The sequence below is a fragment of the Lampris incognitus genome, chromosome 8, assembly GCF_029633865.1.
Source record: "Lampris incognitus isolate fLamInc1 chromosome 8, fLamInc1.hap2, whole genome shotgun sequence".
Classification (NCBI taxonomy): domain Eukaryota; kingdom Metazoa; phylum Chordata; class Actinopteri; order Lampriformes; family Lampridae; genus Lampris; species Lampris incognitus.
This window is the reverse complement of record NC_079218.1, coordinates 14,442,637-14,514,725: the sequence shown is the minus strand read 5'-3', so window position 1 is coordinate 14,514,725 and position 72,089 is coordinate 14,442,637. Positions and strand designations below refer to the sequence as shown.

The 72,089-nt window shown below is 43.5% G+C and overlaps 1 protein-coding gene across 1 annotated transcript; it reads left to right on the top strand.

Moving 5' to 3' along the window:
- The first annotated feature begins 25,449 nt into the window (after window positions 1-25,449).
- On the top strand, window positions 25,450-55,078 carry LOC130116285 (T-box transcription factor TBX2-like). The gene is made up of 7 exons (XM_056284206.1): window positions 25,450-25,817; window positions 26,225-26,492; window positions 27,199-27,345; window positions 27,751-27,827; window positions 27,955-28,124; window positions 34,347-34,579; window positions 55,034-55,078. The coding sequence occupies exons 1-7, from the start codon at window positions 25,450-25,452 to the stop codon at window positions 55,076-55,078; spliced, it is 1,308 nt and encodes a 435-aa protein (XP_056140181.1).
- The last annotated feature ends 17,011 nt before the right edge of the window (window positions 55,079-72,089 follow it).

Here is a 72,089-nt window from a genome sequence, read left to right as displayed (position 1 = left end):
AATTCAAACATGCTGCCAAGCAATGATGGTTCTTGTATTGGTAACGAAGTGAGTCAATCTGAAAAGAGGACACCCCCACCAGTAAATAAGAACACAAAGCCAGATAGTGGCACAACAGACAGCCGTGTTGAACATTTAGATAATTCAATTTGAAAATATTATGAGGATGTCTGTCTGCTATGCTGGTGGCTCTAATGTCTAACTTGTTTAAGAGGTACCAGCGTTTTGGCTTCCCCTTTATTGAACAAAAAGGTCAACAGCCAAATGAAGTTTTCTGACCAATACCACTTTGCACTGGAAGTTATTGAGACTTTAAATTAGTGAGCATAGACTAGCCTCTCTTATAATGTGACTCTGGTTTATTTTAGATCTATTCATTTGCAGTTTCTGTAATAAGAGCAGGGACTGGTGCTGTCTTTAGAGTCGCTGTGTCCCACTGTGTCATTAGATTAGCTCTGACTCATAGACATGAGTCTGGGCTTGACCCACCACTGCAAATGGCCTAATGCAACCCAAAAGTAATTACTGACTACATTCATTTTATCTGTCAGAAGAACTGGCTCGTTCACAGATTTATCAAACTTTCCATAAATGGAGGGCACATCAGATTTCAGAATACACAGTTACAAGCTGGGCACTGCTATGTCTTGCTAACCTCATCCACTGCGTCAGATCGTTTCCTCATTAAATTTAAAGCATCGTTGGCCTGTCCTGTTAATGTCAGCACAAATATAATTGCCAGTCGCCACATTGGTCTGTCCACTGTAGCTGCATTTGGCCAGCAGTTGCCGGCAGTCTTGGCTCCTTTCATTGTAGACACAGACTGTTGAAAATCTCCCTAGTGACTTAAAAGTGGCCCTCTCTAGTCTCCTCGACTCAGTTGCACCTCTCACTACCAGAGCTTGGCAACTAAAGAGGTGGACCTCTTTTGGGTCCAGGGTTGTTGTGATTGTTATGTGCAAGTTCCAACTTATAATTATATAAAAGGTCAAAAGTGCCTCACTGTGACTGCGTGTTATTCCTTAAATCAGAGAGTCCATCCATGATCTTAACCGCTTATCCTGCTCTCAGGGATGCTGGAGCCTATTCCATTGGGCAGCAGGCGGGGAGACACCCTGGACAGGCCACCAGGCCATCACAGGGCCCACATACACACACACACACACACACACCAATTCAATCATAGGGACAATTTAGTACAGCCGATTCACCTGACCTGCATGTCTTTGGACTGTGGGAGGAAACCGGAGCCCCCGGAGGAAACCCACACAGACACAGGGAGGACTTGCAATCTCCACACAGAGGACGACCCGGGATGACCCACCAAGTTTGGACTACCCCGGGGCTCGAACCCAGGACCTACTTGCTGTGAGGCGATCGTGCTAACCACTGCGCCAATGTGCCACCAATCAGAGAATGTCTAAAGAATCATATAAATCAGAGAGTGTCTAAAGAATACCAGCCAGTCTCCTTATAACCTGGAACTGATGTACCACTGCAATTGGATATCACAAACCTTAAAATACAGTGGGCTACAAATACAACACGGGGCCTCGCTCTGTCGAGTGAGTGCCTGTCTGAGGTTCGCTCTTGTTTTACCTCTGTTTCTATCCCTCTCACTCTTTGCCTCCTCCGTCAATGGGTTTCTTTTTCTCTTGCCGGGTAGTGTTACCCCTGTCACTTCGGTTGTTCCACCATCTGCCACTTCCACTACTGGGGATAGCTACAGGGGAAAACAAAAGCGCTATCCTCTTCCTATTTTGGTTGCGCAATGGTTGATGCACTTCCTTTGTGTCGTAAATCAAGCCTTCATGTTCTTGTAAGATCGTACCCGGTGGAGACAGAATTGCATAGTGAAAGCCAGGCTTATCGGGAACCAGTCTTAACGCCGACGGTGTCATTATTCTATAGCCATTAAGCCGTGCAATCAACATTTACTTCATAATGATAAGTTAAAGCAAAAAAGTTGTCTACTGCCGCTTTAATGATACACGTTGACCATGAGCGGCTCTGCAGTTCATGACATGAATGGTTGATCCCACGTAACTCCAATTTAAGCCTTTTTCTTTGGGTTTCTCTTGATTTCAGATGTATTGATTATTTTTAAATCATGCATTGTGGAACTTTTATCTACAAAAAACTTTTTTCTTTTCTTTTTATTGTCCCCTGGTCCCGATTGAGGTCCAAAGGACGCCGCATAAAGTTGGCAAAGAACAGTATTTTCAGAGCCAATTTTGACTCTTGTACGACCTTTTTCACAAGGCACTAAGTAAGATCACCTAAACCGTATAAGGTCTACATTGATGGTGACTTTTATTCAAAACTATTTTGGATAACACGCAGATGCAATGAACTAACTGATATGCACACATGCTGCCCCTGTATAAAAAAAAAGGTATTTTGTTTTTGTTTTTTGTTTTTTTTTGTGTGCCTATTTGGTACCATGTATTTACAAGAATAGCAACACTTATTTAATTTACTGTGCCCTGGACTGTTTAAAAGGAACATTTACCCAGAATAGAGTTCCTCACCCCATTTATTTTCTTCTTGATAATTTTAAAACAGAATTTAGATACTTTTTTTTTTAGCAAATAACTGGCTGCACATTCATTTTTAAGAAATCTGCATATCGTAAAAGAGGACACTATTAGTAAGAAGAAGCAAAAAAGCAAACAAAAAACATAGCTTAGACCTTCTAAAAGCCTCTAAGAATAGGAGATGGCCTTAGCGTGGAGCTAAGACCATCCCCTGAGCCTCACTGTGCAGCTGTGAGACTTGGACAGTGTAAAAGAAGAGAAATCAGTGATGATTTTCTTTTTACCCCTCAGCATTAACCCATTCATCGCAGGGCCTCTTTGCAAGGCTAAGAGCTCGAGTATAATGCCTGTCCTTCTTCACCTCTACACATCAACCCTGGTGTCCATTGTTCCATTTATCTTGCACTTGCAATCTACCCATGCAAGTGGAAAATGAAGCACAGCCCAGTGATGCTTTTATGAATATAGGTTGTGTGAGAGTAATAGCCCTATAGCATCCAACCTTTATGTGGATTACTTTTAGACAGTGCGCACAATAGCATACATTGAGCAGACAGCTAGCATTAAGTGTAGAATAAAGGGTGTGAGAAGTTTTTTTTTTTTTTTTAAGCTTGTCAGAGCAAGTTTGTACGTGTATGCATCCCGGCTTAAAGATGCCTACACAGACTGCTAGTGGGTCTGGCTTACTCACACATAAGAAGAAGGTAGTTTGTGCACCCGGGAATCGACTTGTCAGACCTCCTTTCCAAGCTCACATGTCATGCACTACTGGGCTCTGGAATACTCCCTGTGTACTGTCCCTGTCTCTTCAACCGAACCCCCTGAAAGACTTGCGAAATAACTCGTCTGCTCAATTAGTAAAAAAACTCAACTGTGAACAAAGTTGAGTCTTCGTGTTTCTGGGGGACGCTGCACACCCTCATCCTGAAATCAAGACCCAACAACTCCTGCCCGATCTTGAGAACTGGACAGACTATGCGCCGCTAGCAAATGAGGATCCTCAGACTTTCACGGCCAATAATGTTACATATCAAAAACCAAGGGCGTTTTACAACCTCCATTGTAATCACGCAACTGAAAGGATACGCGCTTGTGTGTTGTCTGCATCACTCAGCAGATCAATTACAGTCATCTGCTTCCCATTAAGGAACTGCATGACACGAGAGTGACCAAACCATAACAAAGCTCGCCCATGTAGGCGACCATCTGCTCCAAGAGCGTTGCTGTGGAGGATGGAACCTGTCCGCTGAAATATAACACCGCCTATTACTACAACAACCTCCTCCAAAGAGCTCTCACCCCACTTAAAGATCACTGGCGGCGCTCAACCCCACAAACCACCGAAGTCTCATGGGCCGTCCCATGCAGCAGAACATCTGTAAACATCTCAGCGCAGACACAATATCTATTATCATATTGTTTATTATTACCGAGCAGTTTTTGCACGATTTCAATGTCGACACAAACATCGCACATCTTCATGTATGCGGCACTGGCGCTCTTCAGTCACATGAATGCCACCTGATCGCAACAGGAAGAACAGCTGAACATGAATAAGTGTAATGAGAACAAAATGATGACTATCAGGGTTTGCTTGATTGGAAAATGCTCTTCATGGGTTCCGCATGGTGGGCGCACATGACTTTGAGATATGACAGCCGCAGCAGCAGACGTCTAGGTAGCAGTGTTGACAAATGAGAGTGAATAAGTGCGGAGCCAGTGTTGTTTACTGTCTTCATGTCTGGTCCCCTAGGAGACCCCTCTCAGCAGCATATTAAGTTTCAGAAGATAAACACATTTAGTCCTCCGCTGCGTGGCTCTGTGAAACACATCCACAGAAAGTTTGATAAGAAGTCTTTTTGTCTTCCCTTGAAATCCATTTAACCCCAATTTTTGTTGCTGTACTTAAAAAAAAAAGTTTATCTCAACCTTCCCTTTACTGTAAATCACAGTCATTGCCCCCCCCCCCAACAGCATATTATGTTTCAAAAGATAAAAAGAATTTAGTCCTCCGCTGCGTGGCTCTGTGAAACACGTCCACAGAAAATTTAATAAGAAGCTTTTTTGTCTTCCCTTGAAATCCATTTAACCCCAATTTTTGTTGCTCCACTTCAAAAACAGCGTATCTCAACTTTCACAATCAACCTACCACACACACACACACACACACACACACACACACACACACACACACACACACACACACACACACGGCCCTAAGCCATGCCCATGCCCATAACTGAAAATGTTATAAAGTTATAGGAAGTTGTAGAAATATCTGCATTAGTAGTTCATCTGAGGCCTAAGAGCAACAACAACTGATGAACACTTCATGTCAAAGCACTGATTTGGCTTTCGCTCCACCACCAACTAGTATTTTCTGCGTGAAACCAAAAAAAACCCCGAGTGACAAAACCATTTTGTCTTCATTTGAAAGCCAGCCTTTAGAGCAAAGGAGTAATCACATTCATAAGACAGCCAGATGTACACGTCTCTGGGCTTTCTAGCCTTGAACAGATTTTAAAAAATAAAATAAAATAAATCACTGTAGCCTTTTCTCTTTTAATTGCAGATGATGCAAAACATAAAATTACTTCAAACTGACATACTGGGCTGATCCTTCATTTAAGATGTACTTTATTAATCCCTGTGGGGAAATTTCTCCTCTGCCTATAACCCATCCTAACACACACTGTAGCTAGGATCAGTTTAAGATTTCTATTTGAGATTCAGAAAATGTGTCAATCTGTAAACATGAAATGTTTATATATATATATATATATATATATATATAAATATATATAAAGCGAGAGTGTATGTTTGTATGTTCGCTTGAAACTCCAGAAATACTCATTGTGGAACAAAAAGAAAGGTCTCTTTAGAATCAGCACTTTCCAAGGTTGCATAGTTTGAAAAGTATTTCCAAAACCCCAAGTAAAAATATTGATTTATTTGCGAAATTGAGTTTATTTTGTGGCGATTTGCAGCAGCAGTGGCGGATTTGTGGCGATTAATACACACATTGGCAAAGAGGCTTGATGAATGGATTGAAAATGATGACATTTGATAATTTCCACTAATAAGATTTGTTTATTCAACATTTTTTTATCACATGTATCATATCATAAATTATCCCATATTTCATTATCGATTATATCGTAAAGATCAGATTGTGTTGGCTGTTTTGGTGGGCACATTTTCCCCAGGCAACGCCGGGTACCTCTCCTAGTAGTCCATAAACATGAAATACACACAGTTACTTACACACAAACTAGGCTTAATCACTAATTTTAGCTTCTGCTGTGGGAGGTATTTCATATCCAACATAGTGGTGCAACGGTCTGGAAACTAAAGGGGGACAAAACACATGTAGGTGCACTGAGCTGTAGAAGAAAGCTTTTTAAATGCTGAGTGACTTTCACCATCTTAGGCCAGAATGAGCTTCTAAGAGCGAGCCACATCTTCATTCCCCTTGACTGGAGCTCCGAGGTGGTATTGGAGCCTGAGCCTTGGCTGGGAAAATGATATTATGATTTACCCCAGATACACTCTTGCAGACCTTTTCACGCAAAGTCACGTGACTTTTGTTTTAGTACATAATACAAGAAGAGATAACGTTTTATAATCAAGTTTATAAAAATGCAAGTCTGTATTGCAGCAATGCAGCTCTCTGTATCCAAATCTATACTAATCCCAGTAACCTAATATTTCTTAGTCAGTGTAAATGGATCCACGTGTTATATCCACAGTATTATGTTACCACGGTGATGTTAAAACAAAAAACAAGATACTTCAACCCAGACAACACTTGAGAGGTCCGGTCCCTAGACATGCCCGCTAAGCTTTAGTTATCTCTCTCTCACTTTTTTTTCTTCTGTTTGTCATTGAAAGAAAGCTCTCCAGCCTTCAGATGTGATATCTACTTTACAGTCTTGCCCTCGAGATGACCAGCCAGAGGTTCTGGGTGACCTAACATTCTTCTGAATTTGTCCCAGGTGTGGACTGTGACCGGAGAAGTGAAATCCATGCACCATCACTCAGATTGATTGCCTCCTTCCTGCTCTGGCAATCCTCTGATGTGCTGTTAGCTTAAAAACGCGCCAGGGATATATGCTTTCATATCTTGGACCATCCCTATCGGCGGCAGAGAGTAAGGAAAAGCAGATCTGACCACTGTCCCTAGCCCTTTTTACCTCATAGTCAGGCAGCAATCAACAATGAATGGTTCTCTAAGACAATAAAATGGCCCCTATGTTCATTTCTGTGTTTTGAGGGAGCAAGTAGATGGCCGCACCATGAAGTTGTCAGGAAGTTTTCGGAGAAGGTTTGAGAATTATGTCCTTCAGCCGCTCCTCTCTCGACCGTGCTTCTCTGTTCCTTCTCATGGCTTTGATTACAAGTTATTACCCTTGTTATCTAGGGAGCCATTAATCTTGTGTTGGACCACTGAGATCACTTCCTAACCTGAGCTTCTCCCGCCTTGTAACTGTCAACTAGCACTCCAGCTCACCCTGCACTCAATGTAGACACGCCAGACTTCCTTTCATATGAATTCTTATATATCTACCACCACTCATGTTTAGCTTTAAAGGCTACATTGTACGCAAAGTTGCCAATTTGTTCCAAAATATTAAAAACTTGGTAATAATAATAATATCTTCTTCTATGATAATGATAAAAAATGCATGGAGGAAAATTACAAATGATATATTATTGAATTTTATTTTGGAACTCTATTTTGTATTATTTGTTACTGTTCCTTAATCATCTTTGAAATTTCAATTGGATATAGCCCAAAGAGTAGTGCATCTGGTACTGGCCATCCATCATCTTACATTTAGTTGAAGATTTGATTTTACGTACAAGTTTTTCTGAAAACAGATACGTATCTCAGAAAATCAGGCAGCAGACACAGTACAAACGTTTCCCGCAGGTCATGCGAGGCAGTTTAATAAATGCAATCTGATTACATAATTCACAAAGAAAAGATTTGACATTATTATGATTATATAAGATTTGAAAATATTGTTTTTTACTAGATTATTATTGTTATTTGCAGGTAATAATAATAATAATAATAATAATTATTATTATTATTATTATTTTGCGGACTGACAAGACCATACCAGATCAGTCGAGGCTCACTACCGGATCGGTTGAGGCCCAAGATAAAAACGACCGTCATCAGTGCTGTGCCCTCACAGAGTACCAATGGAAACTATAAAATCCGTGGTGGCGACCCCTGAGAAACAGGGAACAAGCCGAAAGAAGAAGAAAAAGTTTTTTACAAGATGAAACTGTCTAACGGTTTTGCCTGAATATAGGTCATGGGCTCAGATACGATGTGACGCGGTAGCCTAATATTCAAATCAGGTCACCCACCTTCATATTATCTGAAATTGTCCATAACATTGTATTTTATTGTTATTTAACTTATAATTCTGATCTCATTTTGTTTGAAATAACTGAAGCACAAGTTCGCTTTTAATAGATACATGTGTGATTATGCAGAAAATTATAAATACTTAAAGCTTTATTTGTATGATCTTATCTTTTTGGATGGGCAAATACACCGGTTCAGTAATTTGGAACGGTATTTCCATCGTTATGTACATTATAGGATGGGAGGCGGGGCAAGGCACATTCAGAGTTGACATGGGATATTTCTATGGATCACTTGTCTTTATACGAGTTCCTAAGAAGGCTTATTAAAAAGTAAAAAACTTAATGACAAGCACATCTATATTTTGCACATGACCTCCCTGGCTGAGCAAATCTCCAGATGCATTAGTGTACTGGCCAGTGACATCAATGGGGGCACACATTAGACCGACTTACCTCTCAAACCAAATGAAATTGTAAAATGTAGTATTCGGCGGGTGTAATGCGTGTATTAACCCTGCAAATTGCTTCCATTGTACTGCATATTTCCACAGCTGTTACCTGATCACAATTGGCCTTCGCAATTAGAAATTTTAATTTTCCACATTCTCATAATTTGCTCTGTGTGTGTGTGTGTGTGTGTGTGTGTGTGTGTGTGTGTGTGTTCTGAAATTGAGATAGAAGGGAAAAGATAAAAACAATGTTATAACTCAACACGTATTACCGTAGCGCTGGCTTGGTTACTCGGTTGTGACCCTCATCGATTTCATAACAGATATCTAAAGTTGACCAAGACCCTTAACACAACTTCAGTCCCCCACACCAGCCTGCGGGCTTTTGGGGACAGAGCCTTCAGTGAGGCGGCCCCCACCCTGTGGAGCTCTACTGCAGCACAGATCCTCAACTCTGCTCCTCTGGACAATTTTAAAAGACTACTGAAAACCTGCCGTTTTACTAAGGCCTATGGTCTGTAGTCTTTTAGCTTTGTTTTTATCTTCTTTTTTTTCTTATCTAGTGTAAAGCATCCTTGGGTTTTTTGAAAGGCACTACACAAACTAAGTTGTTGTTGTTCAAACATATTTTGCTAATACCATGATGGTAATACAGAGGTTTACTGTGACACTTAACCAGTATAAGAGACTGGGACGTCTCTTGACTCGAGTCAGGAACGGCCCAGCTAGTACAGACTGTAAACCAAGAGAGTTTTTGTGTATAGGTGAAGCATGCTGATTATTTATTTTTCTTGAACTTTTTTTGTTTTGTTATGTTTTTTTTTTTTACTTCGATTTAGTTCTATGTAATTTCATAATTTCTTTAATCTGTATTTCTCCTTGAGGATCTGGGAATGCCGGGTGGGGGGAGGTGAGGGGTTTATTGTGTTAAATTATTCAATATGGGACTTGTATATGCTAAAATTGTAAATGCCAATAAACATATTTTCAAAAAGAAAATTAAGAAAATATCATAGGCTGGGAGGACATAAACAATAACGTACTATATCTAGACTATGATTAACTCGGCAGATATCAGCTATAATCTATTATCTATACCCTCCTAATCCATGTCAGGGTCAAGGAGGGCTGGTGCCTATCCCAGCAGGCACTGGGCGAAAGGCAGGGAGACACCGTGGACAGGTCATCAGTCCATCATAGGGTCTAAAAGCACCATCGCACACACACCATTCCACATTTAGAGACTCCGGTTTACTTAACATGCAAGTCTCACACATGCCAGATGCATGGTTTCCTCCATGTACCTGGAGGAAACTCAGGCAAACAAAGGCAGAACGTGCAAACTCCACACAGATGGGCTGGAATTGAACCCAGGACCCTCTTGCTGTGAGGCAACAGTAACCACTAAGCCACCATGCACCGCTCAAAAATCAGTAAATGCCAAAATGTCGGCAGACACATTCCCAAGTTGATTTTATGCATGTTGAATGAATGATGCCTGTGATGTCTTTTAGCCCGCACGTCAGACACAAAAGGATGAATGATATGAGCCATCAAGTACTTTTTCCATACTTTTTTTTTAGGTATGTGTGGGTGTGTGGGGGTTGTACTCATTTTATCTTCTAGTGCCTGAAGAATCGTATCATTAAAATGGGAAATAAGAGGATAAAAAAGAAAAAAAAATGTGCCAGCAACCTTTCAGAGGTTAATGAATTTGGTAACCTCCAGGTTGCAGAACACTCACATATCTAGATGATGTGGTTTGCTATAGCACTTCGTGGTCTGATCACATGGAACACATAAAACAGCTGTCTGAACTTCTTAAACAAGCAGGGTTGGTAATCAACTTGCCCAAATGTGAGATTGGAAAGGGGCAAGTCACATATTTGGGGCACCAGGTGGGTCAAGGTTCAATGAGACCAAGGACTGCCAAGGTGCACGCCATTTTAGACCTGCCTGTTCCAAAAACAAAACGCCAGCCAGTGTACCTTTTGGGCAACTTCACAGCTGGGACAACACCACTCACAAACCTGTTGAAGAAGGGAGTTAAGTTTAGCTGGTCAGCGGTTGTCAGACGGCTCTGGAAATGGTTAAAGCTGTTCTAGCTAGTGAACCGGTGCTGGTTGCTCCGGACTTCTCTGTCCCATTCAAGCTTGCAGTGGATGCTTGTGATGTTGGAGTAGGGGCGGTGCTGCTACAGACTGATGGGTCAGGAATAGACAGGCCTGTTGCATATTTCTCTAAGAAACTGAATCGCCATCAGAAGCGATATTCCACCATCAAGAAGGAGGCCCTGGCTCTTGTCCTAGCAGTCCAACACTTTGAGGTGTACGTCTCTAGTGCTGGAGCTGATCCGGTAGTCCTCACTGATCACAACCCACTTAGGTTCCTGTCAAAGTTTAAAACATCCAGAGTGTTTCGTTGGAGTTTAATTTTACAACCATATAACCTGATGGTAGTGCGTTTGCCAAGCAGATTTTTATTTTATTTTATTGTGGACACCCTGTCAAGGGGATGAGCATATGGTTTGGGTATATTGAAAAGTTTGGGAGTGCATTGTTGATAGTAATGTACGTGAATCAGTGGAGTAAAAAAAAAAGAAAAAAAGAACTGGATTAGATTATAATTATACATAGTCTTGTTGTTGTTGTTTTTAAGAAACGAGAAAATGATTAAGATAATACAGAAAGAAAAAAACACAAATAGGTTGAAACCAGATTTATTTTTATTTATTTTTTTGTAAGGGGGCATGTTAGAAGTGATGGTTATATTTGCCTTTTTCCCTTCTTCCTGTTCTTACGTGGACTGGTTTTAATTGACAAATGATTGGAGGCGTGGTTAAGCAGTGATTATACCATGACGTCACTGTGAGGCGCCAGCGCATCCCCTGGAATTACGTAATGGCGGCAGTTTGCACACATACGCCTCGGGATTCGCCATTTTGAACACGCTGTCCAGGACGCTACAGGTTCACGTCTTTCCAGCTCAACACCGTCAACCTAAACTGAACTAACCTGCCAAGACGGAGTCCGCCGCTTACGGGAACTGAGACCCATATGGCCGAGGCCTTGTCGGAGGAACCTGCTAACTGCTAGCCTGCTACCGCGGTAAGCTAGCCTAACTCCCGGCTATTTCTGTAGTCTTGGAAATCAGTCCATATTTCTGTTTCTTCCCTCGTTTTTCGTCTTTTCTACGCACTCCAGGTTAAGACTACTATTGCATGCTTAACCCTTAACCCATAGACCCGACTAGTCCGTAACACTCCATACATCACTGGTACGAAAATCATTATGACAAGTGTGTCAGTTTTAATAACCAGTTTTTAATCGTGCAACTTTTAGCCTTCTGGTAGAAGTAACAGGGGTTATGCGTGAGATCAGAATGTTTGTAAACAAAGAGCGCCAAGCTACTTCCGGGTGGAATCTAGTAGCTGGGTAGTGCCTGGTAGCTAACGTACATAACGGTTAGATAGCGCCAGTTGAACAGACAAATTAATTTTCAATACGCCGAAATCGTGCTGTGTGTGGGGCTGTAATGCCAAATGTACCCCGGCAAACAAGTTTTTAGGCCTTTTCCGTTTTCCATCAGATAAATTTAAATCTACCCAGCGAAGTCTGTGGGTACAGAGGGTAAAACGGACGAAGAGCACTGCTGACGTTACAAAGTTAGTGAAATTGCCAGGAGGACTTGCTTGTGCTGAGCTGGGAGGAGGATGGAAACCATCCAGTCATGACCGGATTTCTGGGAGACATTTTATTACAGGTAAAAATTAATACTGTTGCCGTTGTGTAGTGGGAGATTAATGGTGGGCTAGACTCAAGACTTATGTAATGTAAACTACTAATAAGACACGTTAGTCCCCAGCCAACGGGTCTGACCCTTTAGCCGAGCGGTTAGTGATGTCGCCTTGTGGTGCAGTACACCTCGTATCGAATCTCGCACCGGGCAAGAAAATAACCGGTTACAGTAGGATAGGCTTTGTAGAAAATAGACACCTGGTTAGGTTCACGAAAGAGGTAGGCTATAGCCTAATAATCAAACACATGCGCCTATTATCCCCAAAATAAACATTGGTGTACAAGAAACATTGTTGCGGCACCCGGCATTACATTACCCAGACGTCAGTTGAGTTCCCCCGAACACCGCCTGGCTAGCTAACGGTAACTACATTTTACATCAGTCAAAGTAACGTAAATCCCCGATCGCGTCATTACTAATGAACACAACATATAATATTGTTCATGAAACACCCAGCTTTCTATAGCTAGGCCTACTACTTTATTTTTGTTTCAACTGAATTATTAATTAATTAGTCGCGAACACTTCCTTACCTTCTCATTCAGCTAGGCGATCCAAAAATGTCCGTTAGGAGCAAAACGTCCAGAGGTGGACAAATGTCTCGAGAGAGATATGTCTCGAGACGGGACATAGGCATATTATGCCTCGAGACCGGTTTGAGCTGAATGTCCCACTGTTTGACTAGGCTCCAACACAAATAACGTTAGCTAGGCTAGAGAGCATAATCCAACAAACTTTTGTATTGATGTTTACACTCGTTATTCACAGCAAGATGAAGATAAAATGAACACAAAAACGATAGTTTAATTTAATCTGCACTCAAAATTACTTTATTATGCTCTTTATTTCATACACACATGGGACAAACCTTACAGACCCCTTGCTACAGACGCGTTTCGACTCTGCCTTCTGTGTTGTGTAAACATTGCACTCCGCGAAGCTAGCCACCCGGAAGAAGGTGTTGTGACGTCACGCTGATCTCTCCTATAGCTGCCCCCCCCTCTTCTTTTCTTACTTATTTGGACTGGTTTTCACTGAGAAATGATCGGAGGTGTGGTTAAGCAGGGTATGTTATAGGACGTCACCGTGAGGTGCGTGCGTCTCCTGGAGTTTGTTAATGGCGGGAGGTTGCCTAAACGCCTCAGGATGCGCCACTTTGAGAGCGCGGTGCAGGTTCACACCATTCCAGCTTCGAAGGACTTTGAAGAAAACCCAGTCGGAGGGACCTGCTAACTGCTAGCCTGCTACCTCGGGAAGCTAGCCCACCTTCGCTATTTCTCTCGTCTTGGAAATCCGTCCTCCTCCTTGTTTTTTTTCCTCGTTTCCATCTTTTCTCCACACTGCAGGTTAGGGCTAGTGTTGCGTGTTTAACCCTTAACCCCTAGACCCGACTAGTCCGTAACATAATTTGGGGCGCTCGTCCGCGATTTATTTGAAGATAAAATGCATATTAATGTTTGATAAAACCGGTTAGCGATTAGAAGTCAGTAGCGAGTTACATCCAAGCATTCTGTTTGTGAGAAGAGGCACAAATGAGGTGGATTCAGCTTGGGAAAAGCTGTATGTTGCTAGGTTTAGAAGTAGGCCACGGACATACAGCTACGTGCAGAATAGCTGCACGGTGCTAACTTCTCAATTAAAACGGATGGTTGCTTATGTATGTAAAACAAAGCTAGCTAGAAGGGAAGCTAGTGAATGCATTTATCGTGTGTGTTGAGGTTAAAAACAGGGATATAGGTCTACATGTTGATAACGGGTTGGTTTGGCTTGTTAGCTGATAGCTACTGGACTAATGGAGGAAGGCTGCAACTGACAGGCTTGGTGAGGCTGTCAAGACAGAATCTACTCCTACCTCTGTTCAGTCTCCAGGGCCAGGGAAAAGATATGAGAAGCCTTATTTTGGATGTGGCTCCGCTGCATCCGGGGTGTGACCCGGGGATGGCCAGCACCACCTCCACCAGCTGATGCTAGCACACCTTGTGTTGTGACTGTGTGCTGTGTGTTTTGTTTGGTCACGAGTTGTAGCTGGTTCACCTGCGGGTCGAACGCAGCTACGTTATTTGGCGTGGGTCGCCACAGTGACTGTGTTGTGTGTGCTACTTTGTGTTGTCTGTCAGTAATTTGTTGTGGTTGAAGGCCACTTTGTAGGTGACCATGTGTTGGTGGGAAGGTGCTGGTCATTTTTGGGTCACATTTTGGATGTAGCGGAGCTATTTGTGGTGATCCACTGTTGTGGCTGAGGTGCTCCACCTTTTTGTTTGGTCACATGTTACTGTCATGTTATATAGCACATTGTCAGTTTTTTTTGTTTGTTCTTGTGGGGTTTTGTTAACAAGCCTGTAAGGGCTTGTTTTTATGGGTTGGGGTGTTACGGCCACGGCTGTGTCCGTATAGTTTTGTTTTGTTCCCTCCTGTATCTAGCCCTCGCTCTGGCTCTGCATTCGGGTGTCTGCCGGGTGCTCCTCATCACCTACTCAACCGGTCAACGGATCGGCCAATTTCCATTAGCTGCACATAGTCTTGTTGTTGTTCTAGGAAATGAGAAAATAATATAAAAAGGATAAAACAAAAAACAAATGGGTTGAAACCAGATGTTTTTTTTGTTGTTTTTTTGTAAGGGAGGAGGAACGTTAGACGTGATAGGGGTTATAGCTGCCTTTTTCCCCCTCTTCTTTTCTTACTTATTTGGACTGGTTTTCACTGAGAAATGATCGGAGATGTGGTTTAGCAGGGTATATAAGAGGACGTCACCGTGAGGTGCGTGCGTCTCCTGGAGTTTGTTAATGGCGGGAGGTTGCCTAAACGCCTCAGGATGCGCCACTTTGAGAGCGCGGTGCAGGTTCACACCATCCCAGCTTTGAAGGACTTTGAAGAAAACCCAGTCTCGTTTATTTTTTTGAGGATCCATCCACCATCAACCTAAACTGAACTAAATTTACCAAGACGGTGTCCTCCGCTTACGGAAGCTGAGACCCACGCAGCCGAGGCCTTGTCGGAGGTACCTGCTAACTGCTAGCCTGCTACCTCGGTAAGCTAGCCCACATCTGCTATTTCTCTCGTCTTGGAAATCCATCCTTCTTCTTGTTGTTTTCCTCGTTTCCATCTTTTCTAAACACTCCAGGTTAGGACTAGTGTTGCGTATTTAACTCTTAACCCCTAGACCCGACTAGTCTGTAACATCTTCATTCTTGGTTTAAGTGGATGCGGGGTTTTTTTTTCCAAGTTAGCAAGGTTAACTGTTAAACCTTGAGCTCCAGCAAATAGTTAGCATACGTCACAGCTAGCTTAAAGTTAAAAAAATTCCTCTGGTTTCAGGGTTTTCGTCCATTCATCAAAATGTCCAAGAAGCAAGCTACATTAAGTAATTACTTTGGTGTTGCACCACCTCCAAAGAAATGCCAGGTTGAACCTCTACATATAAAACGTGTATTCGCAGAAAAGTGGCTGCAGGAAGTAGCCTGGCTCTAAACAAATGAGGACTGCACAGATATGTGGTGCAGAATATGCCGTGAAAATCCCAGTCTCGCGGATAAAAGCAGCGCCTTTTATATAGGGACAAAACATTTCAGTCATCCAGCTTTTGAAAAGCACTAGAAGAGTAAAGAGCACATGAACACAGTGCCAACTATTGATAACCGGTGCAGATCAGAAATCCACTCGCCCTCTTGACACGTGGCAGGGCAAACTTAATGAAGAACGGCATCAAGCACTGTGTAATATTTTTCTTTTGGCCTTTCACAAAGCGAAACATGCATGCCCGATGCGTTCATATGAGGAGAATGCGTGTTTCAAGAGGCTTGGAGTTCATGTCGGGAGTGCATACATTCACGAAGCGGGGGACCCGCATTATGCAGAGCATCGTACAGACAATCCATTTAGAATTGAGTGAACATTTGAAGGCAACTGAATTTTCAGATACTTGGAAAAACTTCGGAAAAAAGGAACATTTAAAATGTTGCAAGGAGGTTCCTTGGACTGCACTGGGATTAGGATCCCGCGAGACCCAATGCAAATCTCGTGTGAACAGGTGGTTTTAACTTTGCTGTAGGTGGGAGCGAGCGGTCAAAAAAAAAAAAAAATACTGCGGGTCCCAGGATTTGGCTAGCACTAACCAAAAAGATGGAGTCAACAAATGAAGTTGAAAAGAGGGTCAAAGCAGGTCATTACAATACTATGGAGCCTGGAAGGGGACGTTGACTTAAATTTTCAAGTCACACGTGCTTTAGTAAGTCACAAACCCGCTTTAGTAAAGCGCATACCCCCACTGCCAGCAAAGCATGTACTTTTGCTATGTTATTACCAACAGGTATGCATCTCTTTACCACAAAGTCAAATAACTTCCCCTGCAGAATTGGAGAAGATATAAAATCCATGGAACGCTATTGTGCGGGTGTGAATGGTCAGAATGTTTGCGGGTGCAGCTGGGAGTGGACACACATTGCGGGAGCGTAACACGCATGGCAGGAGCAGGCGGTATTGGTCAGAAATCCTGCAGGAGTGGAATTAAGAAAACAGTCCCACGCAGGGCTCCTGTATGCATCAGTCACTTGGTGGAGAAGCATGGATTGTAAGTGTATAAACTCAAAAAAATTATTGGATCACCTTGAATTTTACTCGATGGTCTTTGCCCTGGCATATGACAGTTTTGATTCTGAAACTAAAATGGCGAAATTTCAGGCCTGATTCGAGTTTCAATATCTGTGGATTATGCTCTTCTCTATCCCCCCCCCCCAAGTTACCCAACAAGTGCTGAAAATCTCGCTCTAGCAAAGCGTATCATCGCCACTTTCCCATCCTGGAGGGTTCAGATCAAAGGAAAAGGAGATGGATTTGTAAGTAACATCTAGTGATTTCTAAAAATGACCTCAGAAACAGCCCAAATGCGGTGTTCGTGTCATTCCTTGACTGTTGTCAAGTGGCCTTTAATGTGTCTCATGATACACTCCATTTACTGACTGTTACATCATCGGACTGTGTCGGTATTAGAATTTTTAGCAGCTAAAGTCTAAAGTTAATCTCAAAATGTGCATTTTCAACACTTACATCGTTGACAATATCTTAAAAAATTATTTTTGAGGTCATTATTTTGTTTTTATAATCTCTGGAGGATTTTTATGATCCATCGTCATATTCTGGATTCTTGGAAATTAGATTGTAACATCCACCGGAAGCACGTCAGCATAGTTATGCAAAGCATGAGATAAACCGTGACACTGAATCAGGATCAGAACAGGACCAGGGGGAAAGCAGTGTGACCAATAAGTGAATCACCTTTATAAAACGGCTCAGGGCCTCTTCAGAGAACATTCCTTCTATCAAGTCAGCAATGGAGATGTAAACCAGGCATGGATCATGAATCTTCAGTGAATACCCACGCTTCTTGGATATGCCAAGTCTGGTAGGTCTCATTGCCGCTCAGGCATTATTCATTATTCACGATTTTTTTTTGAGTATTAATTTTATTGACACATTTTCATGCTAACATAAACAACACAAAAATTAATGCCCAAAACTCCACTTAACTCCACTTGTCAAGTTTGTCTGCGAAGAGGGAAAAAAAGGCCAACGTTCCTTTTATTATCAGTGGGAAATGCAATATTTTAAGATAGTTTTATCATTAAAATGCATTTTGTTAACATTTCTAAAGATAATTAATTTTCATAATTGCCAGGAGGCCCGAAGGGCTGCAGCTTCGGCGGTCGCGGAAGCAAAACCTCGGGTGTGGGAGGAGTTTGGCGAGGCTATGGAGGAGGACTTTCAGTTGGCCCCAAGGAAGTTCTGGCAAACCATCCGGCGACTCAGAAAGGGGAAGCAGGGCTATCCCACCCCTTATGAACAATACAGTGGCATAACGACCGAAAATGACCAGTTTCAGTGGCCATGAAACTGTAGTTAATGGTCCCACCCATAATTGAATATGAAACTGGTCATTGGTTTTGGTCGTTATGCTGCTGTGTTGTTTATAAGGGTGGGGATACCTGCAGTCAGTTTAGACTGAAGAGGTCACTTAGATGAGTGATGACGCGTATCTGTCAATAAACGTATCCAGATGAACCTTCTTTGGTTTTCTTAGCTGGATTATTGAGCATGCATAAAGACAGTTGGCATAATGATTACCTTAAATGATGTTTGTCACTTTTTCCACAAAAACAGACAAAAAAGCAAAAGCCCTTTCATTTCATGTGTTGGGCCTCCAAATGGCCCTCTGAATGTGAACCTTTGTCAAAATTAAAACTTTGACGTAGGGCTAAACCAAATGCATCATTGGAAAGGTCTCAACCTGTAGAGTAACATTGTCAATCTGAAGATTATAAATGGCCTTTGTTTTGAAATACTGACCTCTGAACCTTGGCCTCAGTTCGTGTTGAAAGGCTTGTCATTCAGCAACCGAAGGGGGTTAATGACATGGGACCAAATTTTAAATAGAGCTCTTGACTTCAGCGTGGTCAAATGTGGTCCAAATTAATTTTCACCCATTTACCAATTAGATATTTAAATTCTGAAAATACAAATCAGTGTACAATCAATTCAGTATTTACAACTTCCAATTTTAGGAAATGCATTAGTATTGTTAAAAACTACAATTCCCTTGAGCCACTGAATCAGTTCTTTTGGGCACAACGTTGAGAAACGTTTCATCACTCATTTAAGTGACCTCTTCAGTCTCAACTGATTCCAGGTATCCCCACCCGTATAAACAATACAGTGGCATAACGACCGAAACAAGCAATCGGTTTCATATGCAAACTGCCATGAGTGTTAACTAGAGTTTCAGTGGCACTATGTACTATTTACAGAGGATATTGGGATGGTTGCAATCACAGCACTGTGACTGACACAACGACACATTCATCGTCGGGTGACACATTCAGAACACGGTGGATTTTGTGGATAAGGTGAGGGACATCATTATGGAGGAAGAGCAGAATCGGAAACGCCATTTGTCATTTCATTTCAGGCACTTGCGCATATGAAATGAAACGAAACATCGTTGCACACAGCAGTGCAACATAACATATCCAAGAACTACAAGAACACCTGCTAACACATATACAGTGGGGAAAATAATTATTTGACCCCTTGCTGATTTTGTAGGTTTGCCCACTTACAAAGAATGCAACAGTCTATAATTTTAACCATATATACATTTTAACAGTGAGAGACGGAATCCCAAAGAAAATTCCAGAAAATCACATCATATGAATTTATAAAAATTAATAACCACCTGATTTAGAAAAATAAGTATTTGATCCCCTACCAAACAGCAAGTATTCTGGCTCCCACAAACCAGTTAGTTTTTCTTTAAGATGCACCTCCAATCCCAACTAATTACCCACATAAAATACACCTGCATTACCTCGTTACCTGTACAAAAGATACCTGTCCACACCCAATCAATCAGATTTCAACATCTCCATCATGGGCAAGACCAAAGAGCTGTCTAAGGACACCAGGGACAAGATTGTAGACCTGCACAAGGCTGGGATGGGCTACAAGAGAATTGGAAAGCATCTTTGAGAGAAAGTAACAACTGTCGGTGCAGTTATCAGGAAATGGAAGGAACACCACACCACCGCCAACCTTCCTCGGTCTGGGGCTCCACGCAAGATCTCGCCTCGTCGGGTGTCCATGATCATGCGAACGGTGAGGAATCATCCCAGAACCACAAGGGGGGAACTGGTTAATGACCTGAAGGCATCTGGGACCACAGTTACAAAGCAAACGGTTAGTAACACACTACGCCATCATGGATTAAAATCCTGTAGCGCACGCAAGGTCCCACTGCTCAAGAAGGCACATGTACAGGCCCGTGTGCAGTTCGCCAATGAACACCTGGACGACTCAGAAGAGGCCTGGAAGAAGGTGATGTGGTCGGATGAAACCAAAATAGAACTTTTGGGGCTCAACTCAACTCGCCGTGTTTGGAGGGTGAAGAACACGGAGTACAACCCAAAGAACACCATCCCCACCGTCAAGCATGGGGGTGGCAACATCATTCTTTGGGGGTGCTTTTGAGCCAAGGGGACAGGACAACTCCATCGCATTGAGGGGAGGATGGACAGGGCCATGTACCGTGGAATTCTGGACCAACACCTCCTTCCCTCAGTGAGAGCGCTGAAGATGGGTCGTGGATGGGTGTTCCAACACGACAACGACCCAAAGCACACCGCCAAAGCAACCAAAGAGTGGCTGAAGAAGAAGCACATCAAGGTTCTGGAATGGCCTAGCCAGTCTCCAGACCTGAATCCAATCGAAAATCTTTGGAGGGAGCTTAAAATTCGGGTTGCCAGGTGACAGCCTCGAAACCTGAACGATTTGGAGGCTGTCTGCAGGGAGGAGTGGGCCAACATCCCTGCCGAAATGTGCACAAACCTTGTCAGAAACTATAAAAACCGTTTGACATCTGTGCTGGCCAATAATGGCTTTTCTACTAAATATTAACAAAATGTTTGTCCAGGGGTTCAAATATTTATTTTGGACCAAAAATATGCAAATAAATTCATAAAATTCATACAACGTCTTATTCCACTTTTTTTGGTCATATTCTGTCTCTCACTGTTAAAATGAACCTACGCTTAAAATTATAGACTGTTGCACTCTTTGTAAGTGGGCAAACTTACAAAATCAGCAAGGGGTCAAATAATTATTTTCCCCACTGTATCTAAACTAAGAAAAAAACTAAAAACTAAAAAACCGCTGTCCAGGAGAATGAACGCCAGCCGGGATGACTGTTGGAACTGCTGGTCTGCATGGGCTAGCAGTTAGCTTAGCCTGCCCCGCTCCCGCGTCCCGTCAGACCGCCCTCGGTGTTTCCTCCTCGGGCGCTGCTCTGGTCAGGGCCGTGGTCCCTGGGCCCACAGGATGCAGCAGACCAGGCTCCCCCGGCCGATCCAACGTGCTCCCAGCCAGACACCTTCGACACACCTCCCCGCACTCCACCCGACGACACTAAAGAAGGTTAGGGAGGCCGTCGCCAGACCGCCATCGGTGTTATCGGAACTGCTGGTCTGCATGGGCTAGCAGTTAGCTTAGCCTGCCCCGCTCCCGCGTCCTGTCAGACCGCCCTCGGTGTTAGACTGTGCAGGAAAGAGAGAGACGCTGGAGAGAGCGAAGACACGTTAAACGGTACCATGCCAAGTGGCCATGTTTGCGTGTTGTCTCATATCACGTTGGAATTGGTGTTAATGTCTGTTGTATGCACACTTGTCGCCCCTGCACCTCCCGAACAAGAACATCGGCCTCCTCCTGGGAGAAGCTCCTCTGCCTTAGCCGGGCTGGACTTCTGCCCTCCATTACAGCACTGGCAGTTCGCCAAAACGAAGAGCGCGCGCTGCTATTAAAGGAAACGAGAGGAGCTGATTGGCCATATTTGAATGACATGGAATCTATTTAATTTTTTAATTTACTAATTATTTTACATATTTTCATTTTTATCTTATCTGTCTATCTCAGTATCCATCTTCCAGGGTGTGGGAGTCATGCTAAAAATCCTATCTATTACATCCTATGTAAGATGTGTCTTATTGTGGCACTGGGTTTGATATGTTTGTCTCGCTTGTTATACTGTAAACAGGGAAAATGAATAAACAGCATTTAAAAAATAAATAAATAAATAAATAAATATCGGATTCACCATTTAGAAACTAACACTTTAAAAAAAAAATAGTCCCAGTATTTCAGACCACTTAAATTATTGGGACAAGTTAACATTATAAAATAAAATATTAAAAAGTTAATAAAAGCTAATAAAACAAGTCCACTAATTTTACTGTAATCAAGCGTTCATCAAACCATGAGTGGGGGGTGCAATCGGTACTTTGTCCCGGTGCTCCCTGGCCAGTCCGCTACTGACAGGGCCAATAATGGAAGCTAAACGCTGAAAAGCTGTGCTTTAACCTCATATGAAATGGTTTGATTTCAAATCTGAATGTATGTAGGAGCCTACATAGCCAAATGACGAGATAATTGGAAACCTTGTGCTGTGTGACAGCTGACACACCCCCTCAACTAACCAGTCAATCAACTCCTGTTTTTTCCCCCCTGTCCTCGGCAGAGACATCTTTTTAGTTGCAGGTTACTGTGCACCTCAATCTCCGATGTAAACTTTGCACCGGGAACATCGTTCGAGGTTAATATTCTCGGATTTATGGCAGCGTATACGTGAGTTGGTGTCGTAAACACGGCCATGCTGTACCGTCAGCATGTCTGACTTCCTGTGACGCGTCCGTAGCGACAGCGATGCTGTGACGTCACTCGGACGCTGCCCCATTGAAGACAGCCCCCCCACCGCTCCTACTGGGACTCCCTTCTAATCCAACCCTCTCCACAGCGGTGCCTCCGTTGCGCCCGAGATCTAGCACCAGGCCTCCAACTGCGCCATGACCCGGAAACTAGAGCCCGTTCAACTGTAATATTAACACACTAAGTAGTAGTTTCTCGTCATTATCAGTTAACATAATCAGTACTCAATGTGTTCACATTACACGTTTGAGCGTAAAGTTACCTGGCACAATTTGTGTGTTAAAATGGCCCACGTGTCTGTTGTGTGTTAAATTCGACACAACGTGTTGTTTTTAACACCTCTTGTGTCACATTATTTGTCTGTCTAACTTTATTTATTGAGGTTCTGTAGCCCACTTATTTCATGTATTTATTGAGATATAGTGATGTCGTTAGAGATGGCCTGCAGCCAGGATAATCTCCCCATATTTAATGGATTCCTCGGCAAACCCACCAAGTCACATTTCTTAAAAGTGTTAAGATGCTTGGCTCATAAAACAGATTATTTATCATTATCCAAATTTGAATGCCACGTTTGACATGACGATTGTAATGATAAAATCAGTTGAAAAACTTCAATAGCAGCGTGGTTCTCTTTGCTCCACATTACCTTGGCTGAACCCCCCCCCCCCCAAAAAAATCAAGGCGGGTTTTCAGTCAGTTTTCCTCATAAAGTCACTCTAAGTAAAAAACAAAAACGGTTTTTGACGATGAGGAACAGGAGTGTTTCAGGACGCAATCAGAGGGACGTTCAGTTGGGGACTTTAAAGGAAATATTCGCACCTAAACCTTCTTTCTGCTCGTATAGCCAAGGCCTTTAAGGATCATTCATATGTGAGGATTTCAGTGAGAAACGATGTCAGACATTTGCAACGTTTCAAGCCCCCTCAGTCAAACGACTTGAAACACGACTTGGTCCATTCAACAGGAAAAACAAAAAAAGTTTCTTTCGTCCAAAACTTGCACGAGGGCTGTCAAACGCCAATTAACGTCAAATGGATATTGGCACGCCGGCGCAGCCAATCAAGGAAAATGAGTAATAGAGTTCACCTGTATCACTCCCACAATGTCGAGATGTTCAGAACCACTTGTATGTTTGAAGGAAAATCCATAAGTCTCTCTGGCAGTCTACATGTAGGCCCACAGGGATTTGTATATTATTGTTATCATTATGTTGTGTACTCCACATGTATTTATTTATTGTATGTATTTAGGTGGAGAAGTTGGGTATGCTAACAAATACCACCAACCTGGTTGTGTGGCAGTAAGGTATCTTGAATCTTATACGATTATTACTAGTATCATCATTATTACTATTATTAATATAAATAATTACCAAAATTATTATATCATCAATAATAATAATATTATTAATAATAATGATAATAAAAATCGTTAATGATTAATAATAATAGTGATAATAATAACTGGTAATAATAACAGTGGTAATAAAAATGATAGTGATGATAATAATAATAATGATCCCATACAGCTTCCAGCGTGCTAGTGGCGGTGCTGGGATCAGCGTCACGTGCTGTCTGTGAGTTGGATGCGAGGTGACAGGAGCGAGGTCTGAGACCCGCTGTGGGAAGCCAGCCGACTGGCGCCGAAGTCCTCCTTAATTAAAAGAGAGCCTCAGATCAAGGCGCGCTGTTTTCTTAAAACTTACAACAAAATGGCAAAATGGAGTCTGCGAATATTACAGTACACACCCTGTAATGCTCGGTCTGTTTTGACAAATACCTGGCGGGGACGGGACCCCGGCCATGTAAAAGCGGAGGGGGGGGTGACGTGAAGCTGCGCTATGTACTGCCACACACAAATCATGTTCAGAATCCCCCCCTGCCGTGTTGGGATACGCGATGAGGGTCACAATTGTCAAAGCGCGTGGTTTTTTAATTTTTTTTTATTTTAAATCATACGACCTAATATGGCCTGACAGGTGAACCCATGACAAGAATACAGTTTAGGTCAAGATTTACAGTACTATGCAGGCATACCATGCTATAAAAGAGAATTAAAAAAAAGGATAGATTGGCATACTTTATTTTCTACACACACTCCTACAAAAGCTCTTTTCTGGCAGCTGTTTTAGGCCATCTGAACACGGCCAAATTCCCTCTCAACGCTGCACATAATCCTCCAGATAATCTCCTGCCAACTAATTTTTGAACTGTGATAGAAAAAAAATAAAAAATACCCACTGCGTGCGAGGCGGCGAACGAATAACAGGTTTTGACCGCGACCAGAGGAAGCAAAAGCCTCCGCGGACGCTGCGCTACCCAGCCGCTGCTGACGTCTGTGCGGTCAACGCGTCCCTCTACACGGCAGCTAACCCGGTTACACGGCGCACAACCCATCCATTCATCCCAAACGAACCCCCCAGAAGCCACGGACTTAAGTTTGGCATGGGCTCTCCCAATCTTTATTCTCAAAGTGATTATTAGAGGCTATTTTACTTTCATCACGTGTCCCCCCCCCCTCTCCCGGGTCTGTCACCCACTTTCCTACCCTGCCGTTCGCGTTTGGCGGCGATGAAACCACGCCCATGACGCCGTTTAATTGGTAGAATAAACACTCCGAGGAAGTGGGTAAATACGGAGGAGTCACGTGTTCAACAATAACACTTTTTTTTCTCCATCGCGCTCGTAACAGAGCGCGTTCGATCTGTCCCCTCGCGCCGCAGTGTGACACTCCCGCCGCGGCAGGAGAGCCGGCAAGAAGGATCCGTCTCTCCCGTCCCCGCTGTCCAGAGAGCGCTTCGCCGGCCAATAGCTGTGCGTGGTGCCATTCACGGGAGACGCGTGGGAACCCGCAGCCTATCCTCCTCCTCGTCATCGTCCAGTCAAAACTAATCAGATCTTCTTACGGAGAGAGGGAGAGGGAGAGGGGTCAGCCGCACTCCGGACAATACGACCGTTAAGCTCTGCCGCGGAGGCGAAGCGGGCAAGTTTATCCGCGTCGTGATTTCGCGTCAGTCTGTTGCGTCGGATGCCCCGATGAGAGATCCGGTTGAGACGGGCGCTGCCATGGCATACCATCCTTTCCACGCTCACCGACCGGCCGCCTTCCCCATGTCCGCGCTGCTCGCCGCCGCTCAGCCGTCCTGTTTCCCCGCGCTGTCCTTCCCTCCTCCCGGCGTCTTCGCCAAACCGCTGACCGACCGCGCCGCGTCCGAGCCCGAAGACGCCAGGCTGCCCGGGACCCTGGCGCACCAGCGCCGTCCCGGAGTTTACCCGCGCTCCGTCAAAAGTTTCCACGTCGAAGAAGCGCTGGAAGACGACCCCCAAGTCACCTTGGAGGCGAGCGGTCTGTGGGACGAGTTTCACAAAATGGGAACCGAAATGGTCATCACAAAATCGGGAAGGTAAAAAAAATAATAAATTAATTAAATGAGCTTCTTCATCATGACTAACAGGGCAGTGCCATCAATACGCTCCTATATGAAAGCAGACGGGCCTATTCACCAGGCGCACACGGCCGATATAAGGGCTGTTGTGTCGATATGTAATGGGCCTCCACAAGGGTGATGTGCACTGTGTTGCTGATCTAGACTGGAAATTAGTAAACGTAACAAACGAAAAATCCTTAATACGTTTCCCCTTGAACTAGAAACGCCATCAAGTCAACAGTTCCATTTCTAGTCATCTTCCGCAACACCTCAGTAGTTTTTACGACCCAATAATCGGTCTGTATGTGGTCTCTTGACCTATGACCCACGCATTTCTTACCGTCCCCCCCCCTTCAATTTTATTGATCTGCGTCTCGTTGCAGGAGGATGTTCCCCCCCTTTAAAGTCCGTGTCAGCGGGCTAAACGCTAAAGCCAAGTACATCCTGCTGATGGACATCGTGGCTGCGGATGACTGCCGCTACAAGTTTCACAACTCCCGCTGGACGGTGGCGGGGAAAGCGGACCCGGAGATGCCCAAACGGATGTACATCCACCCGGACAGCCCTTCCAAAGGCGAGCAGTGGATGGCCAAACCTGTCGCCTTCCACAAACTGAAACTGACCAACAACGTTTCGGACAAGCATGGGTTTGTGAGTACGAGCGAACCGCCGCCTTGCTCGCGTGTAGATTTGGACCCGAGTCGCGCGGGGGTCGTGCGTGCCTCCTCGTGGACGTGAACGTGTCACCCTCACCGGAAGTTTAACGGCGTCTCGAACAAAACGGGTCTTGTTTACTGAAGAGCCCCGCTGGCGTCACGTTGGTGAAATTCACGCCACCTGACCGCGGCCTCTGCTTGAGGTTTTCGTGTTATTTTGTTCCAAAGTTGAGGATTTGCTCCAGACTGAGAAATTGCTAGATTTGAGATGATGATAATAATAATAATAAAATAATCCGCACATGACATTTAGACAGAGGTTGTGTTACTGCATAGGGAGCAATTACAAGCTCCGTGTTTGATTCAAAATGGAGTTGTCACAAATTCTAAATCGCTTAAAAGATTATTTTTTTTATCAGACCTAAGACGACGGATCAAGAGAATGAAAGCAAAACATGGTGCGTTGTTATTGGATTATATATCGCGGTGTTTCCACCGTATGATAGTATTTGACCCACGTTTCAATTGTAGACATGGGGGCCAATAATAGGAGTACATATGTATTTCGTTTTAGCTATGATCGTCGTCGCCATCAACATCATCCTTATAATCAATACCCTCTATTGATTTTTTTATGCCTGTGTGTGTTTTATCTGTTGTGTGAATTATTCTTTTTGTTATTTTATTTTTTGCTTTTGCAGACAATTCTGAATTCCATGCATAAATACCAGCCCAGATTTCATATTGTGAGAGCCAACGACATAATGAGGCTTCCTTACAGCACTTTCCGGACTTATGTTTTCCCGGAGACAGAGTTCATCGCAGTCACTGCATATCAAAATGATAAGGTAAGCTCTGATTCTCCCTCCCTTCTCTCTCTTTCTCTCTCACTCTCTCTCTCTCTCAAGGGCAAAATACAAACTCGTGAAAATTGCAGTGCACAAAAAAATTGCATGAATGCATTTGGAAAAAAAGAAGTTGATTTTTTCTTTTTCTTTAGCCTGAGTAATGTGAAAAGAACACAATTCACAGTCTGGAAGCAGATGGCTTAAAGGAGTTTTAGAACAAAAAGACTCAGACAATTCTCAGAGGCAATTGTAGTTCTAGGAGAAAGAAAAGGTCTTCAAACGAAGATCTTAAGCTGTTTTATGAACCTGCAACTTAGTCAGTTGGCATGATTTGCACCAGCCTCTCTGAAAGGCTATTATGGCTGATTTGCATTGCTCTGTCTTTTTTTCCCTTTCCGTCCTAAGATCACACAACTCAAAATTGACAATAATCCCTTTGCAAAAGGGTTCAGGGACACAGGGAACGGGAGACGAGAGAAGAGGTATGTAATTTGAGCCCTTTCCTTTGCCCGATGATGCATTTAGAATAGCCTGTTTTGGCTCATATGACACTGTGTCGACATATCAGTAGTAGGTCAATAGATGCATTAATTTCTGGTATGGCTGCAGGAAGCAGTTAACCCTTCCGCCGCTGTGCTCTAATGAAGACCAGTGCAAAGTGGATTTGGACTGTGCAGACTCAGATGACTCATCATGCGAACAGCCGTGTGTGAGGGAGACAGTTCATTCTCCGTCTGACTTGGTGACCAGCCCGCTGAAGTCCGTCCCAGACACTCAAGGTGAGCCATGTTATTAAGCAGCAGGGTCACAACCACTCTAAAAACACTTTCTTAACTATTAAGACACTTGGATAGTGCAAGTCTGTTTTTCCTTACAAGTAAACTTGATCTGAAAGTGTAGCCTGTATTTTGAATGAGGCATACCTAAACCGAACACCTTTTTTTTTTACAGACGACATACCATGATCAATACCTTGTGTGTGTGTTTAGATTTTACCGAGACGCTTGAATTTCAAAGTTACCTTATACCATACCTTAAACTTTGCCTTGGATCAGCGTGTTCCTCGATAATGTGAAATTTGTGATGGCTTTGCTTCAAAACATTGGCATTATATTCTGCTAAAGATAGTTAAGGAACATTATATTGTGCATGTATTTAACTGTAGAAACAGCATACCCTCACTTAGTAACTCTTGTCTAGCCATATGATTTGGATAGAGGTGTAGGGTGTTCGAGTTAATTTAACTAAAAATGTGAATGAGACGATGAAACTTAGAATACATTTTACTGACTTGAGGGGTAAATTGCATTACATTGTTGTAAAAAAAAATGCAGATACTCCCAATATTTTAAAAACATTCATACTGTATTGCTTCTGGTATCAGATTGAAAGTCAGTGTCAGATTGAACTGGGTCATCAGTTTATAAACGAAGCCTGTTACTGGCTGATAAGTTAAACAAGGCTAAATACATGGAGTAAATCAATAACAACAGAGACAGACATTTTATTATCTAATACCATCTTGGTAATTGAATGACTGAATGATCTGGTTAAGTGCACAATGAATTGATTATGGTATCGCAGTGATGTTCAATGTCAATATTGGGCTTTATCTTGCAGCTGAGAAGTTGAAACAGCTCAATAATGCTAAAAACTGGCTTTGGCGGCTCACATTCATATGCATATTGAGGACTTGAAAGTCTTAGTGCAGAGAGCGGCTTGGACAGTTAATGATGCTGCTAGAAATATGGCAGCTATTGGAAAATGGAAAAGACAGAGACGGTGAATCCCAATTATCAGTTCAGTGTCTTGATGCATGCTCAATAATCCAGGTAAGAAAATCAAAGAAGGTTGAATGAGTTTATCTGGACACAACGTTTATTTACAGAAACGTTTCATCACTCATCTGAGTGACCTCTTCAGTCTAAACTGACTGCAGGTATCCCCACCCTTATAAACAATACAGTTGCATGGTGTCCGGGTAGCGGCCTATTCCGTTGCCTACCAACACAGGGATCGCAGGTTCGAATCCCCGTGTTACCTCCGGCTTGGTCAGGCGTTCCTACAGATACAGTTGGCTGTGTCTGCCGGTGGGAAGCCGGATGTGGGTATGTGTCCTGGTCGCGGCACTAGCGCCTCCTCTGGTCGGTCAGGGCACCTGTTTTGGGGGAGGAGGAACTGGGGGAAATAGTGTGAGCCTCTCTCGTGTGTTACGTCCCCCTGGGGAAACTCCTCACTGTCAGGTGAAAAGAAGCAGCTGGTGACTCCACATGTATCAGAGGAGACGTGGTAGTCTGTAGCCCTCCCCGGATTGGCAGAAGGGGTGGAGCAGTGACCGGGACGGCTCGGAAGAGTGGGGTAATTGGCTGGTTACAATTGGGGGGAAATAATCCAAATAAATAAGTAAAACAATACAGTTGCATAATGACCCAAAACCAACAGCCAGTTTCATATGCAAATATGGGCATGACCATTAACTACAGTTTCAATGGCCGTGTGTACTATTCACATGGGACGGCAGAGTGGCGCAGTGGTTAGTGCTTAGAGGTTAGTCGTCCTCTGTGTGGAGTTTGCATGCTCTCCCCTTATCTGCGGTGGGTTTCCTCCGGGTGCTCCGGTTTCCCTCACCATCAAAAAGACATGCATGTTAGGGTTAATACTCCTGTCTGTGCCCCTGACCCCGAGGCATGGCAAAAAGAACTGGAATTGGTCCCCGGGTGCTGCGCAGAGGCTGTCCACTGCTCCTAGCTACACAACTAGAATGGGTTAAATGCAGAGGAAGAATTTGATTAAGAAAATATCTTAAAATAAAAAAAATCAAAATCACAGAAGATCCCAGAAGGTTGAATCACTTCATCTGGATACGTGTATTGACAGATATGTTTCGTCACTCATCTAAGTGACCTCCTCTTCAGTCTAAACCCACTGCAGGTATCCCCACCCCATCATGCAACAATATAGCTGCATAATGACCGAAACCAACAACCAGTTTCAAATCCTCTGTGAATAGTACACATGGCCATAGAAACTAGTTAATAGTAACTCTCATATCAGCATATGAAACTGGTCGTTGGTTTCGGTCATTATGCAACTGTATTGTATAATACAATAGTGTATAAGGGGTGGGGATACCTGCAGTCAGTTGAGACTGAAGAGATCACTTCAGTCACCACCTGAGTGATGAAAAGTATCTGTCAATAAACGTTGTATCCAGTTGAACTTATTCAACCTTATTTGATTTTCTTACCTGGATTATTCAGCATGCATCAAGACATATTCACAGAGGATTTGGGAATGTTTGCAATCACAGCATTGTGAGATGGCGACAGATGTATTCTTAGCACCCCCTTGGTTCAGGGATGGTGGTTCTGTGTTAACGTACACTATATGGACAAAAGTATTGGGAGACCTGGCCATTACACCTAAAGGAGCTTTTATGACATCCCATTCTCAATCCATAGGCATTAATATGACCGGGGCATGGTGGCACAGTAGTTAGTGCTGTCGCCTCACAGCAAGAAGGTCCTAGGTTCAAACCCCGGGGTTGTCCAACCTTGGGGGGTCATCCCAGGTCCTTCCTGTGTGGAGTTGGCACATTCTCCCCGTGTCCGCGTGGGTTTTCTCCGGGTGCTCCGGTTTCCCCCACCATCAAAAAGACATGCATGTTAGGGTTAATACTCTTGTCTGTGCCCCTGACCGAGGCATGGTAAGATGAACTGGAGTTGGTCCCTGGGCGCTGCACGGCAGCTGCCCACTGCTCCTAGCTACACAGCTAGGATGGGTTAAATGTAGAGGAAGAATTTCCCCACGAGGATCAATAAAGTTATAAAATATATACAAAATAAAATAATATGGAGTTGGTCCCCCCCCCCTTTGCAGCTATAACAGCTTCCACTCTTCTGGGAAGGCTTTCCACAAGATTTTGGAGTGTCTGTGGGAATTTTTGCCCATTCATCCAGAAGAGCATTTGTGAGGTCAGGCACTGATGTTGGATAAGAAGACCTGGCTCTCAATCTCCGTTCTAGTTCATCCCAAAGGTGTTCGATGGGGTTGAGGTCAGCGCTCTGTGTGGGCCAGTCAAATTCTTCCACACCAAACTCACCCAACCATGTGTAAATGGACCTTTCTTTGTGCACTGGGGCACAGTCATGCTGGAACAAAAAAGGGCCCTCCCCAAACTGTTCCCACAAAGTTGGAAGCATAGAATTGTCCAAAATGTCTTGGTAAGCTGAAACATTAAGATTTCCTTCACTGGAACTAAGGGGCCTAGCCCAAAACCTGAAAAACAACCCCATTGGAACTAAGGGGCCTAGCCCAACACCTGAAAAACATCCCCGTACCATTAACCCTCCTCCACCAAGCTTTACAGTTGGCAGTCAGGCAGGTAACTGGCATCCGCCAAATGCAGACTCGTCCATCAGACTGCCAGACAGAGAAGCGTGATTCGTCACTCCACAGATCACGTTTCCCCTGCTCCAGAGTTCAGTGGCAGTGTGCTTTACACCACTCCATCTGCCACCTGGCATTGTGCTTGGTGATGTAAGGCTTGCATGCAGCTGCTCGGCCATGGAAATCTGTTCCATGAAGCTCCCTGTGCACAGTTTTTGTGCTGATGTTAATGTCAGAGGAAGTTTGGAACTCTGCAGTTATTGAGTCAACAGAGCGTTGGAGACTTTTACATACTATGCACCTCAGCACTCGACCACGCTGTGTGACTTTATGTGGTCTGCCACTTCGTTGCTGAGTTGCTGTTGTTCCTAAATGCTTCCACTTTTCAATAATACCACTTACAGTTGACCGTGGAATATCTAGCAGGGAAGAAATTTCACGAACTGACTTATTGCAAAGGTGGCATCCTATGACAGTACCACGCTTGAATTCACTGAGCGTTTCAGAATGACCCATTCTTTCGCAAATGTTTGTAAATGCAGACTGCAGGGCTAGCTGCTTGATTTTTGTCACCTGTGGCAATGGGTCTGAATGAAACACCTGAATTCACTGATTAAGAGGTGTGTCCCAATACTTTTGTCCATATAGTGTAGATTGCCTCTTTGATGCCCCATTCAAACCAGCGTTCCTCCCTATAAAGGATGTACACATCTTCATCCTTAAAAGAGTAGCCACTGACCTGTAGATGGGTGTAGACTGCAGAGTCCTGGCCTGACAAATTAGCTCTCCTGTGTTGTGCCATCCTCAGTCGCGGGGATATTTGACAGTTTATATCCATTTAGCTCTGTTGCTGAGGCCGCAGCTTCAGGAAAGGCCCTTTGCTGTAGGTCGATTGTAGCCATGATGATATCAGTTGTTGTTATCATAGGGCTCCACACTGTGTTGGCATAGCTGGCACTCTGCCACATTCACCAACATTCAATTTGCACTCATGCACCTACCAAATGCAAAAAACGGCTTATCCAGTATTTTGTGCAACATGATCTAAGCAATTTCCTGTACAAGATCTGTGCAATATTATCAAATATTTCACAATACTGCCTACTTCATACCCCATGCATCACAGTAACTGGTTCTTATCATAGCAAACCCTTTAACATTGCTCATACTTGGATCTGTACTCATTCATATCTTATTATATTTGGTTTTTGATGATGACTTTGCTCTTTCTTGATTTATACATCTCGTATCTCACTGTACATACATATATGTTAAGTTACATGTAACTGAGAGCAACGTACCAAATCAGATTCCTTGTACTATGTGATCAATAAAAGCTGACTTGACTTTCCTTGATTATTGGTCATGTAGAAATTAGGGCTGGAGACTTAAGGGCTTGTGAATAAGATGATGTCAATCATAGTATTAATAGTTGATTAAGCTCTGATCAGGCTCACTGAGCGTTGGTGAAAGTCTTTTAAGCAGAATTTTGCAAATTTAAACTCGGGTGTCAAGACAAATGATCTAAACTTAGGCTGACATTGCTAACTTTCAGATAACCTGTGAGGACCAAAATAGAGTTATTGTCCAAATTTCCTGGCAAGCTACTCAACATGTGAACATGATTAATTTCTTTAGGGAGGAAATAGAGTGCAGTTAAGTAAGTGGCCTGATGAAGTGGGGGCAGGGGTGGGGTGGGGATGGGTAAGCGAGCCAGAAAGGCTTTGAGATAGAAGACTTGAGAAAAACAGCAGAAGATGTGATTGAATCTCTCTTGTTACATCTCAGCACATTTGCATGTCACACCTTTGTGAACTACAAGTGAAGTTAAAATGCTCCGTTCTTTCCTTCTGCAATTTAGGCTCGATGATTTATAGTACTTTGACAATGCATATTTTCCTCTCAAAATTTTTGCTTAAACCATGCCATTTACATGAAGACCAAACACAATAATGTGATTCCATAACATGCGTTCATATCATACAGGGATTAATCTCAAGCCAAAATACAAATCAAGTACTGTCAAATATAGTATTTAAGCATTACGTTGCAGAGAACCTGCAGAACACAGTATTTTACACCAGATTTCACAAGTTTTAAATCTCTTTCTGTCTCATGGGATAATCTTCCCGGGCCATGAAGGTCTCTGGCTTGTTATATTCCCACTCGTGAATTGCTGATGTGCGGACCAAGGTACCAGACTTTTTAAAAAAGCTTTTTTCTTTTTTTTTTTTAAACTGAAGTTGCAGTTGTTTAGAAGTTCTCTCACAGCACCATGTGTGGTTTCGTGTGAATTTTGATATAGAGAGGATGGTGTATCATGTCAGATGTATCATGCTTGTGTCCATACTGAAGGAAGTAAGGAAGCTGATAACATCTGAGATGTGTGACTCTATTGGCATGTGTCAATAATCTCCAATTTTCTGGGCTGCCTGGTTACATATTATGTCTTAGGTTCCAAGATGGCTCCTGGCTTTTGCTGCATGTCATGTCTGTCTCCCATGTTTCAGTTTTTTTAAGTGTAGTCTTTACAAAAGATTTGTATGTCTTCTCCTTGAAAACAAATATAGGCATTAAATAAATATGATGTTCTGTTGTTTATTTTTTGACAGGTGACAAGAACATTGGAAGTGATCAGGATGTTGATCCACAAGATGTGCACTCAACCCGCAGCAGTTCTGGGCCTGGACATACGTATGTGCAGAGCCAGCGGAGCCAGGAAATACTGTGCAATAAGTCTGGTCTCAGTAACAGTTTCGACATCCTGGAGTCAAGGAAAGAAATCCCAGCATACAGTGTTCCAAAAAATAAGCCCCCCCAGGAAAACACTGTCTCCAAAAAGGATGTAGACAGTAGTGTCTCTAATGAAATCAAAGACAGGATTACTCCTCTAACAGTGAAAACAGCAAGCCCAACACCCTTTGGTGCTGGTCACCTGCAGACCTTGGCTTTCTCAGGTTTGCACAATCACCAGTTGTTAAAGCTTGGGCAACCGGGCTTATTGTTTCATCCTGGACAGTTAACGTTGATTCCAGAGACATTTTCCACCTTGGGAATGGGACATCTGTTGGCCTCTGTGCCTCGAGTGAATGGCCTTGACAACGAAAGCCTTTCTTCTCTGAATATCGGCTCTCCAAGTCCCTTCCTTTTCCACCTGTCACAGGTGGGCTTGAATCAGCAGTGCCCTTAGCACTATGCCGCTAAACATCCCTGTTTGCCATACCCACAAGTTCAGTGTACTTGCAATGGATAGGCATGTAAAGCAAAGCTGTAATGTGTGCAAAATTTATGAAAATAATACTTTCAAAATAGTTTAGTATCTTGTGGCCTACTGACATATATAGCAAAAAAAATAAATGGTTGTCTCTACCAGTGAAATTTAGCTTTTTAAAAGAAGCAAATCTTTCAGTTCTGTATTCAAAATGACCACGCCGTAGGATCCTGGTCAACTCTGTGTAGTACTAATATCCAGTTTCACTTATCCCAAAGAAAAACAATTTTACTTTGTGATGTGACATTGCCAAATATTAACATTTAAAATGAAAGACAATTTGAAATGAACTGACTTGGATATTAGAACGACTGGGGCGTACATAATAATACTATACATTGTTAAAGGACACAATGGACATTGAACACAGTGTGCTGCCTGTTTGAAATAACCCATTCAAAATGGGCTTTTCTCTCAACTGCTGCAAGGAATGTGTGGTTTAGGATGGTGCAATGTGAATGCTTTACCAGCTTAGCGAAGTATTTTTATTGAAAGCTTTATTTTACTTATTGGCACACTATGCATTGTAATGAAATTAGTCACCATCACCATGAACAGAACATTGTGTGAGACTTGGTCCAGTTTGTTCTTGCAAAAAAACAACAAAAAACCCCAGCAATTACTGTATAAAAGAATTGTTCTGTGACTGTAAACTGAGATACATTTCTTTTTTGACATAGCTCTTATAAAACTGCAGTACACTAAGTTAACTAAACATGTAGTGCCTAAACTGAGTACAGCACAGTTTTCACTCTTTTTGGGTTTACATTTGCTGTTATCATTTATAGTGTTGGACCACTATCAAATGTTGGACCAACAACCCCATACGATGTAACATACAAAAACTTTATTTTTTTTAGATATCTTTGTGGTAAGGCCTAATGTTTTTGTCTGTTTGTTGATATTCTTTCCTGCAGTTATAACCTGTAATTCTGTTTTGTTTTAATTTACAGTACATAAAAATGTGTAACTTCCCTTTAATATCAGAAGTCAGACTATAAACTGATAATCAGAGAATCCAATTTTTATCACCGTTTTTAACATCTTTTTTTTCCCTTGCTTTTATACAGGCAGCGTCATTGTCACCTTTTGGAGGACTGTATTCACAGCCATCTGACTACTTGGTAGCACCTGCTGCGGTGGCACCGGCACTCCCAAAATGCTCTGCAACATCTAACCTGAGCAGAAACCATAGTTTCAGTAGCTCTCATCCTTGGTTGAGATTCAGCCCGTATCAGGTACCCACTGCTATTGCATCTAGTCAAAACCTACTCACCACCAGGTTGCCTGCCGGTCTAAGTGAGGAACCCAAGTTTCCCAAATCAAGCAGCACGGAGTCGAGTTCTGTGTTAAAGCACCACATTCACCAGGCAGTGGCCAACCAGAAGACCACCTCCCCCAAAACCACTTTTAAGGACTCTACCAATGAACTGCGAAATATACAAAGACTAGTTAAAGGACTTGAGAGACCAGCTATGTCCCCTGCAAAAGACTCTTCAAAATTGATGTGATGACTGTCTAGATGCAGTGGAAATGCTGTGATGGAAATTGGTGCACTAAGGAACAGGGCACATAGTCAAGATCAACAAGGTGTACGTGACAAGCACCTAAAACGAATACAATCACATGTTATGAAATGTCCTTGGAGTTGCAACTTGAGTCATCAATTTGTGGCCCTTGCTGGATATGTTGACAACGTGCCCTACATCTGAGAAGGCCCACAAAGACTAACAGCTTTTCAAAGGGACAACATGGACGATGTTCTCTGGAGTTCTTTGGGGGATACACGTGCTGCGCAACGCTTGAAAAGAGAAAGAAAGAAAAAAGACATTTAACATTTTGAAAATCTCTACAGATGGATAATTTACAAACTGTTCAAATATTACTCTGTGCAATCATGTAAATATTTAGTTTCCAGCTTGTTGCTTTTATTTTTCTTTATTTCCTTTTACATGGAAAAAAAAATGCCACGATTAGTATTTGATGCCTTTCGAAGCTGAGTCACATTCGAGTATTGCTAAAAGACCACCGCTTAACCCGTCACCGAGATATGAAAGCATTGCATACCACCTGTTAAAGATTTCACATTCAGTTGTTTAAAAACGCACCGCTGTGGAACTGCAGGAGAAACTCAGGACTCTTTTTTTTTTACACCTTCGCTGAAGACATATCTCATGAGTGAAAGTGATTTGGCAAATGTTTTGCCAGTTTATTCAGGTAACTGCTATTGTTTAGTTCTTCACAATGAAAATAAAAAAAGCCTGCCATTCACATTCAGTGTCATTGTGTTAATATGTGGTGCACAACTGAGATGTGCAAATTCTCATAATGAAATGGCAGTAAAGCTGCAACGGGCTTTATAAACAATATGCAAAACTGCCCCTGTAAAAGGAAGTTTGTGCAGCTTGTTCCTATTGTCAAAGATAGATAGGCCACATGTAATAACTCCTCTGCTCTTTTATCTGTCTTTAACATCCTTTTTTTTGGGGGGGGGGGTGCAATAGTCCTAGCATAAAAACACTATATAATAAGATGAATATAGCGTTACGTGTTGGGCTATTGATGAATTAATTCAGATTTCTCATGAGGTGAATCTTCTTGGCTAACCCAAACTGGTTCACGCTTGAGTTCAGACTATTTCAACAGCTCCAGTAAAGCGATGTTGGAAGCTAAGACGGTGTCTGGAAATACGAATGTAATTTCATATTTTCAATAAACATATGACACGTATACAAGCAGGCCCATACCGCGAACTGAGATCAGACTCGCTCTTGGGGAGTTCAAGCATGTGACTGCAGTCCATTATAAAATCATTTCATTTTAACAACTGGAGGACTTCATAACCAGAGTTTTAACGTTGACGGGCCACCCGTCTAACACGGTTTGAATGTTTCAAAGCATAGTCTCCGAACCAGTGAGCTGAAGTTAAACCATTTGCCCATGCGGCCAGAGGCTGAGGGCTGTGTCTGCCCATCCCTGCCATTTGAAATGATCGTCACTGAGGAGGACTAGCAGAGCAGGTGGAGGAGTCAACCTAAGGTCAGCCTCTATAGAGTATCAACATGGCAGGAGGTGCATGATGAAGAAAAAGGAGAGGTGGTGGCTTCAAGTACTATTGATCTATATCCGATCCACAAAACAAAAAAAACTGGATGATAATCTCTTGCGGTCCCAGAACAATAGTGTCTGATTTGCAAAGCTGAACCGTGTACGTTGTGAGAGAAGTCTTCTGGAGCCCCAGGTTTTAATATGACGACTCTTTCTCCATATTTTTTTTTAAGATCATGTAAAATCTCTGTACTCTCGAACGCTTACTGCAAGATTCTCTGCCAAGACAGACCTGGGTGAAAGTAGGCTTGAAATTGGATTCCTCAGGGTTCATCCAGTTTATTTTAGTGGACAATTTATCCAATTTCCCTGCGGGGATCATTAAAGATTCATCTAAAACCGAATTTAACCGAACTGAATTCAACACTTGTGCCTTTTAGCTTTCTGTCTGTCTGTCTTCCAGTCTATGTCTATTTGTATCCTTTCTCATTTATTTGTTTGCTTTTGATTTTAAGTTAATTTGCAAAATATACTCTTCTTTTCTACTCGTGTCTCTGCTGAGTGTCTGTTCTTTTTGGTCTTTTCCCTGTTCCTGTACGCCATCGTGGAAGAACCGTGTTAGGAGACCCATAGCTGCCCCATTATTCACCCATGTCATCTCACACAGCCAGCCCGCTAGAGCTGACAGGCTGCCGTGCTGTAGGGTAGGCTCAGCTATGGACCTAATGAGCTTGATACTGATGTAATGGATTTCAACAGCAATCTTCAGCTTTGTCTATCCGTGCTGCCCCCTCTCTTTAGGAATGTGTTAATGACCACGTATTGCACAACAGATTTATCCTTGAAGATTGTCCATTATGTCAGATCCTTCTGCTTCTGTCACCAGTGACCTTGAAATTGTTCCTAAGGTTGAGCAGCCCGTTCGGCAGCGGCTGAACCTCTCTCGCCACAGAATGTGTCGCGTGCACAGCCTATAGGGCCCCAGCTCTGCTTTCAAGGTTTTAATGCTTGACAACCAGGACATCCACATATAGCACTACATTCAGGACGTGTAACCAAGCTCATGATTTATTGATAGGCGAAAGAGAGATGGAATTTTCCTTGTGGAAAACACTGATATGTTAAAGCGGCTGTAGACAACATTTCAACACCCCCCCACCCCTCCCCCTAGCATTTCAAGTGTTTTTATTGTTTGCACTGGTGTTGCAAAGACAACCGGATCCCTTTCTATTTATTAGCAGCCTGGCTACTGTCCAAAGCAAGAAACAACTGTAAGAATCCCAATTTGAACTAGAAACCCCGATCTCAGTCCTATGATAAGTCCTGGGTAAGACGCTAAACTGCAACTGCAGGCTGTAGAGGGGTAGCACCTTACCTCAGCAAGGGCCTTTTGGCTAAGGACGACATCCCTACTGATAGATCTGGTCCTCCTGCATGCCTCTATGGTACTTGCCATGGTGCCCAATCCAGCCAACACATTGTAATAGGAGAAGGGAACTCTGATTTCGAATCCACCCGCTGCCTTGTGGGTTGATGCCTCTTTAGGCAAAGGCTAGGAGAAGGTAACTCTGAATTCAAATCCCCGGGCACAGTCTACCCAGCTGTCAGTACCCAGAAAGGCTCCGCTCAGTCAACTCGGCAGCGGTTCTGGCAACCGGCAGCTCAGTTTGTCAACTCGGGAGCAGTTCTGGCAAAAAGCAACAGGATACTTCTGCGGCCATCTCAGCTACGCTGTGCCACCGAACAACAGAAAATCTTGCCAAGGGACACTATAGAGCACCAAATAGTGTCATCATCTAGGGTGAAGCCTCACATTTGAATATGGAGGTTAGTGAATCAGTATACTAGCTTTGTATTAACTTGTGTTTTACTCGTTTCGGGTGAAGGTGTGTGTGTGTATGTAGGGTGGGTAAGTGGTATGTTATGACAGAATGTCATGTAATTTTGGATGTACAATAGGATTCTTTCCTTGATCCACTCTCCATGAGCCCACTGACGCTAACAGTGACAGCTGTCATGTGCTGAATAACAACATCAACAAAGACACCACTGTGTTAATGTTGTTATTTCAATCTATATTTATAGACCTCAAAAAAATACTGTTACACATTTCTTTGTAAACACAGTGGAGCAAATTGTGCTTTTTTTTCTTTTTCTTTTTTTTTTTGCCTGGAGAGGAAGCACTTTTAACTCCACTTGTTGAAAAACATCATAAAGGACCACCTTGTTCTCAGTACGATATCCTATCTGTCCGCCTGACATCAGCAGGGATGTGGTGATGTGGGTGGAAAAGTTGTCAAAGGGAAGGGCCAACAGCCTGAGTCCCTGGTGCTGTCAAAACTGATTATAATTCACGATTAAGTCTGATCTGACAAGATACATAAAAGTTCATTTTTACCGCTCACAAATAACTGGATCTTCGTACTGAATTTATGCATGGCATGGATGCACTGACATCCGTTTGAATCATTTGAGAATGAAATCTCTGCAGAATTTATTCGACGCTATACATTTTAGTTGGGGTAGATCGTTTTTATTAATTCAACCTAAATTAACTAGCCTCAATGTGTCAAGACATAAATATGTTTTTATAGCAACCGCAAGAATGTCCGATAAGTCAACTAGAAGTCTCCAGGGGGTTCTTTAAAAACACTTGGTCTTTCTGGCTCATCCATTGTCAAACCAAATATTATATTATCTGGCATTCATACGGCCTAGTTTGGCAGAAGAACATTTGCGATAAATATGCTGTGTGAGAGCCCACGGCAAAGGACAGTTGGAGATACTGATGTGCCCGTTCTCAGGGCATCTCCCACTCTTGTAGGGCTGGGGCGGCAGTCCAGCCCTCCCAATGAGAATGTTGCTGACTGACTGATCAGTTTGACACGATTGGGCCGCTGGATCAGGTGACCAGCGACATCACTAAATTTACACGATTGGTCGGCCGAGCGCTGAGAGGCATGAGTGAGGGCGCACAGTTAAACCAACCCAACTAACAATCACTCCAACAAAACGCTCACGGGCAAATTCACAAAAGGATTGCGTGGCTTTTGCGGCCGCTAAACCTACACAAATGAGACAAAAAAGAAACCGTGTGATTCTCAAAGCGCCCTGCAAAGAGTGAAATGCACCCTTAACTGCGCTGCCAAGCAAATAGCTATTTGCACATATTTAAATTAGGTCGTATGTATGCATTTGGCGCAAAATTGGCCCCCTTTCTATGCAAATGAGCCTCTTTGCGATACACTGGACAACGGCAACTCCCTCCTTGCTGGCGCCCCGGCGTCGGCCATCAGACCTCTGGAGCTTGTTCAGAAAGCTGCAGCTCGTCTAGTGTTCAACCGCCCTAAGTTCTCCCACACAACTCCCCTTCTCATGTCCCTACACTGGCTCCCAGTAGCTGCTCGCATCCAGTTTAAGACTCTGGTGCTAGCCTACAGGGCAGTGAAAGGAACAGCTCCTTCCTTTCTCCAGGCCATGGTCGAGCCCTACACCCCCGCCCGACCACTTCGCTCTGCTGCCTCGGGACACCTGGTTGCCCCGTCGCTCAGAGGCCCTTGCTGCCGGTCGACCCGGTCACGGCTCTTTTCTGTCCTGGTCCCACAGTGGTGGAATGAACTCCCCACTGACGTCAGGACAGCGGAGTCGCTGCCCATCTTTCGGTGCAGGTTGAAAACTCACCTCTTTAAGAACTACTACCCTGTTACTTGTTCTTAGCACTTATTGTCTGTGAATGTTCTCATTCATCCAGGTCATAGTTATCCAAAGGAGGTGAATCAAGTGCAACTGGACTTGGTATATATCCGTGAAGAGGTTTCGCCTCTCATCCAAGAGGCTTCCTCAGTTCGTGCCTTTCTGACTAGACCAAGCTAGTCTGACTGGCTGGTGATGAGACTCAGAATTGATCCTCTTTGGAGTCAGCTGGACATCAGAGCACAGGAGAGCCATGCATATCAATAGCTCCGATAATGACGAGCGTGGCCAAACATCGGTACACAAAAAGAGCCACTCATATCTATGGCTCTGTTATAGACGGGCGTTGGTAAACATCGGAACACAAAGAGCCATGGACATCTATAGCTCTGACAACGACTCCAAAGAGGATAAATTCTGAGTCTCATCAACAGCCAGTCAGACTAGCTTGGTCTAGTCAGAAAGGCACGAACTGAGGAAGCCTCTTGGATGAGAGGCGAAACGTCTTCACGGATATATACCAAGTCCAGTTGCACTTGATTCAACTCCTTAGCACTTATTGTATTCACTCATTTAAAAAAAAAATCTATTTCTTGCACTTTTACTTTAGCACTGGTTTTGCTCTTAGATGCTTGTTTAGATGCACTTACGACCTCTGATGACTAGTAGTTCTCCCGATTTCCTATGTTAAATGATGCACTTATTGTAAGTCGCTTTGGATAAAAGCGTCGGCTAAATGACTGTAATGTAATGTAATGTAATGTACACCAGCGCTAATAGCCAGATGCAGTTAGAGTGAAATTTGTTAGCATCTCCAGAGAGTTGGTGGTAACTGACGCCCAAACTTCCCAGGGATCCTGGCAGTAGTGACTGTAGCCAGGCGAAGGCATCGTCATGCCAGGTATGCTCGTGAGTGGATATTTCGAAGGGGAATATCACTTGTTGATTTAACTGAGACCAAAATCATTCTCAGATACAGGTTGTCAGGTCAAACAATTCCTGCTATACTTGATGACGTCAAGGATGACAGTAGCCGCATTTCCATAATGTATTTTTAGAAAAGGTTTATGGAAACAAACAAATTAGGAAAAACTTCCCCAATTTTGCAACAACAAAAAAAGAAAGAAAAGGTTTTTAAGCTTGCTTGAGGTGGGTTTTGCCTTTTTTGAAAAAGAGTTCATGCGCTAAATGGGAGATGGAAACACTGTTGCTGAATAAGTTCTGACATAGCGAACACTTAACTAACATGACTAATCATCTGTTTCCTCCGTCGGCATCTTCCTGCATATTACCATAACGAACATGTCTTTGTCTTTGCCTCTGGACAGTAGGAAACATGGCCACGGAACAATTACAACTTTCCCAATTAAAACAAATTCCTGAAGACTTCTCCTTCTTCCTCTTTTTTTAGGGTTATTGGAGGTTGGCAAATGTAATGACCAAGAATGAGTGGACATGCTAGCCCGCCGGTTAACGAGTCGGACCCTTTAGGTGACTGGTTAACGTAGTCGCCCATGGTGCGGGAGACCCAAGTTCACGTCCTGGCTGTGGTGGTTCCCGGCTGCCCCCTGAATTCACCATCCCACTGGATGTAGTGGGATGGTGAGACTGTGAGGCCATCAGAAGTGCATGCACCCAGAGGCGTGAGGGAGCTGGTATGCTGATGCACAGGGACGCGCTTCCTGAAGGAGTGGGGGTAGTGTAACGACCGTGAATGAGTAGACATGCTAGCCGGTTGGCTAACGGGTCGGACCCTTTAGTCGACTGGTTAACATAGTCACCTGTGGTGCGGGAGACCCAGGTTCGGGTCCCGGCTGCAGCACCCGGCTGCCCCCTGAATTCGCTACAGCAAACAGTGATTTGGTGTAGTACCGCTACCAACTGGAAAGGAGAGTGGATCAGAATGTCTATCTACCAAAAACAAAAAACAGATTTTCTCAATCAAACTAGTTATTTCACAGGTTTCTGATGCCTAGTCCACACGTACACGGGTATTTTTGGAAACGAAGTTTTCTCTCCTTCGTTCTTAAAAAATATATTGTCCACACAAGCACTGTTTAAAAAAAAATCCCTGTTCAAATGAAAACACAAACACATGCCACTAAACACAATGAATGCACTGTCAAGAGCATGCCAAACCAACAGGCGGCGATATAACCCTAACGCCATGTTGGCCAATCAGAAGCCTGGGGGAAAAGCCAACAAACCAAAAATTCAATTTTCCCTGTCTACACGTCAACACTGAAAACAGAGTTTCTGAAAAGTTTCACCCTGGAAGGAGTTTTCCAGAATGACCTAGAACACAATTTGCATGTTAATGAAAGGCCAAAATAAATAGAGAAGTCTACGTTTTCAAAAATACCTGTGTATGTGTGGACAAGGCATGCGAGGGACTAAAAGCCTCTCATCAGTTGCTGCACACCTCTCTATAAACCCCTACAACACTCAGAAAGGTTCTTGCTGCATCTACAGGCATGCCAGTTCTCTCAGATTTTTCTTCTAGTCCAGCAGTACAGCTAATTACCATTGCCAAAAAGTCCAAAAGCGTCATCTGGTCCTTATAAAAACAAAACTGATTTGTACTCGTTGTTTCTTAGACACTACCACTGACTATCCCTGTAACAAATTGGCCACAATGTCGAACATTGACCATGCATGGTGGTCCAGCCATGTACTGGGTTTTGACCTAGTCTTGTTGAACTGATGAATGAACTATATCAGATAAACACAGACCTACAAAGTATGGTATTTATGCAATATGTTATATTTCTGCCATACCACCATGTTACTGAGGATAGAATTTCTCATCAAATTCAAGGCTCTGCATTTTTGGTAGAATAACTATCCACATGCATGCATAGAAATGCATAGCAATTAATGAGGTCATGCTCCAACCAGAAGCCTTGGGTTTGACCCCTCTTGCAGACTTACATGGCAACGTAAACTCGCACAAAAAACCTTTAAATCTTAATCTGCTCCACGCTCCACCCAACACCTCCACCAGGGGCAGGAACAGGACTCCCCTGTTAATACAGTGAGTAATTAAAAACTGAAAGGAGCTGAAGGTAGGTCAGAATACATACCACACACTTCATTAGCCATTCAAATGCAGAAGGTAGAAAATGTATCAAGATAAATCTTGCCTACAGTACAGCCGGTAGAATAACTAGGTTTTAGTATTGTAGGTAAAAACTCATCTGATTGATTTTTCATTGTTGACAGCTCAGTCTTTCCAGCAAGCTCATTATCTGACTAACAAGCTGTGTTGTGTTGGAGTCAGACAGCATGTGAAATCATCTGAGCGGGGGGCTCTCCTTTTGCTATGACAAACTGTCTACAACACAACAACCTGAATGCTAATATATTCTTCAATTCAACTTTAGACCCCCCCCCCCCCGCCCCCATGATATTTTGTTACTCTTTGGGAGGGGGTCAAAAGGTCATCAGGGATCCTAGTTCCCCCAGAGCCCCCCCATAATTTGCACAGAGAAATCGCTGATGAAATTTTGTGCAAAACAGAAACAGCATCTCATATCATACAAAACTACTACTACTACTACTACTACTACTACTACTACCACCACCACCACATTTGGCTGCTCCTGTTCGGGGTCGCCACAGCAGATCATCCATTTCCATCTCTTCCTGTCCTCTACAACTGCATTTCCTCCCTCACTACATCCATAAACCTCCTCTTTGGCCTTCCTCTTTTCCTCTTGCCTAGCAGCTTCATCTTCAGCATCCTTCTCCCAATAGCCCAATATACTCCTCCAAACATGTCCAAACCATCTCAGTCTTGCCTCTCTTGCTTTGTCTCTAAACCATCCAACCTGAGCTGTCCCTCTAATATACTCGTTCCTTATCCTGTCCGTCTTTGTCACTCCCACCGAAAATATCAGCATCTTCAACTCTGCCACCTCCAGCTCCGCCTCCTGTCTTTTTGTCAGTGCCACTGTCTCCAAACCATATAACATAGCTGGCGTCACTACCATCTGGTAAAGCTTCCCTTTAACTTTTGCTGGTACCCGTCTGTTGCAAATCTCTCCTGACACTCTTCTCCACCCTACTGCACTCTCTTCTTCATCTCTCTTCTGCACTCCCTGTTACTTTGGACAGTTGACCCCAAGTATTTGAACTCATATGCCTTCGTCACCTCCACTCCTCGCATCCTGACCATTCCACTGTCCTCCCTCTCATTCACGCATAGTCATTCTGTCTTGCTCCTACTGACTTTCATTCCTCTTCTCTCCAGTGCATACCTCCACCTCTCCAGTCTCTCCTCCACCTGCACCCTACTCTCACTACAGATCCAACTGTCATCCGCGAACATCATAGTCCACGGAGACTCCTGCCTGATCTTGTCTGTCAACCTGTCCATCACCATTGCAAACAAGAAAGGGCTCAGAGCCGATCCTTGATGTAATCCCACCTCCACCTTGAACCCACCTGTCATTCCAACCGCACACCACACCACTGTCACACTTCTCTCATACATATCCTGTATCACTCCTATATACTTCTCTGCAACTCCCGACTTCCTCATACAATACCACACCTCCTCTCTCGGCACCCTGTCATATGCTTCCTCTAAATACACAAAGACACAATATAACTCCTTCTGGCCTTCTCTATACTTCTCCATCAACATTCTCAAAGCAAACATCACATCTGTGGTGCTCTTTCCTGGCATGAACCCATACTGCTGCTCGCTGATCATCACCTCCCCTCTTAACCTAGCTTCTATTACTCTTTCCCATATCTTCATGCTGTGGCTGATCAACTTTATATACCTCTGTAGTTACTACAGGTCTCATATCACACAATAGTAAAATTGACCTTTGTAAAATTGTTTTAATGTAGATGTTTTACTGAAGATATACTGTAAATGCAGTAAGACATTTCTTTATTTTCCCTATCAGTTAACACACAACCAAACCACAAACAACTTCATCATAAAACAAGCTTAATTTACTGTTCGACTTCCCTCAAATCTTACTGTTTGTCAGCCGTATGACGTTGGTATGGCTGTATGCCCTCTGTAATGAAGGCCTTTCTGCAGCACTACCAGTGCAAAAAGTCATGTGGCCCCCCCGGAAGGAGAATTGATCGGAAAGCCCTCTCCTTGTGCTTGGCTTCACACATGCCTCCTCCTTGTGCATTTTCTCCCTGGCTGAGCGTGGCTTCACAAGTCAGAGAGCATCTCTAAAGGCTCAGAAATATGGCAAAGAGGTCCATCACAAGTTCTGGCAGTCAGCAGAAAGCTTTTCGCCGAGGAGTGTTCTTCTGCTGTCAGAAAGGTGTTATGTCACCCCACATCCCTAGTCTGCTATTCGGCAGGCCTGGGTGACTGGTCGAGACAAAGTCATCGGGGGCGTCTGAGAGCCGTGTTGCCTCACATCCCACAGTGTTTGGGATGCTCTCTGGAGTAGGTTCAAGATACAAATGAGGAGCATGACGCTGAACAGCCTCTGTATGTATAGCTGAACAGAGTTAGGATACGCGAGGCAAGCTTGTCCTGACATCTGTTAAGACTTGCTTCCGAATAGCTTGAATAGGACTGGCTAATTACTCATCACCATCCTTTGCACAATCGAATGCCAAAACAACAGCACATGCTTTAACATTTGTTGAGATACGAGAAGGACGTCAGTCTAAATACACAGTCTTTCCTCTGACGGAAAATGTTGAGATATTCAGAATTGTCTTTCATCATAATTCATATATATATATATGTGTGTGTGTGTGTGTGTGTGTGTGTGTGTGTGTGTGTGTGTGTGTGTGTGTGTGTGTGTGTGTGTGTGTGTGTGTCCATCCATTATCCGAAATCCGAACTGCTTATCCTGCTCTCAGGGTCACAGGGATGTTGGAGCCTATCCCAGCAGTCATTGGGCGGCAGGTGGGGAAATACCCTGGACAGGCTGCCAAGCCATCACAGGGCCCACATACACACACACACACACACACATTCACACCTAGGGGCAATGTAGTACGGTCAATCCACCTGACCTACATGTCTCTGGACTGTGGGAGGAAACCGGAGCACCCGGAGGAAACCCACACAGACACGGGGAGGACTTGCAAACTCCACACAGAGGACGACCCGGGATGACCCACCAAGGTTGGACTACCCCGGGGCTCGAACCCAGAGCCTTCTTGCTGTGAGGCGACCACGCTAACCACTGTGCCGCCATGCTGCTATATATATATATATATATATATATATATATATATATATATATATATATATATATATATATATATATATATATATATATATATATATATATATCAATACAGATACAGGAAAAACAGTTTAAATACATTGCAGTATAGGCCTGTTTCATGATTAGCAGCTGATGAGTGCACAACGCATGAAACAGGCCTGTACTGCAATGTATTAAAAAAATGTCCCTGTATCTGTATTGATATATATACGTATATATACGTATATATATATATATATATATATATATATATATATATACATATATGTATAACTTTGTTAAAAGAAACACTCAACGGTAGGGAAAGTTTACTTGACTAACTGGATTATATATATATATATATATATATATATATATATAAAATTTATAAAACCACAATGTACTCTTCATCTGTGGGTTTTCTATTCTCCTATGTGGTTGCCAAAACAGTTCATCCTCAAATGTCAATTACTGAATTTCTCCTTTATCATCATCTTTAATTCTTGATAAGCAAATAGAGAAAGCCATAGCATGACACTACTGTCTATTAAGTTTGTCATTGAGGCTGAGGTTGAGTCTGACGTTGATAATATGTAAATATGAAATTAACATTCATACGACAAAGTGATACAAGGAAAACTAAACTGTGAGTCTAGACTGAGGCTTTCTTGGACTATATCAGGATTTTTTTTCATTTTGTTTTTGTATTGAAACTTGCATACACTTACAAGGACTGAGATTTGTCCTGCATTGTGAAATATCCTTACATTACTAGACTACAGGAACGTTTAACATTTCCCATGTAATGCGCAACTCAAACTTATGAACTCTGCCGCCATCTAGTGGACAGAAAACGACACTGCACAACCTGATTTAAAAACCATGCCATGAGTGTTACTGTTTGCTAGCTATGCTTGCCCTTTCCACTCTTCTACTGATGCTGACTGGTAAGATTGCTAAATTTAGATGTATAAACTATTGGCTATTTGAAGTAGAAAATATTTATTTCATGGTAAGCTTTTTTCAACATGAAAATTGAATGTTTAATGTTACTCACCTGGACTACATCGCATCTGATGTGCTGTGTCTTAACAGACCCCTGATGTATATCAGAGCTCTGATTCAGTTGAACAGTAGTGTAACATTTTTTATGGCTTTGTCAACCAGCCTTTATCCTCCAATCTCCCATTTTACTAACACAAATACTCCAGGCTCTGGAAGATGTAGTGAACAAACACGTGGAGAAAGGCCCCAAGTATTTGGTAGCTTATACCATCCATTCTTTCATATCTGATGTGCTGTCTTAAAGACTAGCGACCACAGTCGTCTCCAGCCCAGCGGTTCCTCACAGTATGTTTTGACATTTCTGTTTTACTAGTTTCCCACACAACAACACGCCAGTATAAGAATCTTCCTAAAACACTCAGTGGAGGGAAATCTAGTTTGAATGATTTCAACCTGCACATGTGAACAAGCTTTTTACACACCGGGGATGGCTAGCGGTATGGAGCTTTAATGCCCCCTGTTTAAAACCCTGATTGAGAAAGTGGATGCCGGAGCAATCCAAGCATCCGCTGGAGAACACTAATGGTGAAGAAAACCAACCCGTGTAAGTAGTAGTAAAGGGTAACACTGAGATCTGAGTATGTAAAGAAAGAGCATAGACGTTCCCATCACCCAGTACCTCCTTCTCTGTACCCAGGAGTAGAGTCCATATTCAAGTGTTACCGCTGACTTCTACTTATCCCAGCTGCCCAGAGCTTAAACTTAAACACAAGCCCATTATGGATAAATATCAGATATTGGATGACTTCTCCCAGATCCATTTCTTGTGGCATGAATAAGTCTAGCTGTCACAACTCCTGCCCTGTCCCTCCTGAATTGTGCTCCCTTTTCTGGCCCCTGTATCTATATATCCAACATGTCCTGAACTCTGCCTGCCTCTCCTCCTCCTGCTTTCTCAGCCATTACCTATAGACAAGTTAATATCTGCCAACCTATCAGCTGTCACCAGCACATCTGTCTGCCATCATCATCATCGTTACCTGTCTATTCAACCCCCGTCCCTGCAGTTGTAAGAGCTTCTCTGCATGCTAGCGAGTGTTGGTTGTAGCCCGTATGGCCTGTTTTTGCCTTTGCCACCATTGTTGGACTTGTCACGGAAGTTGTCTTGGACCGCTATTATACTCAATATTTGTAAACGATATGTCACTTATTTAAAAAAAAAATGCTCACGCTGCAATTTACGCAGATGACACTACAATATATGCTTCTGCAAAGAATGCCACAGACCTGAGCACTCTACGTCAAGATGAGTTGATGCAGATTTCTTAATGAGTCACTGAGAATTAGCTGAAACTGAATATATCCAAAACGAAATGCCTTATTTGCTCAAAGCATGCTCAAGGAAAAGATACAAACTAGGGCATTTCTTTGCAAGGTGCTGATATGGAGCAAGTTAAGGAGGCCAGGTTGCTGGGGGTTACAATAGGTGAAACACTCTCTTGGGCTACTCACATTAATAATATTGCAGAAAAATGAGCGGAAGTATTTCAATCATTAGAAGGAGTTCCTACTTTCTAACTAACACAACTACTAAGCAAGTCAGACAATCCCTAGTCTTGTCACATCTTGATTACTGCCCAGCAATCCGGTCTAATGCATCTAAACAAGAACTAAATAAAACCCAGCTTCCCCAAAATACAGCTGCGTGGCCTGCTCTGCACTGCTCAGACACCGTGTTGAAAGAATGCATAAAGAATCGTCATGGATAAGAGTCAATGAGAGACTAGCTTGTAGCCTGATTGTTTGCCTCTCCTCTCAGCTGTTGCTCACTAGTGGTGGTCATGACTACAGCACTAGACATGCCGGGAGGGGTCATTTCACCTTGCCTAAACCCAGAACTGATGCCTTAAAGACTGTAATGTACAGGGCAATTACCTTCTGGGACGGACTTCCGCAACATTTGGTTTCAATTACCAGCAGAGTTGGGTTCAAGAAGAGGCTGAGAGAATATCCATCCATCCATCCATTATCCGAACCGCTTATCCTGCTCTCAGGGTCTTGGGGATGCTGGAGCCTATCCCAGCAGTCACTGGGCAGCAGGCGGGGAGACACCCTGGACAGGCCGCGAGACACCCTGGACAGGCCGTCAGGCCATCACACACCCACACACATTCATACCTAGGGACAATTTAGTACGGCCAATTCACCTGCCCTATATGTCTTCGGACTGTGGGAGGAAACCTGAGCCCAGTAGTAATAGTTTGTGTTAGTAGTGTTGGTAGTAATAGTTATTGTATTAGTATTAGTGGCAGTAATAGCATTAGCATTTTTAGTAGGACTAGTTTTTGTAGTGGTAGTATTAGTAGTAGCAATAGTTTTAGCAGTAACCCAGCCACTGAGGATGCACAAGCCAGTGCATTCTTAGTGCCGGTCTCAAGCCCGGATAAATGGGGAGGGTTGCGTCAGGAAGGGCATCTGGTAAAATCTTTGCCAAATCAAATATGCGGATCATAAATCAGATTTCCATACCGGATCGGTCGAGGCCTGGGTTACCAACAGCCGTCACCGGTACTGCTGGCCAGCAGGGAGCTGGTGGAAACTGTGCTGCTGTTGGGTGAAGGAGAAGGAGAGAGGGAAGGCATGTGCAGAGGCAGCGGGAGAGGAGGAAGGGTAGGAGTGTGGAGGTCAGAGTTGGAACTTTGAATGTTGGCACTATGGCTGGTAAAGGGAGAGAGCTGGCTGATATGATGGAGAGAAGGAAGGTAGGTATACTGTGTGTGCAAGAGACCAGCTGGAAGGGGAGTAAGGCCAGCAGCATATGCCCTGCAACGGTATACCCATTCATCCAGTATACCCACCCATTCATACACCGCCATACCGGTGTCATATGAAATATGTAACGGTACGAAATCTGGAACGGGTCAAACCGTATCGACCGTTACTAATGTAAACTATCACATTCGGTGCCGCCAAACTGTTAGCGGCTAATTCACAGCTAATGGGAGGCATTTCGCATGCTAATAAAAACCAGCTCCCGTTTGCAGATTTAGAGACGCAGGTATGTTGTACAAACTGACGTCATAGCCATCTTAGTGAGGGGCTGCACCGTGGTTAAACCCCCAGACCACGTTTTAGCAGTATGGCTAACGCACTTGTGTCAGAAGGCGTTTCGCATGCTTATTCACAAACAAACACAAACAACTTGGTACTGTAACATACACGAATAAGTAGACCCGGGGCGGACCCTTTAGTCGACTGGTTAACGTTGTCGCCTGTGGTGCAGGAGACACGGGTTCGCGTCCCGGCTGTGGCGGCGGTTCCCGGGCTGCCCCCCTAAGTCGCTGCACTGGTGTCAGAAGTGGGATGGACTTCTCTAGGCAGCAAACGTTGGCCGAAGGGCGAAACCGAACGTTGGCCGGTACGGAAATCGCTGCTCTCGAAGAGGAGATCCGAGGTCTGCTCTCTCTTCCAGATGGGAGCAGCTCAGTGCGGCCTCAGGAAGGGGGAGACCTGTGCCCATACAGGCTTTTAACATGGTTGATTTACCTACCGGGAATACTTAAATACGTCGAGTATTTCAGGTCAGTGTAGTGTTTATACAACTATCTTAAAATATTCTGTTTTGAAAAGCAATGTTGAAGTTGTTGGCATATCTACTTATTTTCAAGTTGTGTTTTTACAACATTGACACTGTGATCTGTAGCGAGAGTAGGTTGCAGGTGGAGGAGAGCCTGGAGAGGTGGAGGTATGCACTGCAGAGAAGAGGAATGAAAGTCAGTAGGAGCAAGACGGAATACATGTGTGTGAATGAGAGGGAGGATGTTGAGGATGCAAGGAGTGGAGGTGATGAAGGTGTATGAGTTTAAATACTTGGGGTCAACTGTCCAAAGTAAGGGGGAGTGCAGAAGAGAGGTGAAGAAGAGAGTGCAGGCAGGGTGGAGTGGGTGGAGAAGAGTGTCAGGAGTGATTTGTGACAGAAGGGTACCAGCAAGAGTTAAAGGGAAGCTTTACAAGATGGTTGTGAGACCAGCTATGTTATATGGTTTGGAGACAGTGGCACTGATGAAAAGACAGGAGGTGGAGCTGGAGGTGGCAGAGTTGGAGATGCTAAGATTTTCATTGGGAGTGTTGAAGAAGGACAGGATTAGGAATGATTATATTAGAGGGACTGCTCAAGTTGGACGGTTTGGAGACAAAGCAAGAGAGACAAGATTGAGATGGTTTGGACATGTGTGGAGGAGAGATGCTGGGTATATTGGGAGAAGGATGCTGAATATGGAGCTGCCAGGGAAGAGGAAAAGAGGAAGGCCAAAGAGGAGGTTTATGGATGTGGTGAGGGAGGACATGCAGGTGGCTGGTGTGACAGAGGAAGATGCAGAGGACAGGAAGAGATGGAAACGGATGATCCGCTGTGGCGACCCCTAACGGGAACAGCCAAAGGTAGTAGTAGTAGTAGCAGTTTTTACTATATTGCAGTTTGCACAATAAAAGTTGTTTACATTCTGCAACTGTTTCATGCATTCTGATTCGTTGATATATTGCATCATTTTGTGGGGCCAATCACATCCTACAGGAATCAAAGCCTTCAGGATGACATTAAAATGTTTTTAGGTAACACTTTAGTATGGGGAACATAAAAAAACTTAATTACTAGTGAATTAGTAATGATCAAGATGTCACTTTAGTATGGGGAACATATTCTAAGTAACAAAAACGTAATTTACAGTAATTTAACACTATGAACACTTGTAGTTGTGTGTGTTGTTATGTAAGAACAGACCATATTCATTACGTGTTAGTAAGGGAGAATAACTCTTCTTGTGGTACTACCACCTTATAAAGTCCATACTAAGCAAAGCGTATTGAGATGGTACTACTAATAAGCAATAATTCTGAGGTTATAGAGGGAAAACTCATAGTTAATGGCTTACTGGTTGTATAATAAGGCCATGCAGAATAAGGCATTAATGAGTACGTAATAATGACCAATTAAGAGCCAATATGTTGCTAATCTGCATGCTAATAAGCACCTAATTAATGCTGACTACGTTCCCCATACTAAAGTGTTACCTGTTTTTATATTCTATGTACTGCTGAGAGTAGGATAAGCCATGATACACCTATGTAAAGGCCCGGTCATAAAAACAAAACAAAAAACAGAACATGATATACTGTGAAACCGCCAGAATCTTAAAAAATACTGCGATACAGAATTTTGGTGCTACCGCCCAGCACTACATTTTTATGTAAGATTTTCTTTTCAAACAAAACTGTAAGATTCCTCCTTCCTTAATATCAGAAGTAGGGATGCAGAAATTCAACATTTTCTCTAATTGATTACAGTCCCATCGCTTAAAAGATTACTTGAGTAATCAATAAGTAGTTCTTTTTTTTCTGCAGTAGTCTGATCTGTGATAACTGTGTGCTGGCATCAGCGTGGGGCAGCATAGCACATGTGTGTTAATAGTTAGCCTGGCAGATCCCCACAGACTGGTGGCGAGTGGAAGATCAGCATGTTATATTTCCTGTGGAATCTTTCAAGTCTTTCCTAAATCAGAACTCTCGCCTGGCTGGTCCTTGGCCGGCCCAAACTACTTCGTTGGGCTGAGACGCGGCTATTTGCAAGACAGTAGGCTAAGAGACGGAAACGGATAATCCGCTGTGTCGAACCCTAACGGGAGCAGCCGATATGTTCTTGCCGATTATAATCGGCAAGAACATATCGGCAGAAGAAAGACCCATGCCGGTGTGTCATTTTAAAGCCATTATCGGCCGATATCGATGATGTGCCGATATTGTCATCCGTACACATGTAATTTCAATAACAACTGACAGGTGAATTTCTCTCTGAAATTACATGTCTGTAATTAAGCCCCCCAAAAAGCCCCGAGAAAGACCCAGGGAGGGTTACACAACCGTTAACATGTTTTTTCGTCCAGAACGAGTAATCGGCGTCCTGAAGCGGAGGTTCAATATTCTTGATGGGCCACTTCCTCCGCAGTTGGTGAAATCTCTGGGAGCAGAGCTGCAGGACAGAGATCATACCTGCTGATAAAACTGTACGCGTGTGTGCATCCAGGAAGTGGTGTTGAATAAGAACAGAGTGGGAGATGAGGAGGAGTAGGAGGTGAGTTTAGCAGGCGAGTTTTGGGTGTGCATGACTGTTTATTGTACAGTGTTCACTTCTACTCTAGTCCCTGTTCTCCCCCTTTAAACACAAATGACAATCCTAATGATGTGAATTGAGAAATTGTCACAATCAAACGCCTCCGACTGGTAATGCTATTCAAGAGTCAAGGGTTAATCATTATCGGGTAAATCAATATACACAACCGAAGAGAGAGACTGCAACGTCACTTGCCCTACCCCCTGTGTAGCTCTGTCTTGTCCAAGAGAGCAGAATAACAATTGTCAGCTGTCTTAAACCGAGAGGAAGTCCCGCCCCGTCATCATCAACCAGTAGTGTCTGTGTGTGATGTGTTGGTGCCACCCAGTGGTTGACTACCAACACTACACTAAAATCATCATCATCAAAAGGGCTTATCCTTGCCCAGGGTCGCGGGGATGCTGGCGTCTATCCCAGCAGAGTCATCCTAAACAAATCCACATCCCAGATAAGAGCCTGTGTCTCAGAGCTTTTTACTTAAACATTATGCACAACTTCTTTTAACACGCCGATGATCAGTTATTACCGATAACCAAATCCCCGGTCAAACGAACCTCCATTGATTCTAGTTTATTTCCCCTCACGACGAGTTGAAGTTCCCACGAGCACGTAGCGACCCTGTGCTGTTGGGAGGTGCTGATTAGCGGAGTCGGTCTGTAGTCGCCCTGCTCTCCGCCAATCATGGGAACACATGTTATGTGCCTGTTGGTGGAGCGTACCGGGGGGTGGGGGCAGGCCCGCTAATTACTGATTGGTTTCATTGTTTTTCCTTTGGGGGGAGGGGGGTGGGTGGAGATGACCAGGGAGTTGTGTTAGATAACGGCGGTCTGTGGGTGGCGTGGCTGTGGCCGACAACAGCCGTAATAAAGATGGCGTTCGGTTGTGAGTTCTGTTGAGTGTGACCTTTGTAGCGGTGAACGCTACAAGCGAAACCTTCCTCTACATCTTACTGCACAGCCCCAGGGAGACATCTGTACTGCTCGCCTTACATAATGAGTCTGGATCCGTAAAGCATTACCCAATTCCCAGGGAGGCGTTCATTTCCCCCATGTGTCTTCAATTACAACATCGGCCCGTATCGATGATGTGCCGATATTATCATCCACAGACATGCAATTCAATAACAACTGACAGACGAAATGTCTCTCTGAAATTACATGTCTGTAATTAAGCCCCCCAACAAGCCCCGAGAAAGACCCAGCGAGGGTTACACAACCGTTAACAGGTTTTTTTTCGTCCAGAACGAGTAATTGGCGTCCTGAAGCGGAGGTTCAATATTCTTGACGGGCCACTTCCTGTGCGGTTGGTGAAATCTCTGGGAGACGAGCTGCAGGACAGGGATCATACCTGCTGATAAAACGGTACGCGTGTGTGTGCAGCGCTGGTGAGCATCCAGGAAGTGTGGCGTTCAACAAGAACAGAGTGGGAGATGAGGAGGAGGAGTAGGAGGTGAGTTTAGCAGGCGAGTTTTGCGTGTGCATGACTTGTTTACTGTACAGTTTTCACTTCTTCTCTAGTCCCTATTCTCCCCCTTTAAACAAAAATGACAATCCTAAGCTCAGCAACGACTTTACTTTCTTAGGCAGCTTAAAAAATGCCGGATCAAACATCAACTGCTGGTTCTGTCTTACTCAGCCGTTATGGAGTCCATCATAACATCCTCTATTACAGGACGGTACGGACAGTCAGACACGGGAAAAACTGCAGCGGGTCGTCAACAAGGCATCCAAAATCATAGGCAACCCACCCCCCTCAGCTGAATCCCCCTACATACTCACCGCACTGTAAAGCGAGCAAAGATCCCCTCCGACCCCTCGCATCCTGCTCATCACCTCTTCCAGCTCCTTCCCTCAGGGAGGTGCTAAAGGTCACTGTCCACTAAGACTAAACGCTTCACAAACACTTTTTCCCCCTAGCCATCAGGACTCTGAATTCCTCCCTACAGTCCCCTCCTCACACGCCACTGGCATAAACACCACCACTCACCTAATTGTTATGCGCGATATGTTTATTTCTGTTATTGTGTAACTGTATTGTTCGTGATAAGATGTTGTTGTCCATGTATGTGTTGTGCTGCGGAGTTTGATGTGTACCGAAAACAAATTCCACCGGCCTTGGTCGTGTGGCTAATAAAACAATCTATTATAATCTAATCGTATCTAATTTAACGATGTGAATTAAGAAACTGTCACAATAAAACGCCTCTGACTCGTAATAATGTGTCCTGGGTTAATCATTACAGGGTAAATCAATACACATAACCGAAGAGGCTGGACAGCAGCGTGACTTGCCCTACCCCCCTGTGTAGCTCCATCACAACACAGAGCTACACAGGGGATCAATCAGTAGTGTCTGTGTGTGATGTGTTGGTGCCACCCAGTGGTTGACTACCAACACTACACTAAAATCATAATCTGGGATGAGATATAATAATTTTATGTATCCTCTCTGTATCAAAAGCTTTTCCGTAACAGAAATGAATATGTATATAATAAGATAAAGTACACATCTTCAAATAAATATTTTTGTCCATGTATTATAATTTTTGGCATATCAAATGATAAAGGTTACATGAATGGATATTGAAGCGTCTGGATTTCAAACCATTACACAGGTGCCACTATTCAAGTAGTGAACCCTGATCCAACAATGTGTTGAATTTGCAATTCCCCCCTCAGTCTTAACTCACCTGCAAGGTGATCTACCTGGCTGTCTCTCGTCTACCTTACTGTGCTGCTGTCCTCTCTGCACTGTCTGAAGACCCTCCTTCTCTGTCCTCACAATGCAAAGCATGAATTGTGACATTAGTTTATCATGTCCGTATAATAACTATACATGTATCATCTGGTTTCCTTTATTCTGCATATAGTTTCAAGGCTGATGTATATCTTTTTAAACTGATGTGCACTAACGGTATAGTAATTACTACAGTCTGTCATTAAACGCCACTTAAAATATGCTGCTGCACTGTGGGTAAAAAGGATAAAGGAGGACTCTCCCTCCTCCCTGGTTTTCATGGCCCAGTGTAATGTTTTTAGTTCTGTAAAGTCTGGTTTTACCCGAGCCCCCTGGTCCACCTCAGAGTCAGATATTCCAGCCAGACGAGTGTAAATGTGTCTCACCCAGAACCTGCGGATACTGTCGACGGCTCTGTGGATGAAACCTTCATCACGAGGGACACAGAACAAGATGCCTTGCTGCGGGTCCAGGTGGTGGACTCTGCATATGAAGCCTGTCAAGCCAACATGTGGAGCTGCACCTGTAAAGACGAACAGCGAACATGGCGTCTTTTAGCATCATTTTGTGTGGCTCTTTCACACTGACGTCCAATGGTAGGCAACTTTAGATTGTGAGTCAAGACAAGTTTGAGGGTGTCTGGGTAGCATAGCGGTCTATTCCGTTGCCTACCAACATGGGGATCTCTGGTTTGAATCCCCGTGTTACCTCCGGCTTGGGCGGGCGTCCCTACAGACACAGTTGGCTGTGTCTGCAGGTGGGAAGCCGGATGTGGGTATTCGTCCTGGTCGCGGCATTAGCGCCTCCTCTAGTTGGTCGGGGCGCCTGTTCAGGGTGTGGGGGGGGGGATAGCATGAGCCTCCCACACGCTACGTCCCCCTGGTGAAACTCCTCATTGTCAGGTGAAAAGAAGCAGCTGGCGACTCCACATGTATCGGAGGAGGCATGTGGTAGTCTGCAGCCCTCCCCGGATCGGCAGAGGAGGTGGAGCAGCGACCAGGATGGCTCAGAAGAGTGGGGTAATTGGCCAAATACAATTGGGGAGAAAAAGGGGGAACCCCCACCCCAAAAAAGACAAGTTGGAATCCTTTGAAAGATTTTTTTTTCACAATTGCTAAAAAGGGTTGTTTTTAAAATGAACAAGTGATATTGACAGTGATTTGTCCATCTGTAATTTAGTTTGATCTAGGAATTTGAACTTATTTGACCGTTTTCTGGATGTGAACAAAATATTGCCAAAATGTAAATTCATAATATTTGCTCAGTAGGATATTTATATTTTCCCCGCACCTTGTCTGTTTTTTTTTGCTTACTTTTTTACTTGTTTCCTAACTTTTCAAAGAAAGTTGAATCAGTTCATCTGGACAAAACATTTATTGAGAGAGACGTTTCATCACTCATCGAAGTGACCTCATCAGTCTACACTGACTGCAGGTATCCCCACCCTTATAAACTATACAGTGGCATAACAACCAAAACCAACGACCAGCTTAATATGCAAATAAGTGCGACCATTAACTAGAGTTACAACGGCCGTGTGTACTATTCATAGTAGATTTGGGAAAGGCTTCAATCACAGCATTGTAAAACGGTGACAGATGTACTCTTAGACCCCCCCCCCCCCCGGTGTCATCTTGTTTCTTTGGAACAACACCACCAGGGTAGTGATCGAGGTAGGCATGCTAAAGACTGAGTGGGTGTGTGAAACAGCCTTTGTGTTTCCTAAGCGTTTCCGCATTCTTTCAAGTTTTGTAGAGAGTCGGTCTTCCTCCGCCCTCAGTGAAAGGAAGAGCGCAGGGGATGATGGTGGGCTCCTCTTTTGGTGCTCAAGACCTACAATCAAGCTTTGGTCCCAGCAACCTCTACAGAACTGTTGAAGTAGACGGTTGTCTGAGTCTGTGCAAGCAACTACCCTTCTAGAAATTGCTTTAGCCTGAAGCCTACTGAGGTAAGTAGAGGGTTTCTCACCAGAGTTCTGGTTGGAGCTCAAAAAGGTTGCAAACAGCTCCTTGCCATCTTCTGCCACTCCAAATGCAGCTTCAAGTTGTTTAAGGTATGAACTAAGGGGTGCACCCGTGCTGAGAGACTTACCAATGTCAGCTGCAGGGTTAAGTAAACTCTCAAATATTCTCCTGATCTTTTGATTTTCAGACAGTGAGGAGTCACAAAGGAGGAGCTCAACTTGTGTACGCCAGGCATCGTAATCGACTTTGCCATTTGGCTTAGGAAGCCTGTCGGAAAATGTTTGAATTCTGCTCTGACTGTAACTGGGGGGCGATGGCTCACTGCGCATTATGTGCTCAGTCGCCACCTTTTGGGTGTGTGGAGGGTTAAACATGCTCTCATTAATGCATGGTGGGTAGCTGGATGATGGCACGGTGGCGCAGTGGTTAGCACGGTTGCCTCATAGCAAGAAGGTCCTGGGTTTGAGCCCCGGGGTAGTCCAACCTTGGGGGTCGTCCTGGGTTGTCCTCTGTGTGGAGTTTGCATGTTCTCCCCATGTCTGTGTGGGTTTCCTCCGGGGGCTCAGGTTTCCTCCCACAGTCCAAAGACATGCAGGTCAGGTGAATCGGCCGTATTAAATTGTCCCTAGGTGTGAATGTGTGTAGATGTGTGTGTGTATGTTGGCCCGGTGTGATGGCCTGGCAGCCTGTCCAGGGTGTCTCCCCGCCTGCCGCCGTATGACTGCTGGAATAGGCTCCAGCATCCCCGTGACCCTGAGAGCTGGATAAGTGGTTCAGATAATGGATGGATGGATGGGTGGCTGGATATGCCTGAGGGGGGAGCATCAGGGGAGGTAAAAGCTGGGGAATTTCATGATGACCGTCGTCTTGGACTTGTTCATAAGCCATGAATGCGGCCCTATGTGCAGATCCCATAGGTCCATACTGACCATCATTAGTTGGGTTTCCGAGATAAGGGGTAAGGCTAGGATGTAGAGAGGGTGCGTGAGCCTCATTTCTCTGGGGAGGATACATGTCAGACTGGAGAGTTTGGAGCTCGCTCTGAAGCACCTCAAAAAAAAAACCTGCTTTACTGTTTCCATGTAAGGCTTGCAGTCCACTTAAGTAATTCCCTGCCTAGATCATCCTGACATATTCCTGTAATGGTCCTCACATGCCATGTCACATTAAGCTCTCTAGGGCTTGGCAAGTCACCCACAGTTGCAGGATCTAGTCTTGGGATTGCTCCGTCTGAAGTATACTCTATTAGAGCTCTCCCCATAGGTTGGGATCTTAACAACTTTTGCAATTTCTCCATTAACTTCAAACGAGTCTGTGATATCTTTTGTTGAATACGATTCATTAACACCAGTTACATAAAGGCAGTTCTGTCCACGTAGATCATATCTGTTACATAGTTCCTTTTTTTGTTGCTCTATTCAGTGTTTCTTAAAGCTATGTTTAGAAATGTGTTTTATCAGTGTTGGTGTGAGACTACAATATCCACTATAGTTAAAATAATTAAAAGGGAAGGAACTACTTTCACATAGACCAGTGACTCCTGCCTGGCTCGCCACTAATGGAACCCAGCGGGCACATGCGTTGCCAAGTTGCAGGTATATCTAAGCATCTAAGCTCTAAAATGAGACTGGCGTACTTTAAAGTAGTTAAGTATAACAATTATATTACTTAATCCTTCCCCAAATAACTCAAGAACAAAAAGAATAAGAAAAAAAAGATCTCAAAATAAAAGCATACCCAAGGGAGTATGAAATTAGCCTTTGTTTGTTCAACCCTGTTTTGTGAGTTTTTTTTTTTTGGTGCACTGAAGTTCCTACCACCACCCTCAGCAAGGAAAACTGCCCATCCTGGCTCCCAAGAGGATGAAGAAGATGAAGAAAGGTTGATAAACAGTAGAGATGAGGACTGAAGATGATGATGGATTTGTGAAGATCGAGTGAGAGTGGAGATGGGGACCAGAAGGCAGTGGGATGACGGAGGCTCAAGTAGCACCATTCTGTCTGTAGTATAGTCTCGACAAAAAAACAAAGCAAAAACAGCCTGCACAAAACGTGCAGAGTAGCCACTCAGTTGTCCATGTCAACAGTTCACTTATGTTTCTCCTCAGGATACATAAAACCTTTACATACCACACATGTCTCAATAACTACACATTTTAACAACATTTTACTTAGGCTTTTGAGTTTAGAACTTACTCTTATCGGTCCAGTTCAGTGGACTAGTTTACCAAGAACATAACAGTCATAAAAAGGACAGAAGATATATGAAACAGATTTTTTTTCTGCCCGAAGCTGAATTAATCAACCACTAACTTAACATTTTTTCCTAAATGCACAGTATTCAGCAATTATTAATTAGGTAATTAGTTCACCCCGACTGTTTTTTTTAAACATATAATCAAACAACAATCGGACTTCGCGGCTTTCTTGTACGATTTGGTGACGTTGCTATGTAGAAGATTGTCATATTGATCAGGCCCTAGCTTATAAAAATTACAAGTTTTGTCGGCTGCAATGAAGAGCAATGAAGAGTCCGCTGAAAGAGACAACACTATAAAGGACAAAAAAAACAAAACAAAAACAAATTGCACTGAATCTGAAATTGAATGACCACATTGATGTCACCACCTGGAAGCAAGCCTTTATTACCCTGAAAGACCACTAACCAGTTTTTAAAAACTAACCAACATGTAGGCTATCAACCTCACTAAACCCGAAATAGGTAAGCTAAGAAAAAAAATATTGAAAATATAAATAGGAAGATTCTGAAGGGGGTTCCCTTAAATCAGTGGAAGAACACCGACCAAGTATTAGAATGGTAGGGGCATAGATGACAAGAGCAGGCATACGTTTATATGCTTTGATATTTGTGAGTTTTACCCCTGAATAACTTAAGAGCTACTACACAAAGCTATTGATTTTCCCTCAGCATATACCACAATATCCGACCAAAACAGAGACATAATAGCCCATGCCAAAGAGTCAATTTTATATCACAAGGGAAATCCATGGCAAAAGCAAGGTGGCAGTAAATTCGACATGACCATAGGCAGCTTCGACGGGGCACAGACTTGTGAGCTAGTGGGCTTGTACTTGTTGTCCCAACTACAGGTCCTAGACATCAACGACGGGTTGGCAGTCTGCAACAAACTGGCAAGAGAAGTCGAGAGAATAAAAAAGAAAATGTGGAGTATATTCTCAAGCAATGGACTAAAATTTCAGTTGAGGTTAACAAAAACCAGATTGACTTTCTCGACATCTCATTAGACCTTAATGGTACATACAGGCCATACATGAAGCCCAATAATATACTGCAATACATCCACAGAGAAAGCAGTCAAGCAGTCATCCACCCTCTGTCTTGAAAAATATCCCAGTGAGCATAAATAAGAGACTCTCATGTTTATCGTCTAGTGAAGCTATCTTTAATGAAGCAGCGCCCCCCCCCCCCAATACCAAGAAGCCTTACAAAAAAGTGGATATAATTTCAGGCTTAAGTACAATCCATCATCAATTAGCGACAGCCAGGAAAAAAAACGCAGCACAAGGCGGAACATCACCTGGTATAATCCTCCCTACAGTGACACCGTGGCCTCCAATATTGGAAAACTATTTTTCAATCTTTTGGATGAGTGCATTACCCCAGACGATCAATTAAGAAAAATATTCAACAGGAACACAGTCAAAATTAGCTACACCTACATGCAAAATGTTCAGCAGATTATTTCATCCCACAACACAAGCATCACGACCAAGGCACAGACCCCCTCACTGCAGCCAAACACCACCAACTGCAACTGCCGTGATAAGACATTGTGCCCTCTTGAAGGAAAATGCCAGACAGCGGGAGTCATCTACCAAGCATCAGTAACAAGAGAAGACAACTGCAAAGTGGACACTTACATTGGACTAACAGAGGGCCCTTTTAAAACTAGGTTTAACGCCCATATGAGTAGCTTCAGGAATGAGCATGCAAGAAATGCAACGGCCTTGAGCTGCCACATTTGGTCATTGGTAGACGAGAATATTAATTACTCTATTTCATGACAAATCCTCACGAAGAGCAATGCATATTCAATTAACAGCAAACGATGTAACCTATGCTTGGCAGAGAAATATTTCATTATTTGCAAGCCTGATATGTCTACCTTGAACAGTAGAAATGAATTGGCCACCAGCTGTAGACACGGGAAAAAATATCTGCTTTGCAATTACAAATAAGCCATTGTCTTTATCACCCCCTATCCTTCCCGCACCCACACTTCCTGGTTGTTTCAACTTTGCGTGTCATGACACCCAAAACTGCATGCAAACTGCACCACCAGAACCCACCACTAGATGGCAGTACTAAATATTGACTGTAACGGCGCACAGACCTTCAATACTACCCCTTACTTTACATAGCATGGGCTCAATAGTCAATGAATACAACATCCCTGAGAGTGAACCACCCTATCTCACCCCCCTACACACTTTAAAAGGGGCACTTAGTCCTCCATTAATTTTCAGTGCACTCTCAATGTCCTGGTACAAAACCCTGATCATAGCTATAAGGCCTGGGCTGAGACCAAAATTCACCAAAGTCTTACAGAGGTAAAGGTGCTCAACCCGGTCAAAAGCTTCTTCCTGGTCTAGAGAAATAAAACCAGCATCAAATCCCAAAGAACTAGAGATTTCCGAGATATCTGGAATTAAGGACACATTGTCCAGAACAGACCGATTAGGCACACAGTATGCCTGATCTTGGTGAATTACTGAGTCCATCACCTCTTTCAGTCTGTTTGCCAGCACTTTGGACAGGATTTTATAATCTGTACAGAGAAGAGACAGGGGACACCAGTTTTTAATCTTCTGTAGAACTCCTTTCTTTGGCAAGAGAGTAATTACCACTCTCTTGCAGCTTAGCAGTAGCAACATGTCTTTAAAACTGTCATTAAAAACTGTTAAAAGATCTTCACTCATTTCCCTCCAGAACTCTTTATAAAACTCCACTGGAATCCCAACAATGCCAGGGGCCTTTTTCCACTTCAATGCCCTCCAGGGCTGTGAAAAGTTCTTGCAGAACCAGTGGTTCTCCCAACTCAGCATTAATTTCTTCAGGGACTTTGGGCAAATTTTCACAGAAGTAGTCAAACAGTTCTTTGTCTTCTCTATACTCACTGCTGTAAAGCTCAGAGTAAAAACATACTGCTCACCTCTGTGTCACATTAGAGTCTCTGAGTTCCTGTCCTGTAGCAGAATGCAGAGTATGAATAAACTTGCTTTGGCCATTCTACTTCTCCAGGCCAAAGAAAAACTTGGACGGTGCATCCATCAGTGTTGCACTCTGAAAACATGACTGGACCAGCGCCCCCCTCCTGAGCCTTAGTGCCTTGTAGGGTCTGAAAGAGGAGATATTTTAGACTTGAGATCTTCAATGTGATCTCTATTTCCGGTGATTTCTGCTAAACTCTGCAGTTCCACAATTTCAGTCTCTAGATCGCCCATGGATCTGATAATGTCCCATGTGACATTGAGAGTGTACTGCTGATAGAGCTGTTTTATCTCTACTTTCTCATAATCCCATCATGGTCTCAAATATGTAAAATCTTCTTTTCTGCTCTTAAAACCTCTCCAAAATTTTTAAAAATACATCCTTAAAATTAGCATCACATAATAAAGCTGTGTTAAAATGCTTTAGGCTTTAAATTAGTGATTAAAACATTACAGGTGACCAGATAGTGATCAGTAAAACCAACAGACAACATTCTGCACCTTTTAAAAATGTTAAAATGATGTTTAAAACAATAAAACCGGTATAACCTAGCTAGGGATATTAAATTATATCTAGTGTGAGGCCAAGGATAGTCTTTTATCACCATTCATCCTTCTCCACACATCTACTAAACCACGTTTCCAGTAGTTATCTCAGCGCATGCTGTGATGAGGTTCTACGAGATTTTTGTCAATTAAAATCTCCTCAAATTAAAAAAATCTTCAACATTAACTTTACTTAAAACAGTGCTTAGAACTTGTAAAAAGTGTACTCTTTTGGGTCCTATTGTAGGCGCATACACATTCATTAAAACTATATTAAAATGTTCAAATGTTGCTCTCACTACCACCAGTCTGCCCTCCACCACCCGCTCTAGCTCAGATGACACTGGTGCAAATTTCTGAGAAGAGAATGTTCACTCCCCCACTCGTTGTGCTCTTGTGACTCAGCACCATCTCTCGACCCCATTCCTTCTTCCAGTCAGACTCATTAAAACTGTCACTGTGAGTCTCCTGCACAAACATCACATCAGTTCTTTTGTGTCTCATCAGCTCGTACAGTTGAGACCTTTTTGCTGCATCTCTTGCCCCGTTTATGTTCAGCATACTGATGTTAAAGTGACTCATTGCAACAAATATCAAAAACTCACATAACAATGCTGATTTACATTCAGGGTCTAAGATCTTATTTATCATCCTCTCCATTATTTAGCTCTTGTCTGATTCTCTGAACAATTTTCTTTAGTCTATACACCTTCTGTTCATTCAAACCTCTCCCTCTACTGCTCATCTGTAACCTTGCAGAGTTAGTGAACAGCTCTCTGTCAGAGAAGTAATCCTCAATTTTTACTCCCTTCAAGTTCTTAGCTGTCTGTAAGAACAGTTTAGTTTTACCAACACATTAAGCTCTTTTGGTTTTATGGCTAGCAGCCACATCACAGTCATAAGAGATTCACACTCCCTATCAGTAGCAGAGTCTTCCTCCATATTAGATCCAGACTCTGTATCTATCTGTTTTGCTGCCCTCTTTCCTCTGGTATTACTCGTTATCCCTTTCTTTGCCTGTGAATTTTCACTGTTACTTTTAGATTTCCTTTTCAGACGTGTCAGTCTTAGGGCCTCATCCCCATCTTACCTTCACTTCTTCTCAACACTACATCCTCTACAGTAAATTCACTTACACAGTCTTCCTTTCGTTTTGCAGCCACCTGTCCCTCACCTTCCTCCTCCTGTCCTTCCACACCCACCTGACTGTCTTGTTGTACTTCACCAGTGTCCTCCCGTCCTCCCTCACTCACCTGACTGTCTCGCTTTACCTTACCTTTCTCCTCCTGTCCCAACACACGTTCCTGGCCGTCTTGTCTCATTGTCCCCCGTCTCATTCTGGTTATGTTGCTCAATTTCCCCTCTCCCAGCAGGTGCCTTGTTAGAACCCTTCTGTCCTGACGTAGTAGGGTTTTTCTCTGGGCATGCTCTGATGAGATGTCCCTCTCTACCACAATTAAAACATCTCAATATTGTCAGATGTTACAAAAATAACAGTCACCCACTCTCAATTTGAAGGGTAAGTTCAGCTCCTCACTCCTGTTGTTCCGGGTCATGCTTTCTGTGTGACACTACATGTTTTGAATGAGCAGACCTGCAGCCTGAGAAAACGTTCCTTATTTGGAAGACTATGTAAACTACTGTAAACTACTAATAAGACACGTTAGCCCCTAGCTAACGAGTCTGACCCTTTAGCCGAGCGGTTAGTGATGTCGCCTTGTAGTGCAGTACACCTCGTAGCGAATCCCGCACCGGGGAAGAAAATAACCGGTTACATTGGTGGCAGCGGTGGGATCCGGAAGTGTGCAGATCCTCTGAAGTCTCTTCGGAGCGCGGGAAGAACAAAGCGCGAGGGCGCGCTTCCGGGGAGGGTGACGACTGTAAACTACTAATAAGACACGTTAGCCCCTCGCTAACGGGTCTGACCCTTTAGCCGAGCGGTTAGCGATGTCGCCTTGAGGTGCAGTACACCTCGTATCGAATCCCGCACCGGGCAAGAAAATAACCGGTTACACTACTAATAAGACCCACTGGCCGATCGATTAGAGGGTCTGACCCTTTAGTCGAGCGGTTAGTGATGTCGCCTTGCGGTGCTGTACACCTCGTGTCGAATCCGGCACCGGGCGAGAAAATAGGTCGGTTACAACTATTTTTCCGTGTCAACACTTTATCTCTAATGGACGGAGGAACATTTGATAAAGTCCCTTTTTTCGCCGGTGTGGCGACAGGCAGTCCCGTTCTCCACCACCGCGTTCGCCCTTTCGACGCTGTCTACGAAGATGAGCACCGCGTTGTTCATCCGAGCAGCGAATTTACTGCCGTTGTAACCCACAACCCGCCCCACGGCCGGAGAGCAGTCCTCCGCTGAGCGAGGGAGAGCCGGCATGATTTTAGAGCGCCGCCTCCCGGTCAGTTTGGACAGATCCATGCCGGCGACTAGCACGCCGACCAGCAAACGCTGGCCGACTACAAACAAACACACACACACACACACACACACACACAAAACCCCCTAAAATCTCCCTATATACACACAAAACAAGCAAACCGTACAATACAGGCTAGTTACAACATTTACCGAAAAAAGACAAAGATAGAAAAAGTTTGAAAGTCACTCACTCCGCAGCGATCGCAACAAACGCTCGCCATTTCCGCTCGCTTAGCCACGCCCCCTTCCCCAGAGAGCGAGTCTGCAGCTCCTGGCCTCGCCATAAACAACACGGAAGTTAAAGTCTTGCTCTATGCAGACGACCTGGTGCTGCTGTCGCCCACAGAACGGGGTCTACACAGCAGCATCTGGATCTGCTAGAGAAATGCCGTCAGAGCGGGGCCCTGGCAGTAAACTTAAAAAAGACAAAAATTATGATCTTCCAGAAGAAGCCCAGGTGTCAGGAAAGTAGACACCTATTTACTCTAGGTAACACCGCCCTAGAGCACACGTTAAATTATTGTAACCTATTTTTCTGGACTTAGCCTGTTAGTGATTTTAAGTTCCTGTTATAAGCTGTTGCCACAGTATATGCCTTGAGCTCTTATTTTGAAGGCTGCAGAGAGAGCGGAAGTGCTGTACGCCGTGTTGTTGCTGTGGAGTTCTGTTGGGGGAAGAATCCAAATAAAGTGGTCCTCGTGTCAAAGTGGAACCTCCGTATTTGTTATTTTATAATTTCATACAGTATCGGCGACATCTACAAACCCCAACAGAACTCCACAGCAACAACACTGGGTACAGCACTTCCGCTCTCTCCTCAGCCTTCAAAATAAGAGCTCAAGGCATATACTGTGGCAACAGCTTATAACAGGAACTTAAAATCACTAACAGGCTAAGTCCAGAAAAATAGGTTACATTATGATTACCTGGGACTGAAAATCAGTGCCTCGGGAAGCACAGTGAATGCACTTAAAGAGAAAGCCCGAAGAGCTTTCTATGCAATAAAAAGAAGATTCTACAAAATAGACATCCCAATTAAAATCCGGTCCAAAATCTTAGACAGTGCCATCCTACCCATTGCAGTATATGGAAGTGAAGTATGGGGTCCACTCAGTCAGCAAGACTACACTAGACGGGACAAACATCCCATATATATATATATATATATATATATATATATATATATATATATATATATATATATATATATATATATATATATATATATATATATATATATATATATATATATATATATCCATATATATACACAGAAATACCAGTTAGAATTTGGTTAAAATTAATTGAGTGTATCATTGAACCAACTGCACTCTATGGCAGTGAGGTGTGGGGTCCACTTACAAAACAGGACTTTACTCATTGGGATAAACACCCCATTGAGACCTTGCATGCAGAGTTCTGTAAGATTCTCCTACATTTCCACAGGAAAGTTACAAACAATGCATGCAAGGCAGAATTAGGCCAATACCCACTATTACTAAAATACAAAAAAGAGCAATTAACTTTTGGACACAACTAAAACTAAGTGACCTCCTCTCATATCATCACCAAGCCCTGCAATGCCAAGAGCTGAATAGTAATAGGAACCCCCTTACCCAACCTGTCCTGAGGCTGAGAGCACAAACCTGCTCTATTAACACAACTCAAGAACAGAACACATAACCAATCAGACTCAGTCAAACCACGAAAAAGTTAAAACAAAACTAAATCACCCATTGGCAATGACAAACAAAAACACAGAGCAAAATGCAGTGCTATGTGGCTCTAAATGGACAGTACACCATAACAGATTATTTGAGCATGGTGACTGATCAGCAAAAGAACCATGACAAAGTACAGACTGAGTGAGCACAGCCTTGCTATTGAAAAGGGGAGACACAGGAAGACCTACTTCCTGCAGAGCAAAGGCTGTGCTTTCACTGCACCCTCAGTGAGCCTGAAACAGACCTACACTTCCTCACCACATGTGAAAAATATAAACATCTTAGAGAAGCACATTTTAAACAATTCCAACTAATAACAAAAAGGTTTTCTTAACCTATCAGATGAAGAAAAACTACCAGTCATACTAGGGGAAGACCCAAAGAGCTGTAAGTTAGCAGCAGTCTATGTTACTGCCAGCCATAAAGTGAGGGACAGTGAGTGACAGTCACCTGACACACGTTGTTGCTGCCATATTCGATGACAGTATGTTTTTTTGTTTTGTACTATGTTTCTTTGCAGTACCATGTTTCTTTGTTGTAGTGTGTTTGTTTCCAAGGGTGTATTCCAATTGATGTTTGGCTTTTTTTATGTTTGGACACTTACTTTGGCAATATGTACATTGTTATGTCAGGGCAATAAAGCCATTTGAATTTGAATTTGAATTTGAGAGAGAGGGGAGCAAGAGAAAGAGAGAGAGAAAGAGGGAGAGAGAGAGATGGAGAAGAGACTTGGAGAGGGTGAGGGAAAAATTGAAGGAGCGGTGGAAGAGTAGAGGAAGTGATGGAAACAGACCCCCCCCCCAAAGTAGAGGTGTGAAAAAGGGCTGCCCCCTCAGCCCCACCCTGTTTAACATTTATATTGATGTTTTGGCAAAATCTCTAGAACAATCAGATATCCCTGGTCTCACCCTCTCTGACACAGAAATTAAATGCCTACTTTTTGCAGATGATCTAACATTATTAGCTCCATCTAAGGAGGCATTACAACAGCAACTGGGTCATCTACAAAACTTCTGTCAGATTTGGGCTCTGGTAGTTACTCTGAAAAAGACTAGAATTACAGTCTTCCAAAAACGACCCAGGTGTCAGGGAAACCCAAATAGATTCTTACTAGGCTCTGCTGACATAGAACACACACACAGCCACACATATTTGGGACTAACAGTTACCTCGACAGGAAATTTAAATTTCACCATTAATGATCTCAGAGACAAGGGAAGAAGTGCTTTCTATGCTAAAAAAAAGTCTTCAAGCATAGACATACCTGTTAGAATATGGCTCAAAATATTCAAATCTATAATTGAACCAGTTTTACTATACATGGTAGTGAAGTGTGAGGTCCTCTTGTAAATCAACACTTTGAAAAATAGGACAAACACCCAATCGAAACCCTGCACACTGAGATTTTCAAGAGCATTCCCAGAGTACACAGGAACACGCCCAACAATGGATGCTGAGGACAACCTAGGCCAATTTCCTCTGTTAATTAAGATGCAAAAAAGAGCAATCAAATTCTACAAACACCTAAAAGCAAGTGACCTCAACTCCTACCATTACAAAGCTCTCTATTACCAAGAGGAAAACAAAGAGAGGAGTCCTCTCAACCAGCTGGTCCTGAGGCTCAGCTCAGCCAACAGCACAAGGCATCAGGACAGCCCTCACATAATCTGGCCCAACCACATTATAGCTAAAGAAAAAGAACATTACATTAACCATTGGACATCTATCACAAAAACTCAAAGCAAACTTCAATGATACTTGGCTTTAAACAGAGAGCACACGATGGCAGACTATCTGACCACCGTGACCAACCAGAAACTGAGAAAGACATGAACTATGTACAGACTCAGTGATCACAGCTTGGCCATAGACTGGCTGACACAGGCAGACCTGCTGCCTAGAGAAGACAGGCTGTGTCAGCTCTGTCCAGAGAGGCAGGTGGAGACAGAGCAACACTTCCTGCTACAATGTAGCACATATGAAGACTTAAGAAGAAAGTTCTTTGCAAAAATTAAATGCAAATTCCAAGATTTTGATACATTCTCTGACCAGACCAAAATGACTTGGAAACACTCTCTGGCCAGACCAAAATGACTTGGACACACTCTCTGACCAGACCAAAATGACTTGGACACACTCTATGATCAGACCAAAATGACTTGGACACTCTGACCAGACTAAAATGCAACATGAACTTGGGGAAAACAGTGTCAGCGCCGTAGATGCAGCGAGATCTGTCAGGTCATGTGACAGCCTAAGAGACAAGCAGCACAACACATGACAGCTGTAGTCTCCTCACAACCCATGCTCCAGCTTTGA

What these genes read in the sequence shown, in the direction of transcription:
- LOC130116285 (XM_056284206.1), top strand. Translation starts at nt 25,450, where the DNA reads ATGAGAGATCCGGTTGAGACGGGCGCTGCCATGGCATACCATCCTTTC. An exon ending in AACGGGAGACGAGAGAAGAG is followed by an intron (nt 27,828 to 27,954) that starts GTATGTAATTTG and finishes GTATGGCTGCAG; the next exon opens with GAAGCAGTTAACCCTTCCGC. An exon ending in ACACTGTCTCCAAAAAGGAT is followed by an intron (nt 34,580 to 55,033) that starts GTAGACAGTAGT and finishes GTGTGCATCCAG; the next exon opens with GAAGTGGTGTTGAATAAGAA.